The sequence below is a fragment of the Pseudorasbora parva genome, chromosome 10, assembly GCF_024679245.1.
Source record: "Pseudorasbora parva isolate DD20220531a chromosome 10, ASM2467924v1, whole genome shotgun sequence".
NCBI lineage: Eukaryota > Metazoa > Chordata > Actinopteri > Cypriniformes > Gobionidae > Pseudorasbora > Pseudorasbora parva.
The window spans coordinates 2582127-2643074 of NC_090181.1; the positions used below are offsets into that span (position 1 = coordinate 2582127).

General features: G+C 43.9%; 1 protein-coding gene and 1 pseudogene across 1 annotated transcript; both read left to right on the plus strand.

Annotated features, from left to right (window-relative positions):
* The first annotated feature begins 15447 nt into the window (after positions 1–15447).
* LOC137091697 (5S ribosomal RNA) lies at positions 15448–15564 on the plus strand (annotated as a pseudogene).
* A 22321-nt stretch (positions 15565–37885) lies between these two features.
* On the plus strand, positions 37886–60633 carry LOC137090492 (adhesion G-protein coupled receptor G2-like). Its single transcript, XM_067454454.1, has 9 exons — positions 37886–38017; positions 38341–38454; positions 38532–38568; positions 38763–38863; positions 39046–39173; positions 43625–43890; positions 44349–44439; positions 57664–57947; positions 59732–60633. Exons 1-9 carry the CDS (start codon positions 38009–38011, stop codon positions 59875–59877), a joined length of 1176 nt encoding a protein of 391 aa, XP_067310555.1. The 5' UTR covers positions 37886–38008; the 3' UTR covers positions 59878–60633.
* The last annotated feature ends 315 nt before the right edge of the window (positions 60634–60948 follow it).

The following is a 60948-nucleotide window of genomic DNA, read 5'->3' on the forward strand; positions in this document are numbered from 1 at the left end:
TACAGGAGGCCTCAAGCGGCCTAGATCCTGTCAACGAATGGTCGGAACCCTAGGTCACCCCCTCAGGGGACGCCATGTGAGGCGTGCTGAAACTCAGCGAGCCCTTAAAGTCAGGCTAACAGTGGCTGTCTGCTGGCTGATGAGGGCTGGGTATCCAGTCACTACCTGGGGACTCATCCCCAGGGAGGCCGTTAGGGGCCTACTTATGACGAGGTTTCTGCTGCAGCCGACATCGTTGGGGAGAACCCTCCCCGCTCACATGGGCCACGATGGCCACACGGAACTCACCTGCAGGGAGGCCTACTGAGGCCTACCACCTGACCCAGAGTAAACTGCCCGGACTGCCTCGGCTGGCGTGTCCCGCCAGCCAGCCTTCTATAGTCGGTCCGCCCCAGCGGCCCATAGCAGCCTTCTGCGACGGCGCAGTCTCTCAGGCAGCGCCTACCAGCGTGGACCTAAAACACAATGCCCACAGCAGTGCACTCAGCATAAAACGCCTTGAACACTCTAAAGCGAGGGGAGTACAACTTACGCCACCTGCCTCCAGGGCGGCCGTCTGATCGTCCAGCGGTCCGCCGTCCGCGCAAGGGCGTCAGCCGTGACAGTGTTTCGACTCCAGGGGAGCATCCTACCAACCGATGCTTTCAGATGGTTGCGAAGTACAGCTCGACCCGAGCCTAAAAGGTGAAGCAGAAGACACAGAGCAAAAAGTGAAAGATATTGAACACACACATCCGGCCATTTCCTGAACCAAGCCGGGGGGCCGCCCAGAAGTGGCGGCCGCACTAGCTCTGGGGGGCGGGGCTAGCAAAACCAGTCTGACTGCGCACCGCGAAGAGACGCCTACCCCGTCCCCACGACCACTGGCTGAGTCGCGATTCATTCTGCTATACACCTTTTTGCATTAATAACAACCACCAAATGCAGAAGGGGGTGGGCATTGGCCGGACGACCCTACTAAGGGGAGGCCGGGTAGGGATACAAAGCTCCTGCGGGGATACCGACAGGAGCCCGGGGCAACTGCCAGGGCGATATGCCACCGCAAGACGCCACCGTCATCCCATCAACAGCCTAGGCCAACCTGATGCACTAGCATCGGTCTGATAATCCCACAACAACGGCCCTAAAAAGGACTGGGACAGACCTTACTGTAGTTCATGCGCTAGCCTAACCTCACAAATTCATCTAGATATTTCACTAGCAGAGGTGCCAATGCTACCCAGAGGTTGCTACAGCTAAAAAACGTTCGCCAGGAGAACATACGTCAGTTTATATCACCGCTACATGCCCGCGGCATGTGCGGTGGCCTCAACTGCTCATATTACACATATCCAGAAGAGAAACAGCCTTATAAACTACTGTTGCTACACTAGCAAACATACAGCCTACATAAACACACTGTGTTTATCACAAACATCGTTCTAGCCACCTTTACCGGGGAACTACAGGCCCACTTCTCCAACTGTTACATTCTTTTCTTCATCTTTTGTAGACAAAATATCCCTCAGGGAAGCATAGAGTCCAAACATACGGCAAAAAAGAAGAATGTTTGCCCTAAAAGGGGACTCACCCGCTGTTTTCAGTCCCTCATCGCTTCATGTAACATGCATGCTTCGGCGCACTAACCTGAGGGCGGGGCGCTTTATTCTCACATGTAAGGCCGAGGAGGCGGCCGCGAAATCCCGCTTTTCCCAGAGACGATGCACTGTGTGCAGGCAGAGCACACACCAGCCTAGCAGGCTTTCGTCAGAGTCTCACCTCCGCTCATCATCAGCCCGCGCGGCCTGGTGTAAAGCGCGCCCGGGGAGAAAAAAGAAAAACAACAGAACAACAAAGGAGGGGACACAACATCACTTCCGCGCCCTCGGGGGCGGAGACTCACCACCTCGCTTTGGGTGCTGGAAGCGGATCTTCTCCCCGATGTCCCTCCTCCTGTTGCGGGTGTCCCGCCTCTTCCACGTCCTCTCCACGGAGGGGGCGCACGAGAGGCCACGCTACTGCGTTGGCCCATTTTTTTTTTTTTTTTTGATGATCCTCGGATCTTGATGGGCCATGGACACCCTCCTGCCTGGGCGCCGCCCCAGACCTCAGCGGAATACACGCTCTATACGCCGCTGAGCGCGCCCTCGCCTCTCTGAACTTTCCCACCACCGCCTCGACGGAGGTGCCGAAAAGCCCAGAGGGCGAGACCGGGGCATCGAGGAGAAAAGCCTTTTCTTTCACCCCGATGCCCACCAAGTTTATCCACCGATGCCTCTCCGTGGCGACCCTAGCCGCCATCGACCGTCCGATGGCGACTGCTATGTTGTTTGGCCGCCCGGAGAGAGAGATCCGTGGTGCGCCACTCAGCCATCGCATCAGGGGGTAGGCCAACTGGAAAAGCACGGGCTGACGAAGAGGAGGAGTCTCCATCCGACTCCTCCTCCGTCCGCCTGCTCTCGCGACCTGGCTGATCGTCCGCGAGCACTGTGTTCCCCAGACGATGAGCCAGATCCTTCTGGGAGCCCCAGGACAAACGGCGCCGCTCAGCCTCGGCATGAGCGGGACCGCTCCCAAATGCTGGCTCTTCTTCCCTCGAGTAGAAGGCCAAGCGAGAGCGGAGCGTCCTCAGTCGGAAAAACACTCGCAGTTTGCGCAGGAAGCCCCCTCGAGAACCTCCCGCGCGTGCTCTTCCCCCAGGCAGAGCACACAAAGGGTGTGCGTGTCCCCAGGCGTGAGAAACCTGAGACACGGATCAGCGCACTTCCTGTACGCTCCCTTCACTTTGCGTGTGCACTTCATTCCACTTTAGAAAGACTTTCTAGCGAACCAGACAAAACAGTCCCTGAAGACGAAAGGATGTTGTCATGTTGGCACGGTGCCTTTTTATACTTCCTGGTCGCACGGTGATGACATCACCAGCTACCGACGGTCAGTAGGATTGTGATTTGATAGCGATTTCAGACACCTGTCACGCTGAAGGCGTTCCCCATAGCGTCAGCTGACGCAGCGCGAGTTCCCTTTCGAAAGGGAACTTATTTTACACACACAAAAAAAACTGCTGGGTTACCTATTAATATGCAGACAGCCTATGACTAAAAAAACATTAGAAAGGTCTAAGCCTAAGGAGTTATTCTTAAAGTCTGTCTTTAATATGAAATATGAACCTCTTGTGCATCCACTGTGGGGGAAAAAACTCCTGTACATTGAAGAAAAACATGGATTGTCCAACAAATGTATAATTTTTCAAGTTTATTAAGTTTTAAAATGTATTAAGCATTATTTTATTATTATTGATGACCCAAAAGTTTTTAATTCATACTGAAAGCCAGAGGGCGCCCTCGAGCGGAAAATGCCACAGTTGCCTCAGAGAAGTAATTGACGTTAGTTTTCAGGAAATCCATGATGTGAAGCTAACGCTGTAAACAGAAGATAGAGATGCTTTGATTAAACATGATGACAATAAACACGACTGCAGCAAAATATGGAGTATTTGAGTTCTTCAAGCCATCAAGGGTATTTTCATAATAATAAAGTGTATAATAATGCAGTGCTGATTGACATAGACTGCTATAAAATAACGCCTCGTCGGCCTCACTCTGATGAGAAGCCACATCAGCTCACACACACTCGACTGATGATATAAAGTGAGGTAAAACATGTTATTAAATGTTGTCTTTTGTTGAACAGGTTTATGAACGCTTCACTAGTTTGTGAAGATCTTTGACTCGTGTTGCTTTTTCAAACGCAAGTTATAAGCGACTCAATCTCGCAGTCTTTCAGACGGAGCAGCGTTTATCACAGAGCTGCTCTTCGCTAACACACTGGGCATTTATTTATTTAATTAAAATCGCAGCGTTTGAGCTTTAATAATCGCACACAAGCCAAAATCGCGATTGCGGTTCGATTTCGATTAATCGTGCAGCCCTAACTAATACTAATACTAATACTAATACTAATAATAATATTATTATTATTATTAGTAGTAGTAGTAGTAGTAGTAGTATTAGTAGTAGTATTATTATTATGTTTATATGTATTATTTACTTACAATAGTCACCATCAAAGCAAAGATATAGCTGTGGGTAAAAAGCTTGGGAATAGAGATAAAAAAGCAGTAAATCGTCTGCATATAAAGTTGCCTTGAGGCCTGAATTAATTTAAGAAAAACAAAGAAATGGCAGCCGGTCCTTTATTGGAACGGACCCCCACCAAAACAGAGCACTGTGCCCTGGAGAGCGCCAAACCACCGCTCTCCTCACATAGGTAAATTAAACTCAAAAGAAATACTTATGAAATAAATTCAAATTGGAAATAAAACAGTGAAAATAAACCAAATCTGTGTCTGTCATTATGAAATATATAGTGTGATCTGCAACAAATGTTATTCATGAAATATACTAAAAAACAAAAAATAACGAGTAAAGAAACAAAAGAGAACGCTGTATCTGTGTGTGTTGTTTAGTTAGCGTCTTAGGCCTCGTCCATACGAAGCCAGCGCTTTCCAAATCCGATCATTTTTTTTTCCTCGTTTCAAGAAATATCTGCGTCCACACGGGATTAAGAAAACGGACAAAAAAACGATGTAGTTTGCATGCCAGGCCAGTGTGTGGCGCTGTAATTCTGCCACAGAAATACACAAAAAATGGAGAAGAAGAGTTGTGGCTAGCAGGGGTATAGCAGTGGTCGGAGGTGAGCCAAAATCTCACAATTAAATAATAATAAATACATTTGCTACTTAACAGATGTGTTTTATTAATGCCTACACCTACCCCAACCCAAAACATACCCTTACAGTAATGCAGATACGGTCATTAAATGACGCGATATTGATGTGCGCATACCCAGTGCCCGTAGTTGTATCCGTTAAACTCTTCACCGTGCTGGACATAGTGTGAGGACATCACCGTTTCAGAAAATATACGGATTCGCTGTACAAACGAAGACGGAAGATGACCGTTTTCAGATTTATCCGCTTTGGGACCCGGTTTAGAAAAATATCAGATTCATGCTTCAAAACGCCGGATCCGTGTGGACGAAACGCTGATACGGTACAAAATGTATACGCATACAGCGAAACGCGTCTCCGTGTGGACGGGGCCTTAATGTGTAGCCATGTCGTTGGCCATTACAGTCAGAACAGTCCAAAACCAGTAAAATATTGGGTAATGTGTACTGTTGAATCTTCAGCAGTTCATCCCTGGTGAAACTGAATGCATATGAAAAACAAAAAACAGGACAAACTAATAGTAAAACAACTGGAGAGCTCAACACCGATGCGGCACCATCTTTTTTTTATAAATAGATGTGAAATATACACTGCTAACATGACTAGGAATACTGTACAATTTATTAGCTGAATGTTCCTGTGAAGACTGACAAAACAAGTTTCAAACTCATATTGATTTCTTTTTTATTCCAGATTTTAAACTATGTCCATCAGTTTGTGATACAGAGATAAATAATGTAGACTGCACAATGAATGTCACAATAAACACATCTCGTCTAGGTAAAATGTGTCTATTGTATTAATTTTATATATTTACTTTTATTTGAACTGTTCTTAATATCTAATCTCTTCACAGTGTTTTTTCCCCCAACAATTCTAACTTCAATTGTAAAATGTTCTCTCTGGTTTCTAGGATGCTGTAAAACAGGTGGCCAAAAACAACACAGTTTCAACATAACAAATAATGGGGGGAAATATGAAGTTAGAATGAATGAAACGGCTGAAGACATAGAGCTGTGGTTTTTGCCAAATGAATTAAATTGTCAGCTATCTCAGCTATCACAGCAACCAGGTGTGTCTTGTCCTAAATTTAATTAAGTTTTACACACACACACACACACACACACACCCACACACACACACGTGTTGTCATGATTGATCTTTGAAATCAGTGATGTTGTTGTCACCACTGTTGGATAATCAAAGCAAAGCAACAGCAGATCCTAACACACCTAAGACAAACTGTTTGAATGGAGTCTGTGTTAATTGTCTTCTAAGCACCGAATGTTGTCACGTGTCCTCTGTGTAGTCCCGTGTCTGTTGTGTTTTGATCAGCTGCCATTGTGTCTGATTATGTTAATCCTCTTCAGCTGTTCACGTTTAGTTCCCTCATCTACCCTGTGTATGTATTACCCCTGTTCAGTTCCTTCCCTTGTCGGTTATTGTTTGTGTCTACCTATTTACATGCTATTACACGTTCCTGTTTTAGGGTAGGAAATTAGTCTTGTATACCGGACATTGTGGCAGATGGATTGTAAAGCTTTTAAAATTTTCATTAATACTTAAAACTAGGGCTGGGAATTGATTCCCCGATTCCAAGGCATTGGGAATCGAGAGTCAATTCCAACGTTTGGAATCGATTCCATTAGGGGAATCGACTCCTCTTTAAGAGCCCTTTTCAATTCTACATAGTTTAGCATTTATTTGTCTCTTGCTCATTAATAATGATTGGAAGTACATTTCATTTCTGCAAAAGGTTCTTTTGAACAGTTAGTTTCTAATAAAGCAATTCAGCTGGGGGTTTTTGCAGCATTGCGTGATGACATCACTAGAACGTAATTCTAACAAATTATTTTTATCGTATGAAACTTTCAAATAAAGCCATATGTGAATGTGTATGGCTGATTATTACCATACCTTTCAATCACTTCGGTTAATGGTGTTTATTGTCATTGTTTCCTTCTGTGATCCTGCATCCTGGACAAGTTTACATTTTGCACACAAAAACTCCCTAATTTTAAATCGTGAAATGGTTGTTGTCCACAACAGTAGGTTTTGAGCGCTGCTTACAGATGCAGATGTGAGGGTCTTATTTTCATTTTCTATTTTCTTTTATTTTCTTTAGAGAGATTTTATAAGACCTGGTCTTAGAGTACAGATTAATGACCTAGTCTAATGTTGCTATAGTAACGAACGCAACTTGCTCGCGCATCTGATAATAAATAAACTGTTCACTCTTATATTATTGTTTTTGTTAATATTGTGGTTATTTTGCCTCGTACACTCTGTGCAAAAGCACTTATTTGAACGTGGTCATTTAACTTATCTGTGCACATGCATTTTAGACATGTCATGTAGTTTTAACCATGCAATAAATGCACTTCCATGAATAATGTGCTATCTTTGTATTGATTAGGCTAAATCAGATTTACTGCTGGGCTATATTGGCCATGCGTGAGGGAGAACCACAGTGGACAGTGGGACATCTCTCGAGACGCGAACAGATCCACTTCCACTGGGCCGAACCTCTTGCATATCGACTCCACCATCTCCGGGTGCAGCCGCCATTCCCTGGGCCTCAGCCCCTGCCTCGACAGTATGTCTGCCCCCTGATTCTGTATTTCCGGGATATACATTGCCCTGAGGGATAACAGTTTCCCTTGTGACCAGCGAAGAATGAGATGAGTCAATTTGCATAGGGGGCGTTATCTCAACCCCCCTGGCGGTTTAGGTATGCCACGACTGCCATATTGTCCTAACGGACCAGAACGTGGTGTCCACGAAGTTCCGGGAAGAAACTCCGGAGAGCTCTGTAGACCGCCATCATTTCTAGGCAATTTATGTGCCAGGTCGAATGACGGTCCTCCCATGGACCCCTCGCAAAGCGGCCTTCAATGACCGTGCCCCAGCCAGGGAGGGAGGCATCTGTTGAAACGGTTTTCCGGCAACATGATGCTCCCAGCACTGGCCCTTGGGACAGAAACCAAACTTTCTTCCATATACCTAGAGCACGAAGGCATTTGCGCGTGACACAGATCATACTGAATGAGTTCCCTCTGGGGGAAAACCCTTTGGTCTTCAGCCACCACTGTAGGGCCCTCATATGTAGCGGGCCGAACGGAATGACGTTGGGCACTGCTGCTAGATGCCCCAAAACTATCTGGAAATGTTTTACAGTGATGCTTTGACCCAGCCTTATTCTTGAGACTATCGCCAGAATGGTCTCGATTCGTGCGGGGGACAGTTGGATCGAAACTGAGTCCCATATTATTCCCAGAAAACTCATCTTCTGGGCTGGCGTCAACACGCTCTTTTTCGTGTTGAGTCTCATTGAATATGTGCTAGAACTACATCTCGATGTTGAACTGCCATCTCGAATGACTGAGCCAATATTAGCCAGTCCTCGATATAATTCAGTACACGGATGCCCTGAAGTCTCAGTGGAGCCAGAGCTGCATCCATGCATTTGGTGAATGTGCGAGGGGAAAGAGCTAAACCGAAGGGAAGCACCCGATATTGGTACGCTTCGCCCCCGAAAGTGAACCTCAGAAACTTCCTGTGGCAAGGAAGTATAGAGACGTAAAAATAGGCATCTTTTAAATCTATGGTGACGAACCAGTCCTTGGGCTCACGATGGTGGGAATGGTCAACATCTTGAACCAGATTCTCCTCAGAGACCGGTTCAGATACCTCAGATCTAAAATCAGCCGAAGCCCTCCATCCTTTTTTGGAACTATAAAAGTACCGGCTGTAGAACCCAGTGTTAATTTTGACAGCAAATTCAGATTTAGTCTTAGTCTAGTTTTAGTCGACTAAATATCATAAGAGTTTTTGTCTTAGTCTCATGGGTCGGTTTGTATAACGTTTTAGGTTCACAGTTTCAGTACGGTTCGGTATTTGCTATGTTCACAGAATAAAGGACTATTAAAAATAAAGAAAATAAGAACAAATAACTTAAATACAAGCAGTAGCATAAATAAATTCTATTGAGCAAAGATACTGATAAAATGAACAATGGATTTCCTGTTTTTCAGGTAGGTCTAACGTTAGTTTTAGGTAGAGAAATAGAATAAATAATCAAATGTAAAATAACTACATATTTAACTGTTTAAATGAAAGATTAATCCTTATTAAACTTACACAAGCTATTCAATCAAGAGCAGTGAGTCCTCATATTTTCTTTGACATCAAGGTTGCTGCCCCTTTAAGACAGGGGTATGCGTCGTCTTTCTCGACTGTATAAAGTTCACTTAAGGCATATTCAGACTATGTCTGCTTGGATACTTAACAAGATGGACATGTTGACATACTTTTTGAATGAGTTTGTCCGTTCAAGTGCAAGACTTGAAAGATAACTGAATATTTGCGCACTGTGGGACGCGCGCGCGCTCTCGGATGACAGATCTTCACACAGCGCGTGCGCGCTCTCATTCGCGTCTTCTGGTGAATATACCCGGGTGAGGACGGCGAAATGACTGGACAAACGGCAGCACTCGCATGCATTGAACACAGTTTACAAAGAGAAACCGTTTTGCCAGTTTTTCTTTTATTATCGCTGTTGTAGTGTAGCCTATCACTGAGGAGCCAGCACGTGTATCCATCGACAGAAACATACATAAAGCATTATTTTCAAGTTACAACCCATATCAAAGATGCGTCATCATCAGATGTGAGATGAACCGCGCGCGGTGCAAGTGCGTGTTACACAGCACCACCGCTCACGTCAGATGGCACCCTGGTTGGGAAACGCTGGTCTAATCAATACAGGTCAGACGTGGTTTTCTTTAGCTTCTATTTTATTCCAAGTTTAGCAGCTAGCGGAAACACGGTGGTTTATCTGATAAAATAAACTTGGCGTGCGTGCTTTTGCATGTATTTCTGGATGAGTCGTCTGTAAATGTCGCTTCAAGTTGGTGGTGTTATTCCCAGCGATTTTTGCTCCACACGGTTTACAGGCATATGATTGTCCTTGTTGTCATATGTGAAATGTGACCAGATGTCAATTCTTCGTTTTCGTCCTGCCTCTGACATTTCTGTTCTGTCTTTTCTGTGTTACTGCTGCTGCGTTTGTTTAGCTGTTGCGCTTGCATTTCCCGCAGCTTTTTTAAATGGCTCGGCTGCTTCTGCATAGATCAACCTACCCTCAAAGATTCGCTCTGATTGGATTTCTACCCAACACGGCCCACAAAGAATACTTATGATTGGATCTTTTCTCCATTCGTCACTCCCATATATTTTCGTCTCATTTTTATTCGTTGACTAAAGTGTCAGTTATATTTTGTCACGTTCTTCGTCATTATATCTGACTTTTTATTTCGTTTTTATTTCGTTTTCGTCCGTGAAAAAGTTCGTCAACGAAAGTTTCGTTCGTCAACGAAATTAACACTGGTAGAACCCGGCCTCCCTCTCTGACAGTGGGACCCGTTCTATGGCTCCCTTTGTCAGCAAGGATTCTATTACTTGTTCCATTATCCGGAACTCTGGCACCACTGCAGTCCATCGAGGTGATCGAACTGCAGTCTGTACCCTGTTTCTACCGTACGCAGGGCCCATGTGGATATATTTGGAAGGCATTTCAATGAGCTGAGATAATCTACTAAGGCAGCGGTTTCCAAACTGGGGAGCGCGAGACTGACCACCGGGGGTGCGCGAGAATATTTGTAATGGCAGAAAATTGTCTCTTTATTTTTCGTATCTAACTTGGATAAAATTCACATGTGAGAGTATTATTGATAACGTCTCTGTTACGTATGCAACCCTAGTTCCCATCAGGGAACTAGGGTTACATAAGTAACCGAGACGTTCCCTATCTGGGAACTCGAGCTGCGTCGAAATGCTGTGAGAACGCTTATACCCACATCGCCATAGGACCAAGTGCTCGTATTGGTGAAACCGTAGCGCACACGACTACGATAACACCTGTGCCCCAACTGTAGATGCAACATCCAATTCGTAGAACCTTACGAAAGTTAGCGGCGAAGACCAGCCTGCCGCGTTACAAATATCTTGGAGGGAAGTCCCCGATAGAAGTGCTTTATAGAAGCAGCCATACCCCTGGTAGAATGCGCCCGGACAGCCAGAGGAGACGGCTGTCCGACCGCTTCATAAGCAAGTGAAATGGCCTCGACCAACCACTTGCTCATTCTCTGCTTAGACACGGGTTCCCCCTTTTTAGGGGCTCCGAAACAGACAAACAGTTGATCAGTCTTTCTCCACAGGGCAGCTCTGTGGACGTATGTGTCAAGTGCCCTAATTGGGCAAAGCAGATTTAACTTTTCCTGGTCTGACGTCACGAAGGTCGTAGGAACCTTGGGGATATATCCTGGTCTGGAGTGAAGGAAAGCCTTTACCATGCCAGGCGCAAACTCTAAACAGGAGGGCCCTACCGACAGGGACTGAATATCCCCAATTCTCTTAAGGGACGAGATGGCCAGAAGAAAGATAGTTTTCAGGGTGAGGAACTTCTCTGATACTTCCTCTATCGGTTCAAACGGAGGCTCAGACAAGCCACGTAAAACAATGGCCAAATCCCAGGTCGGGACCCTCAAATGTACAACCGGCCTCAACCTTAAAGTGCCACGGAGGAAACGTGTAACTAGAGGGTGTCTTCCCAAAGACACTCCACCCAAAGGAGTGTGGAAAGCAGCTAAGGCCGCCACGTACACCTTTATTGTGGAGGGGGTCAATCCTGCCGAGAATCTCGCCTGCAGGAACTCCAGCACTGTACCAACCGGGCAGTTAACTGGGTCCAACTGGCGTTCTCTGCACCATGCTGAGAACAATCTCCATTTCAGAGCGTACAGTTTCCTCGTGGATGGAGCTCTGGAGGGCAGGAGGGTCTCTACGACCTCAGTCGAGAGACCCTCCTCTAGGAGCCTGGTCCCCTCATAGGCCAGGCCCATAGTTTCCATAACTCTGGGCGAGGATGAAGGAATCTCCCGCCCGCTTGAGAGGAGATCCCTCCTGGTCGGAATCTCCATGGGAGAGCCTTCCAAGAGAGATATTAGGTCCGAGAACCAGATTCTGGTCGGCCAGTACGGAGCCACTAGAAGTACACGGACTCCGTCCCGACGTACCCTCTCCAGAACTCCCGGAAGCAGAGCAATCGGGGGAAATGCATACAGGGGCAGCCTCGGCCACTCCTGTACCATGGCTGAGGACAGTGGGAATTCTCTGCTGAAGCAAACAGGTCTATTTCTGCTTTCCCGAATCTTTGCCACAGGAGCTCCACCGCCTCGGGGTGGAGTCTCCATTCCCTGGGCCTCGGCCCCTGCCTCGACAGGATGTCCGCTTCCTGATTTAGGACCCCTGGGATGTAAACTGCCCTGATGGAAAGCAGTTTCCCTTGGGCCCACAGGAGGATCTGACGTGCCAGTTTGTATAAGGGACGGGACCTCAGACCCCCTGATGATTTATGTAGGCGACCACCGATGTGTTGCCTGTCCTGACTAATACATGATGGCCCCTGAGGTCGGGCAGGAACTGTTTCAAAGCCAGAAACACAGCGAGCATCTCTAGCCGATTTATGTGCCATAGCCGCTGATGTTCCTGCCATAGACCCTGGGACGAACGACCACTCATGGTCGCACCTCACCCCGTGAGGAAAACATCTGTCGTTAGCGTTACGCGACGAACATGAGAACATATATATATATATATATATATATATATATATATATATATATATATATATATTATAACTGAAATGTTGATTTTTTTTTCTTATATACAGAGGATATTTGTATTTAGTTAAGGGTTCAGGGCGCTCTTAGACATCCCACTGCAGCTAGGACGTTCCTTAGATTGCCCTTCTGCACAGAAGCCTGCTGGTGAGAGCACCGCCTCTGTTGCCAGGCTCCCGGAGGAGGGGCTCTAGAGACGACGCTCTCTTTCTGAACCTGACGTTGCGAGGAGCTGGCTGACGGCTGAGGCTGCCCACTAGTGGCAGCCTTCCCAGATTTTGGAACTGACGAAAGGCCGCTGACTGTTTCCTCGCCTCCTGAAACCTATCGACGACCGAATTAACGGCGTCACCGAACAGGCCAGAAGGCGAGATCGGGGAATCTAGGAGAAACATTTCATTTTTCTCCTTCATCCCCAACCGATTTAACTATAGATGTCTCTCCACAGTCACCATTGAGGCCATGGAGCGGCCGATGGCACGGGCCGTCTCCTTGGTGACTCCTATAATCTAGCACCGGGGGGTTGGAAATCCGCGCTGAATAGGGCCTGTTTCAGGACCTGCACAACTCATTATGCAGGTCCGGAAAAAATGGCAAGCCCCAGCGAGGTGACTGAGCCCGGCACGAGAGAAACCGATCGTCCAACCTGCTTGATGGCTGGACTTCCTGTCTCTCTTGTGGCCATTCAATGTTTAATTTGGCCACGGCTTGAGTCAGCACCTCGATAAGCTCCTCTTAAGCCCCTTTCACACTGCGATTCCAGCAAATACACAGATAATGCGACCCGGCATTTGTTCCCAGGCCGCTAGATTTGGTCCATTCACACTGCCAGCGAAAAACCATAATATGTGCGCTTTCACACACAACGCTTAACGGTCCCGGGTCGAGTTGACACGTGACATCCGGATGTGACGTATAATGGCGAGCGATCTCACCTTCAGCGCGGATAGTAAGGAGCTCCGTGGTCTCGACTTGTGTCCAGTTTGCACACATTTCTGCTTGTTTAATTTTAGTTTCTTTTGTATACGAACACTCTCTGCGTTTAAAACACAGACGAGTTCTTCTGGCACTGCAGGGTTGTGTTATTGAAAAAAGCTCTAGGAGTCGCACGATGCAGCATTAGTTTCGGCTTTTGTTCACACAGCGCTCGTCCCGGGTCGAATCCCGCAATATTACTAGATCCCCGACCCGGGTCGAATTCGGTAATCAATCCCGGGACGTGGTTGCTTTCACACAGAAGAAATATATATATATATATATATATATATATATATATATATATATATATATATATATATATATATATATATATATATATATATATATATATATATATATAAATATGTAATACATATTCTTGCACTAGCTATATAACACGTCCTTCTTTTCAACTAACATTTGAATTGTTTTCCTTGATTCATGTTTATTTTATTGCAGAAGGCAATGATAACATCAGCATACAAAAAATAAACAACACAATAAAAAAATAAAAGAAAGATGCAAATTAAATAAACTGCTTTCAATTTCCCAGGTAAAGTATAGATATGCCTAAAAGCAGCATTCAAGAAAGAAATGGAATAATCACATGAAAAAATAAAACCGCATTCTTCACTGTATGAAGAACAGCATATTCTGCATATTCTCCACTGATTCTTTTATTAGGCTAATGCAGATGTTTACATTCATTTAAGACAAAACCACCTGTTTATGTGAAACTTGTGTGTTTTTGACGCTTTAAAATAAATGCAATAAGACGCTAAAGATTCAGTTTATTTCACGCGCTGTGACAGCTGCTTCTGCATGCGCTAGGTGTGTGTGCTCGTAACACCATTTTAAACTGGCGCGCAGCCGCGTTTCTCTCACACAGTTCGGAAGCGGTTGAAATTGCAATAAACAAGTGTATGTTGTGAACGAATAATTTGTAGAGATTTGTCAGAAGAATCAGCCGCGATGAACAGCCGATTTGTACGGAGGCATTTGATGACCAAACTACATTGGAATTCAAGATCAGAAAAAATCAAGTAAGCCCAGAGCAGTTTGTGTTCAGACTGCGTGTTTTTAGCGAACCGTACCATAAGATGAGATCGAAACGTACCCAGACCACCTCCCGTGATGGTCTCGGCTCGGTTCGCCTTAAAGGGGTCTGAGATCGTTAGGAGTGTTCACATATGGGCCAAAAATCACGCGAACCGCGCTCAGACCCCGGAAAGGACCAAGTGTGAAAACACCCTTAAATTCGGTCGCCATTCTCTTAACATATAGGTCTGATATATATATATATATGGGACAAACAACAATAAATAGACAGTCTTTCAAACACGCACAGAGCGTTATGCTGAAGAGTGATAACTGACGCTACAATGGGCCGGGCTCCCCTTTATAGCTTCCGGGTATGCCATCACATCTACCTCATGACATAGCACCAATCAGGATTGGACTAGTTTCATTCATACTTCAGATGCATTGATGCTTAGGGAGCATCCCCAAAATCGTTGTTTCGACGCAGTGCAAAGTTCCCTCGATATAGGGAACTGAGTAACATTAAAAATAACATTTTTTTTTTCATAAAAATCAGTCTATAGGTCCATATAAAAGGAATACACAAAATATGTTTGACTTAAATAATTAACAGATTAACACAAAGAAAGAAAAAACTGTGACAGCTGCTGAGTTTGGTCCATTATCATGAGGCGCAGTGCTCCTTAAACAAGTTCACGGAAAGGAAACCAGATAACAGAAAGCACATCTTGTTTTCTTTATTTTACAATAGCACAATGCAAGTTAACACTTACTGCAATTGTGAATGATGTCCTACTCTTATTAGCTGTACGGAGTATTTTATGTTTCCTCTGCTCGATCACGTCAGCGCCTCATGCGCACACAACATATTCCAGTATTGCAAACTTGACATCGCAGCCTGTTCATCATTAAAATAAAATATTCAACCTAACATATAAAAAGTTACACAGCTCAGTTTAATATTTAATAGTAGGCCAAGGAGCGTCAAAAAAAAAGAGGGTCGCTTTTAATGGAGTTATCTGGGAATTTTGCATCAGTACCAGCAGCCATATCACCCTGTAGCCCAAGACTGGTTTCCCACTGAAGCTAAGCAGGGCTGAGCCTGGTCAGTACCTGGATGGGAGACCAAATGGGAAAACCAGGTAGCTGCTGGTAGAGGTGTTAGTGAGGCCAGCAGGGGGCGCTCATCCTGTGGTCTGTGTGGGTCCTAACACCCAGTATAGTGATGGGGACACTATACTGACAAAGAGCACCGTCCTTCGGATGAGACGTTAAACCGAGGTCCTGACTCTCTGTGGTCATTAAAAATACCAGGATGTCTTTCGGAAAAAGAGTAGGGGTGTAACCCCGGCATCCTGGCCAAATTTGCCCATTGGCCTCTGTCCATCATGGCCTCCTAATAATCCCCATATCCTGATTGGCTTCATCACTCGGTCTCCTCTCCACCAATCAGCTGGTGTGTGGTGAGCGTTCTGCCGCAATATGGCTGCCGTCGCATCATCCAGGTGGATGCTGCACATTGGTGGTGGTTGAGGAGATTCCCCCTTCAATGTAAAGGCTTTGCCTTGAAAAGCGCTATATAAATCGAACAAATTATTATTATTATTCTAACTCAACAAAAGCATCAGCCAACCACAGGGGACAGGGAAAAACTCCAAATTACTTTAGCTTTTGTATTTAGTAATTTTGTCAGGTCAGACAGTAATTTTACAGTTTGACTCAATGATTCAATAAGGTTGATAACCTTAAAAGAAAAGAAAAAAACAAACAAAGTATACATAATTACTTAATATGATATTCTTAAATATGTACCTCAGTTTGTTCATTTAAATGTTTGAGCTTACTTAATTTTCTTATTAAAGCAAAGCATTGCAATTTTACATGAACTATTTAAGTAAACCAGTTTTATATGTCACTCTTGCAGTTCTTCTGAACACAAAGTTGAATTTTTATAAATACAAAATACTGTGCATCATGTACTTAAACACAGCATAACATTAACTAATGTTCTCTATATTGTGCATTATAATAGTGAAATAGAATGCACTTGCGTGACAACCAGTATACAATCAGTATAATCAGTACAATAATAAGAGATATTGTCATACCATCAGTACTTTTGAGGTAAAAATTACTGATGATATTGTCATACCATCAGTAATTTTGAGGTAAAAATTACTGATGGAATGACATCAGTAACTAAGATTTCATCAGTAACTAATATTTTATCAGTAACTAAGCAGGCTACTGTCACAGGCCCGTATTGTCTTGTGTGCACCTGTGGGTTTTGTTATTCTGAGCATGTGCTCATGTAATTGTCTGATCCCTCCCCCCTTGTTATCTGATTAGTGTTTGATTTCTCCCACCTGTTCCCTCTTGATTTCTTTCCTTTATAAGCTCCTTGTGTTTGTCGGTCTATATTGGATTCTTGTTATGTCTATGTCTTCCGTTTTCCCGTGATTTCCCTCCTGATATGTTTTTGAGTTATGTTACAGTTCTGATTAATGTTTTTTCCCCCTCATAGTTTTTTTTTTTGTATTTGTTTATTTTCATTATAAATCACATTTTTGTGCATCGTAGTCTTTACCTTGGTTTTCTTATGTTGTGACGTGACAGCTACTTGCCTCACAGACATGAGAAATATGTGTATAGAAAGCTTGAAATGTCCAAATCTAAAGGAAATAATTCAAAACAAAACAAAAAATAGACAAGCAAAGCACACTTCACGCAAGCAGCTCATGACTGGTTCTGTTCAAAATGCTGCATGCCATCACTGCATGTGCTGTAAGTTAAACATGCATAATTTTAAACTAATGAAAATTTTATTCAGAAACGTCTATGTGATCGGCACAAAGAGCAGACCTTTTTGGGACTATTTTTATGTATTATTAATTTTAAAAAAGTATGTATTGAAGCAATTCAAAATATGCTAGTGCACTCTCTTTTAAACAGTTGAATTCCCAAAAAAGTGGCTGGTAAAAAAAAAAATTAAAGGCTGGTAAAATTGGGCATCCACCAACCACTGTGGCTGTGAAAAAGTTAAAAGTTAATTTTCAATCCTGCTGTTCGTATACTAATGCATTAAACCTTGTACATCTTTGTGGAAATTAACTTTCATCTGTCTCCATGCATTTACGGTTTGTGACAAATGTGATTCTGGGATTGACAAGTTAAATTTAACAAGTGTTGTAATAATTCTCCTCCCTTCAACTGTATTATTACAACATACAGTGACAGCCCCCACGTGCCGCTCCATCTGCAAAAAAAAAGAAAACTCACCCCCAGGTAAGATGTTGTCCACTTTTTCAGTGTTTATTCATGTCAGTTTATCGCTTCAATTAGGGCAGGACTGTGGTTATTTACAGGACAGGTGTAACTTGGCCTTTATGGGAATGAGTCTGTGCTGATATCTATATCTAAATGTTTTTATGTGCATTATTTTATTTACATTGATATAATTGCCCTCCGTTATATTCTCCTGGAAATAAATACAAAAGAAAAGAAGAAAGTAGATGGTTAACCTGTCTCATGCTACTGTGATTATGTACTGTATGCCAAGTGTCTAAGTCAGTGCAGAACTTTATTGCTTTAAACTTATTTAGTTAGAGTATGTTTTGATCATTATGTTGAATTATGTTGTCATGGTTTCTCTTGAGGTTGCCTGAAAATCCCTTCTGTTGATCCTAAGGAGACATGTAAAAAAGCTACATATGATTCATGCAGCGGTAAGTCTCGTATCTTAAAGATATACCGCACCACGGCTTTCAATAAAACTTGGCTGTCTCTACAGTAGAATGCAAAAATAAATATATAAAAGGTGAAATCAGTGCAACCTGACCAGAAAAAAAGGCTGTTGTCTTTCCTCTTTTCCACTTCTTTTTAATTCTTAAATGCATGCCTCTGGTCTGAAGTGACCCAGGACATCATTCACTACCCTCCTCCTCATTATTATTTTTTAAAAGTTAGACATCAAACCTTCCTAGTATTCCTCAATCAATCCATTATAAACAATATAACAAGACAAAAATTATAAAATAATGCCTGATTTTCCATTCATTTTTTGTAATAAAAAAAATGTATAGGGTCGCTAACGACCCGAGGTGTGCAAGATTGTTTTTTAATGCACAATAAAAATTGAATCTTTAATGATGGAATAAGTGCAATTCACATTTATTCCACAATGTGGCAATGTCTGATACACAATAATGAAGTGATGTTTCACTCAATCATTGTGAAAATATAGTTAATAAATCAATTAAACGCACAATAAAAAAACATGAGCTTGATCATTTTTCCAGCCGCAATAATTTCCATTTACATGTTTGTTTTCCTCGTCTCTTCGCGCTAACTGCGCGCATGTCCGTTTGGGGAGGTGTTTATACTTGATGAGGCGTGATGAGACATCATGCTCGGCCAGATTTACCTGGAATTTGTGCCGCATGCACATTTCCAAAATTTGAAGTGCACACCACCAAGCGAAATGGGGTCTCGCGCACTTTCCCAAATAAATTAAAAGCACGTAATCAATGTCTTCTCTCTCGATGTATCAAAATCTCACCTAGCTCAGAGATGGTCAAGTCAATTTCAGTTTGTGCATCATTACATGATATAACAATTTTATTGATACAGTATCCTAAATTGTGAATAATTTAGCTATATATCATATGCTGAAGTACATTTCTGAAGTGATAACGATTAAAAGAAAAAAAAACAACAACTGTAGAGAACCAAAAAGCGTGATCCTATAACCCATTATCCGAACCATGGGTTCTCAGTTTTCATCCATTTTATTTATTGGTTTTGGTATTTATTCAAGTGATTTTTTTTTGTAAACAGAGAGAGTCCATTGCTTTTGTAGATTTTAGATGTTTTGTTCATTTAATGTGGATATTTAAAATGTTTTTCGTTTTCAGTGTTAAATAGTCTTTAGAAATAAAAGTGCATTGATCTTTGAAAATGTGTACCTGCATTAAAGTGCCATTATCATTATTTTAGATGAAAATTGTCTCAGAACGACAAATTATTGTTCCCTTTCAGTCGGTCACGTTCGACGTATGTCGGAACTGAACCGACGAATTGGGATCTGAACTCAGAGACCTATCCACTTCGAGTGTATAAAAACGAGCCAATCAGAGATTGGCATGTGATCCACACATTCCACGCTCAGCCCCGCAGTGCGGGTATAAGTAAGGAAGTGGAATGGCAGATCCATGCTTTTCACTTCGGAGCCGAACAGTAGTGTTTGCTGTTTCCACGAAGAGTGTTTAAATTGAGTCTCGTGAGAGAAGGAGAACTGCCAGTGCGGGTGAAACGGCGCTTCAGCGAGTGATCGACAGTTGCAATTGCTTGCATTCAAAAAAGAGCTTTTTGTTGGTTTGCTGGGCGTTTCTCCCAAACTTGAGTGCCACACACAGGCTTGCACTGTGGACTGCGTGCTGACCGCGGTCATCTCCCTGAGTGCTTCAGCACATCTAAGAGAGCAGTTTTTCCATTCTAAAAGAACAACACGGTTTGACCCTGCGTCTTTTTCAAGATGTCATTCAAACCGTGCATTCCTGGAATGCAACTGTTTCCTGTCCTCGTTGACGGCCACGATCGCATGTGAGATTGCGATCGTGGGTGATTCATGTTCTTGCAGAAGAACATGGTCACGTTGGCGCATTGTTCGTCTCACCCTTCTCATAAAAGGCTTGAGTGTTCAGCGCGCCGTGTGCCGTCGAGCGGCCGGCTGACAGCGGTGGTTGTCACAGCAACCGGCGCGCGTCAGTCGGTGCTCAAGATGCGCGGCTGAAACTATGAAACCTCAGATGGGGTTGAGTCCCTTCGCCTATCCCCCGATCTAGTTCATTTTCATAGTTCACTCCTCTATCGCATCAAAAGCATGCTGAGACTGTTCGTGGGTGGTACGGATTCTCTCATGAGAACATGACAATGTCAGGGCATTGTTCGCCTTGCCTTCTTCATTGAGGCTTGAGCGTTCAGTGCGCTGTGTGCCGTTCTGACGGCCATGTTCACTGTCTCACATGCCTGCTTGTAGTGAGAGATGGAATCGCTGATCCTACAACCCCAAATCAGAAAAAGTTGGGACAGTATGGAATGTGCAAATAAAATAAAAAAGAAGTGATTTCTAAAATTACTTTGACTTGTATTTCATTGCAGACAATATGAACACAAAACATGTTTTGTCTGGTCAACTTCATGTCATTTGTAAATATGCATCCTTTCCTGTCATTCAGACCTGCAACACATTTCAAAAAAAGTTGGGAAAGTAAAGCATTTACCACTTTGTAATGTTGCCATTCCTTTTCACAACACTTAAAAGACGTTTAGGGACTGAAGACACCAAGTGATGAAGTGTTTCAGGTGTAATTTTGTCCCATTCTTCCTGCAAACAAGTCTTAAGGTGGGCAACAGTACGGTTCTTTGTTGTCGCATTTTGCGCTTCAAAATGCGCCACACATTCTCTATTTCTCCGCAGCCAGGACTTTGTAATGTGTGCAGAATGTGGTTTTGCATTCACTTGTTGAAATATGCATGGACGTCCCTGGAAAAGATATCTTCTTAAAGGCAGCATATTATGCTCTAAAATCTCTATGTACTTTTCAGCATTAATGGTGCCTTCACAGAAGTGCAAGTTACCTTTGCCAAGGGCACTGACACAACCCCATACCATGACAGACCCTGGCTTTTGGACTTGTTGCTGGTAACAGTCTGGATGATCCTTTTCTTCTTTGGTCCGGAGCACACGGCGTCCATTCCTCCCAAAAAATACCTGAAATACTGATTCATCTGACCACAGTACACATTTCCACTGTGTGATGGTCTATCCCAGATGCCTCCGAGCCCAGAGAAGTCGACGGCGCTTCTGGACACTGTTAACATAAGGCTTCCTTTTGGCACAGTACAGTTTTAACTGGCATTTGTGGATGTAACTACGTATTGTGGTACTTGACAAAGGTTTGCCAAAGTAGTCCTGAGCCCATGTGGTGATATCGCTTATAGATGAATGACCGTTCTTGATGCAGTGCCGCCTGAGGGATCAGAGATCACGGTTGTTCAGCTTAGGCTTGCGGCCTTGTCCTTTACGCACTGAAATTCCTCCAGATTCCTTGAATCTTGTAATTATGTTATGCACTGTTGAATGTGAAATATCCAAATCTCTTCCTATCTTTCTTTGAGGGACATTGTTTTTAAACATTTCAATAATTTTCTCACGTATTTGTTGGCAAACTGGCGATCCTCGGCCCATCTTTGCTCCTAAAGGATTAGATCTTTCTTGGATGCTGCTTTTGTACCAAATCATAATTTCAATCACCTGTTGACATCACCTGTTTCAAATCACATCATTGTTTAACCCTTTTACCTCATTACTAGCCCTAAATTGCTCCTGTCCCAACTGTTTTTGAAATGTGTTGCAGGTCTGAATGACAGGAAAGGACGCATATTTACAAATGACATGAATTTGACCAGACAAAACATGAATTATTTTGTGTTTATATTGTCTGCAATTAAATACAAGTCAAAGTAAACTTAGAAATCACTACTTTCTTTTTTTATTTGCGTTTTCCAAACTGTCCCAACTTTTTCTGATTTGGGGTTGAAGAAGAGAAAGGGTCATAGCGTTTCATTTTTTGCTTTGGCAGAGGACAGATGTCAATTGCTGCATCGGAGAGAGGGAAATATGGAGTGCCATAAGGCCCAAAAATGAAAAAAAAAGTATAATTGTTTTCCCTCTCTCACTGCCCTCTGCCCTGCACGCACGAGGGTAGTCCCAGCCCAGGGGTTGTGCAGGAACTGCGTGCGGTGTTGGACCTCACCCTTGGGGCGACGAAATGTCCACACTAGTGGTCCAGGAACAGGGCAGATATGCTAACCTGGTGCTGCCGCTAACCTGGCAGATATGCGTAAGAAAAGCCTGTCTGTCGGGCTGGCCTCCTCGGCGACGCCATCAAGAACTTTGCCCAGCAGTTCTTGGTGGCCCAGAAGCAGACGGAGGCATTGCACCAGGGTGCCGACGACCAGCTGCTCGGTCGTCGGCCACGGCGCCTCTGCCGGCTTGTCGCCGAGGGCATCCCCTCCTGCGTCCGCCTCCACCCTGCTAGAGCCGAGCAGCAGCCTCCACTGGAGGAGCAGGGTGCCGGGTGCGAGGGAGGCGCCCAACCCGTCCAGGGTCCCGCTAACCGGCAGGCAAGCGCAAGGGGACGCGGCCCTGAGACGGACAGGCTGGGGAGAACAGGAGCTGCTCGGGGGGAGGTGATATTCGTATCCCTCCCCCACCCCCCTGGAGGAGGACCGGGGGGCCCTGACTGGTTAACGTTTCTGCCACTGGCTCTCCGGGGTCCAGCGGTACCCACATTTTCAAAGCAGTTTCCTCTCTCTCTGGGCCCCAGAGGGCCAGGTTGGAAGTGTGCGACGCCCCCGGGCCTTGCTACTTCTTTCCTCCCCTCCCTCGCCAGGGGGCAGTTGTGTGGGCGTCGAGACCGCCCCTGGGCCTTCTCACCCACACTCTGCCCCAACCTGGAGTACTCGGACAACACTCCGGGCCGCCTTCGGGCCTCCCGAGTAGGGTCTGAGTGCCCCACCTCCCTGCCTTCGGGCAGCAGGCAGCAGGGTGGGCTTTGAGGACGCCTCTGGCCTTCTCACCCATTCTCTGCCCCTCCCGGGAACACTCAGATAACACTTTGGGCCGCCCACGGGCCTCCCGAGTCGGGTCTGATTCTCCCACCTCTCTGCCTCCGAGCAGCGAGCAGTCAAGTGAGCTCGAGGACACCTCCGGGCCTTCTCACCCACTCCCTGCCTGCACCAGGAGTACTCGCGAGACAATCCGGGCCGCCTCCGGACCTCCCGAGTCGAGGCAGAGCACTCCATTGCGCTGCCCCACCCCGGGCATGTCTGTGGTGCCGTTGGTCCCGCGGGTTCGGTCCCTGGGAGTGTTGCTACAGCTCCCTCGACCGTCCCGTTGGCTCATCAGTACCATCAGACTCGGCTACGCGATTCAGTTTGCTCGCCGACCACCCAAGTACAAGGGCGTCCTCTTCACCTCAGTGCGAAGCAGCGACGCTCGAGTCTTGCGGTCAGAGATCGAGGTCCTACTGGCGAAGGACGCGATCGAGACGGTTCCTCCAGCCGAGATTAAGACAGGGTTCTACAGTCCCCACTTCATCGTGCCCAAGAAAGGGGGTGGGCTACGGCCAATCCTGGACCTGCGCGTCCTGAATCGGGCCCTGCACAAGCTCCCGTTCCGGATGTTACGCAGAAACACATTTTTCAATGCATCCATCCCCAGAATTGTTCGCAGCGATCGACCTGAAGGACGCGTACTTCATGTCTCAATTCTCCCTCAACACAGACCGTTCCTACGTTTTGCGTCCAAGGGACGGGCATACCAATACACGGTCCTGCCCTTCGGGCTGTCCCTGTCGCCTTGCGTCTTTACTAAGATCGTGGGGGCAGCCATTGTTCCACTCCGAGAATGCAGCGTTCGCATTCTCAACTTTCTCGCCCAGAATCGGGAGCAGTTGTGCGAACACAGGGACATGGTGCTCAGTCACCTCAGCCTGTTGGGCCTTTGGGTCAACCGAGAGAAGAGCAAGCTCTGTCCTACTCAGAGAATCTCTTACCTCGGTATGGAGCTGGATTCGGTCAACCAGTCTGCGCGCCTCACGGAGGAGCGAGTCAGGTCGGTGTTGAACTGCTTGAATATGTTCAAAGGCAGAACAGCGGTCCCACTGAAACTTTTTCAGAGGCTCCTGGGGCGTATGGCATCTGCAGCGACGCCGCTCGGATTGCTTCATATGAGACCCCTCCAACACTGGCTTCATGGCCGAGTCCCGAGGTGGGCATGGCAGAGCGGCCAGTACCGGGTCCCAGTGACTCCGTACTGCCACCAAACTTTCAGTCCTTGGTCAGACACGACGTTTCTCCGGGCCGAGGTGCCCTTAGAACAAGTGTCCAGGCAAGCTGTGCTGTTCACGGATGCCTCATCCACGGGCTGGGGGGGCCACATACAACAGGCATGCAGTTGCATTGCATTGGCAAATCAATTGCCTTGAGTTGCTAGCAGTACACTTGGCACTGCGCCGCCTCAAGGGGCTGCTACGTGGCAAGCATGTACTGGTCCGTACGGACAGCATGGCGGCCGTTGCATACATCAACCGTCAGGGTGGTCTACGCTCCCGTCGCATGTTCCAACTCGCCCGCCACCTGCTCCTGTGGAGTCAGAAGCAGCTGAGGTCGCTTCGGGCCATTCATGTCCCTGGTGCGCTCAACCAGACAGCCGACGAGCTCTCTCGGAAGCCGGCACCCTTGGGAGAGTGGCGACTCCACCCCCAGGCGGTCCAGCTGATATGGGACCAGTTCAGAGCCGCACAGGTAGACCTGTTTGCCTCTCCGGACTCGACCCATTGCCAGTGGTACTATTCCCTTACCGGGGGTACCCTCGGCACAGATGTACTGGCGCACAGCTGGCCCCGGGACCTACACAAGTATGCGTTTCGCTTAGTGAGCCTTCTTGCACAGACTCTGTGCAAAGTCAGGGAGGACGAGGAGCAGGTCTTGCTAGTTGCGCTGTATTGGCCCAACCAGACCTGGTTCCCAGAACTTACTCTGGAATCTTCATGTCTGGTCCCTGGACGGGACGCGGAGGTTCTAGATGGACAACCACAAGCAGTCGTAGATACCATCTCTTCAGCTAGAGCCCCTTCTACGAGGCGCCTCTATGTACTGAAGTGGAACCTGTTCGTTGAGTGGTGCTCTTCCCGCCGGGAAGACCCCCGAAGGTGTTCGATTGGTGTCGTGCTTTCCTTCTTGCAAGACGGGTTGGAGCGAAGGCTGTCTCCCTCCACCCTCAAAGTGTACGTCGCCGCAATAGCGGCGTACCACGACGCAGTTGAAGGTAAGTCCGTGGGGAAGCACGACCTAATCGTCAGGTTCCTCAGAGGTGCGAGGAGACTAAATCCTCCTCGTCCATCCTCAATATCCTCTTGGGACTTGGCTCTAGTGCTCAGAGCACTTCAGAGCCCTCCCTACGAGCCTTTGGAGTCAATTGAGCTTAAAATCTTGTCAATGAAGACAGTGCTCCTGGCTGCATTGGCCTCTATCAAGAGGGTAGGGGACCTGCACGCACTTTCGGCCAGCGAATCGTGCCTAGAGTTCGGGCCTGCTAACGCTCCCGGATATGTGCCCAAGGTTCCTACCACTCCCTTCCGGGACCAGGTGGTGAACCTGCAAGCGCTGCCTTTGGAGGAGGCAGACCCAGCCCTGGCTTTGCTGTGTCCGGTCCGCGCTCTTCGTGCTTAAATTGACCGGACCCAAAGCTTTCGGACCTCAGAGCAACTCTTCGTCTCTTACGGAGGCCAGCAGAAGGGAAAGGCTGTCTCCAAGCAGAGGTTAGCCCACTGGATAGTGGATGCTATAGTCTTGGCTTACCAGTCCCAAGACGTGCCTTGCCCGTTCGGATTGCGAGCTCACTCCACTAGGAGTGTAGCATCCTCCTGGGCGCTGGCTCAAGGCGCCTCGCTGACAGACATTTGTAGAGCTGCGGGCTGGGCAACACCTAACACATTCGCTAGATTTTATAGCCTCCGTGTAGAGCCGGTATCTTCCCGCATCCTCGCCCCTGGTGGCCAGGAGCGCTAACTGCCCGTTCTAAGTGTCGGCTTGCAACGCCACTTCCACCCTCTGGGCCAAATACGTGCGTTTATTGTCTCCAGTTTTGTTCCCGGGAAACCGGCTAACCCTGTCGAGCTCCTCCGTCACCCCATGCGGTGTCAGACGTTGCGGACCGTCTGACGCTAGGCCTGCACCCGTATGCTTGTGGAACGTGGTTGTAGGCTGGGTTCCATATGTAGCGGTTCCCTCACGGCAACCCCATATGTGTATTCCTCCACGGTACCAGCTACCCTTCAGGCTAGCCCCGTGTCTTTCCCTTGAAATAGCCCGCTCTGTCGTCTCTGGGCGTGTTCTTCCCCCCCTACAATTAGGTTTGAACCACCCCAGAGACTGCCATATGTTGCACTACCCTGCCAGGTTAGTCCTTATGTGTATTGCACCACCACTCCTTCCCTCCTCTTCCGAGAAGAGCACGCTTCCCAGCAGTCTATGGTCACTCTAAGTGGGTCTTGCAGAAACAGCAGTGACTGACCTCCCTGCTTGGAGCCCTGACTTCCGTACCATACTAGACGGTCCAGTGTGCTCAAGCAGGACGTTGGAAGGGCCAGCATCCTGGCGTTTTCCAAAGGGATCCCAATTCATCGGTTCAGTTCCGACGTACGTCAAACGTGACCGACTGGAAGGGAACGTCACGGTTACGTATGTAACCCTCGTTCCCTGACGAAGGGAACGGAGACGAACGTCCCGTCCCCAGGTGCTGTGCTTCCGCTAGGAGCCCAATCACGTATTCGTCTCCTCAGCTGAAAAAAGCATTGATCTGCCATTCCACTTCCTTATTTATACCCGCACTGCGGGGCGGAGAGTGGAATGTACGTCTCTGTTCCCTTCTTCAGGGAATGAGGGTTACATACGTAACAGAGACGTTTATTGCAATCATTTCTTGACCAATTTCTTGTCCAGCTAAATTTGTTATCATGACAGGTCTACTCATGGTTACTGGAGACTGAAAACGAAGCAAATAAGTAAAAACAAAATAAGTATAATCTGCAAAACGCCTCGGTTACGACTTTAACCTCGGTTCCCTGAAGGGGGAATGAGCGTTGCATCGAAAAGACGCTTATGGGAACGCTTGCGTGATGAAGTCATGAAGCACATGTGAAATCAGTCCAATAGTGTGAGGGCACGTCAAAGGCGGTGACGTCACGAACCAGGAAGTATAAAGCCTGCCCAAAACACAACCGCGCTAGCTTCGAAGTCTGAAGTAGTGCTTTGACAGGCATGTAGAAGATATGGCAGTACGATGCAGCGCTCGTTCCCCCTTCAGGGAACCGAGGTTACAGTCGTAACCGAGGCGTTCCCTTTCAGGGGAACTCCCGTTGCATCGAAAAGACGCTTATGGGAACGTCATACCAACGCCACCATAGCGAGACGTGCCTGTCCAGTGTGCAGAAAACAGCACTAGAGAGACAAGACCCCAGACCCTGGAGTAGAGTCTAGGTCCAGAGAGTAAAACCTAACGAATGTGTGCGGTGAGGACCAGCCCGCCGCATCACAAACGTCCTGAAGGGCCACTCCTGAAATAAGAGTGAGAAATAAGTGAGACCGGACGGCCAAGGGGAAAGACCGTCCGACCGACTCATAAGCCAGTGAGATAGTCTCAACTACCCACTTGCTCATTCTTTGCTTAGATGCCGGTGCTCCCCTGTTTGGGGGCCCAAAGCGCACAAACAGTTGGTCAGTCTTACGCTACAGGGCAGCTCTGTGGACGTAAGCATCCAAAGCCCTAACTGGGCAGAGCAAATTACTGTTCTCCTGGTCCGGATTGAGGAAAGGTGGAGGGCAGAAGGCCTGCAGTACAATAGATCTAGCTACATTAGTAGGGACCTTAGGAACATAACCTGGCCTAGGATGAAGGAAGGCCTTGACCATGCCAGGTGCAAATTCCAAGCACGAGGGTGCCACTGACAGAGCTTGAAGATCTCCTATCCTTTTAAGAGAAGAAATAGCGAGAAGGAATAACGCCTTTAACGTAACAAACTTGTCCTGAAGCTCCTCCAAAGGCTCAAAGGGAGCCTGGGACAGGCCCTGGAGGACCGTTCCCAGGTCCCAAGCCAGCACCCTAGTGCGAACTACAGGCCTCAGCCTAAGAGTACCACGAAGGAAACGAGACACCAGTGGATCTTTACCCACAGACATACCACCCAGAGGAGTGTGGTAAGCACCAATAGCCGCCACGTACACCTTTAAGGTGGCAGGGGAAAGACCTGCAACAAACCGTTCCTGCAGGAACTCCAACACTGTACCCAGTGGGCAGTTAACTGGATCCTGGTGACGGTTCCTACACCAGGAAGTGAACACCATCCACTGCAGGGCATAGAGCTTCCTCGTGGAGGGAGCCCTAGAGTGCAGAATGGTCTCTACCACATTGGTAGAGAGACCCGAACTCATGAGCTGGGCCCCTTCAGCGGCCACGCCCACAAGTTCCATAATTCTGGACGGGGATGAAATATTGAACCCCCTGCTTGGGACAGGAGGTCCCTCCTGACTGGCAACTGAAGTGGATGCCCATCGAGGAGAGACACTATATTGGGTAACCATACCCCCTCCGTCCAACGCTGGGCTACTAGAATAAGGCGCACCTGGTCCCTGCGAATTATCTCTAGAACTTCCGGCAGCAGAGCGACCGGGGGAAAGGCATACAGACGCAGCCTCGGCTACGCCTGCACTATGGCATCCACCCCTAGCGGAGCTGGATGTGTGAGGGAAAACCAGAGTGGACATTGAGACGTCTCTCGAGACGCAAACAGATCCACTTGAGCCTGGCCAAACTCCCTCCAAATCTGCTCCACCACGTCGGAGTGGAGCCTCCATTCCCCGGGCCTCAACCCCTGTCTCGACAGCGTGTCTGCTCCTACAGTCTGGACCCCAGGAATATAAGCCGCTCTGATAGAGAGAAATTTCCCCTGAGACCATAGGAGGATCTGGCGTGCCAGCTTGCATAGCGGACGTGAACGCAAACCCCCCTGGTGATTTATATAGGCGACCACTGCCGTGTTGTCCGTGCGAACTAGCACATGCTGGCCCCTGAGGTCTGTTACGAAATTCCTGAGGGCAAGAAAGACCGCCAACATCTCCAGGCGATTGATGTGCCATGAGAGATGACTGTCCCCCCACAGACCCTGAGTCGAGCGACCCTCCAGGACCGCTCCCCACCCCGTGAGAGAGGCATCTGTCGTTAGCATGCTGCGACGACCAGAAGCCCCTAACACCGGACCTAGGGACAGAAACCAAGGTTTATTCCACATAGACAGGGCCCGTAAGCAGCGCCGCATGACCCTGATCATGCGAAAGGGGTTGCCCCTCGGGGAAAACCCTTTGGTTCTGAGCCAAAACTGTAGAGGCCTCATGTACAGCAGTCCTAGAGGTATCACGTTGGATGCTGCTGCCATGAGACCCAACACTCTTTGAAATTGTTTTACAGTAAGTGACTGGCCTAGTTTCACTTTCTTTACTGCTGACAGTATGGATTCTATGCGTGCAGGTGACAGGCGTGCCTGCATCAGCACCGAGTCCCACACCACTCCCAGAAAGGTGATCCTCTGAAGTGGAGAAAGCACACTCTTCTTGGGGTTCAGCCGCAAACCCAGCTCCTTCATATGAGCGAGAACGACATCTCGATGCCGAACCGCTACCTGATGCGAATGAGCTAAAATCAACCAATCGTCGATGTAATTCATAATGCAAATCCCCTGGAGACGCAAAGGCGCCAGGGCTGCATCTACGCATTTCGTGAAAGTGCGGGGTGAAAGTGCTAAACCGAATGGAAGCACCCTGTATTGGTACGCTTTCCTCCCTGAAAGCAAACCTCAGGTACTTCCTGTGATATGGAAGGATGGAGATATGGAAATATGCGTCCTTGAGATCTATCGTGACAAACCAGTCCTCGGATCTGATCTGTGGCACGATTTGTCTCAGGGTTAACATCTTGAATTTCAGTTGCATGACTGCCTCTTTCAGCACCCGAAGATCTAAAATGGGACGCAGACCCCCACCCTTCTTCGGAACTATGAAGTACCGGCTGTAAACGCCGGCTTCCCTGTCTGAGTGAGGTACATATTCAGATCTTTCTCTGATCTGTATTCACCATGTGCTTTCAAATCTCAACTATAACTACTAGCACTCGTAAATCACGCTCTGTACGCACGAGACGCCGTAATCCTAATAATTTGCGCTATATCCTAACATCCTCTGCTACTTTACTCTCTATTCCAATTGGTCTCTGGAATTGCCAGTCGGCTGTAAACAAAGCAGACTTCATTCCATCTATTGGGACTCATTCTCAGCTCAGCCTCATGGCCCTAACTGAGACCTGGATCAAACCAGAGGACACTGCCACTCCTGCAGCCCTCTCAACCAATTATACTTTTTCATACACTCCTCGGCCTATTGGGAGGGGTGGGGGTACTGGTTTGCTTATCTCAAATGATTGGAAATGTGATCCATTACTGTCTCTACCGGCCAATTCATTTGAATCGCACTCAATCACTATTACTCACCCTGTTAAAATCCATGTGGTAGTGGTCTATCGTCCTCCAGGTCACCTCGGTAACTTTGTGGAGGAGTTGGATGTGTTACTTTCTAGTTTCCCTGAGGATGGCACTCCACTGATTCTGCTTGGTGACTTCAACATCCATCTTGATAAACACCTAGCTGCAGACTTCAGCACTCTACTGACTTTCTTTGATCTTAAGTTAGTATCTACTACAGCTACTCACAGATCAGGTAACCAATTAGACCTTGTCTACACACGCAACTGCTCCACGGACAACACTTTAGTTACTCCATTACACACCTCAGACCACTTTCTCATCACTCTTAACCTCATACTGACTCCTGATACAACACATACTCCTACACAGATTACCTTTCGGCGTAATCTACGCTCACTCCCTCTCGCCTATCCACTATGGTTTCATCTTCACTCCCTCCACCTGCTCAGTTCTTAGCACTGGACACTAACATTGCTACTGACACTCTTTGCTCCACTCTAACATCCTCCTTAGACAGTTTTTGCCCCCTTTCATCCAGACCAGCCCGCCCCACCCCATCTGCCCCCTGGCTGTCTGATGTTCTCCGTGAACATCGCTCTGGACTCAGGGCGGCAGAGAGGAAATGGCAGAAATCTAAAAACAATACTGACCTTGCCTTTTATCAGTCTCTTCTCTCTTCTTTCTCTACAAATGTTTCCACTGCTAAAACAACATACTACCACAACAAAATCAACAATTGCTCTGACTCTCGCCAACTCTTTAAAACATTCTCCTCTCTCCTTTGTCCTCCTCCTCCCCCTCCTTCATCAACTCTTACAGCTGATGACTTTGCATCATTTTTCACAAACAAAACAGCTCTCATTAGCAAACAGTTCTCCTCATCACAAACTGACACGCACATCTCAACAACTAACACGAACACGCTTCCATCCTTCTCTCCACTCTCCGAGGGAGATATTTCTAAACTCATCCTTTCCAATCACCCTACTACCTGTCCACTTGATCCTATACCCACTCACCTCCTTCAGGCTATTTCTTCTTCAATCACTCCTGCACTCACTCACATTGTCAACACTTCTCTTCACACGGGAACCTTTCCCACAGCATTTAAGCAGGCTCGGGTAACCCCACTGCTTAAGAAACCCTCTCTGAATCCAGCACTTTTAGAAAACTACCGACCGGTATCCCTTCTGCCTTTCATTGCAAAGACCCTTGAGCGAGTTGTGTTCAATCAACTCTCTATGTTTCTTGAACGGGACAACCTCCTAGACAACAACCAATCCGGCTTCAAAAGCGGCCATTCGACCGAGACTGCCTTGCTCTCGGTAACTGAGGCACTGATACTGGCAAAAGCAGCTTCCAAATCCTCAGTGCTCATTCTGCTGGATCTGTCTGCTGCTTTTGACACAGTTAACAACCAGATCCTCCTGTCAACACTTAAGAGGACGGGGATCTCAGGATCTGCTCTCCAGTGGTTCAGGTCTTACCTCTCTGGTAGGTCCTACAGGGTGTCATGGAGAGGTGAAGTGTCTGAGTCACATCATCTAGCTACTGGGGTTCCACAGGGCTCAGTGCTTGGACCACTTCTCTTCTCTATCTACATGTCATCATTAGGTTCTGTCATTCAGAAACACGGCTTCTCCTATCACTGCTATGCTGATGACACTCAACTTCTCATTTCAACCAGATGATCCTACAGTCAGTATTCGTATCGCTGCCTGTCTGACAGACATTTCTGACTGGATGAAAGAGCATCATCTTAAACTCAATCTTGCAAAGACAGAATTACTTGTTTTCTCAACCAACCCAGCACTTCATCAAAATTTCTCCATTCAGCTTGGTTCATCGACCATAACTCCATCAAGGACAGCAAGAAACCTTGGAGTTGTGATTGATGACCAGTTAAACTTCACTGACCACATTACTGCAACAGCCCGGTCCTGCAGATTTGCTTTATACAACATTAGAAAGATCAGACCCTTACTATCAGAACAGGCTGCACAACTCCTGGTTCAAGCTCTTGTTCTCTCCAGACTGGATTATTGTAATGCTCTTCTGGCTGGGCTTCCAGCATGCACTATCAAACCCTTGCGGCTGATCCAGAATGCAACGGCGAGAGTGGTCTTTAATGAGCCGAAGAGAGCGCTTGTTACGCCTCTCTTCATCAAACTGCACTGGTTGCCAATCAAATATACCCCCCTCAAATATTCCCCTGGTCATATTCCCCTCTTATGATCAGCGGGACACCAGTAGAGAGAGTGAGCAGCTTCAAATACCTGGGTGTGAACATCTCCGAGGACCTGACCTGGACTGCACATATCCAGTCTCAGGTGAAAAAGGCCAGGCGAAGACTGTACCACCTGCGCCAGCTGAGGAAATTCCGGGTCTCACCAGCTATCCTGAAAACTTTCTATTCAGGGGCGATAGAAAGTTTACTGACTCAGTGCATCACAGCATGGTATGGTAACAGCACCAGCCACGACTGCAAAGCCCTGCAAAGAGTGGTGCGCTTGTCCGAGCGCATCTCAGGGTCAGCTCTCCCGTCTCTGCAGGACATCTACATCAAACGATGCAGAGGCAGAGCTACAAAAATCATCAAGGACATTAATCACCCGGCCAACCCCCACTTCACCCGGCTGCCTTCTGGTAAGCGCTTCCGTAGCCTGATGGCCAAAACTGAGAGACTCAGGAGGAGTTTCTTCCCACAGGCTATCAGACTCCTGAACGCTGTCACTTAACAACATGTGACTTCACCTCACTTCAGTACTAACAAACTCACATACTGATATTGCACTGCACTTTATTCTTGTGTTCCATGTAACTACTCATTATAATGCTGTTTGCACATTACACTCCTGCACTTTTGTTATCCACGTATTTATTTTTATAGTCTCCAGTTTACTTTATCTCACTTATTTTATTCCACATCTCTTATTTCTTTTACTTGATTTATTCATAATTCTACATATGTATATATATATAGCACCTTATCCTATTTTATCCTATCCTTATTTTATAATTTATTGTGCTTTTTTTGTTAATTGTTATTTGCTGTCCATGGAGCAGACCTGTTTACATTTCACTGCTGGTTGTATTCTGTATAACTGTGTATGTGACAAATAAAACTCTTGAACTTGAACTTGAACTTGAACAATGGCTGCTCGCATCAAATTCAAGGCACTAGTTATCGCCTACAAAACAACCACTGGCTCTGCACCAATATACCTAAACTCACTTGTTCAGACTTACACACCCTCCAGAAGCTTGCGTTCTGCGAGTGAGCGGCGCCTCGTGGTTCCATCCCAAAGAGGCATGAAATCGCTCTCACGGACATTTTCCTGGACCGTTCCCACCTGGTGGAATGACCTGCCGATCTCAATTCGTGCTGCCGAGTCTGTAGCCATTTTTAAAAAACATCTTAAGACACATCTTTTCCATTTGCACTTGACCAATACAGAATAGCACTTACTGATCACCACAGCAACGACCAAAAAGCGCACACTCCTGGATCATATCTACGTCTCTCATCCGGATTTGTGCCTTCAGGCGGGTATGTTACATAGTTATCATAACTATCAGAATCCAGTGTTCTGTATTTTGCGTACGTGAGTTTTTGTTGTAGATGGCTATTGATGCGCGTTTAGCTAGAATGCCATACAAAACCAACCCATTGGGCCACTGAATCTGCATTAACGACAACAGCTGGGGCAACAGCCTTAGTCCTAATGGGTTGTTATCATAGCTATCAAAATCCAGTGTTCGGCATTTTGCGTACGTGAGTTTTTGTTGTAGATGTCTTAAAAAAAAATGTTTTTTTTAAATTGTTGTTTATTGTGCTAATTAATTGAGATTTCTTACAGCTCTTACAGGTTGTTGGCCTTGTCTGTTTCGTTGCTTCTATTACTCTCCCCTTTTTTGTAAGTCGCTTTGGATAAAAGCGTCTGCTAAATGATTAAATGTAAATGTAAATGGCTCCTTTCTCTAACAGGGCTTCCACTTCTAGCTTCATTACCAGAGCCTGCTCGGGGCCCACCACAGTAAGACCCCCGAAAACCTGGGCGGACGAGACCCGAACTGTATCTGATACCCTTTCTCTATCGTATGCAGGACCCAACGAGAAACATTTGGCAGTAGCATCCACGCCGCCAAACAATTTCTTAGAGGTACCATCCTCTCGAGAATGGCTTCTGGTTGAGCTGCCAGGACGGCGCCCTGTAACGGTGAACCGGCAGGGAACACCTGAACTGGCTGCTCTAGGACCCTCCTTGGAGGGGGCGTGTTCCCCAGGACCACTACCTTTCGGGGTGGACCCTGGGACGCACGCTCGGAGACCGCTGCGCCCTGTAACACCAGAGGTGGCAGGGTTGGCAGAACGGCCCCCGGAGGGCGCCGAAGGGAGACAGGCACCGTATAATGAGGTGTACTCTGCCTCCCTTCGGGGGAGAACGGCCCCATAATCCTGACCCCTCGGGCGTCAGGACTTCTTTTTAGCAGCCTTCTTGGAAGCAATGACTGTCCGTAGATCCGTCTTACCCCTCGAAGGCTGCGGCAGACTGCGCTTCCCCTGTCCCCAATCCTTTTGAGGGTGAGCACGGGAAGCCACACTCTGCTTTTGATGTTTGGGCTGCTCTCTGTGCTCAGCAGCCCCAGTGAAATGTGAGCGGCGGGGGAGGAGTTTCTGGAACGCTACCGCTTGTTTGGATGCCTCCTGGAACCTGTCGACAACCGTGTTTACAGTGTTGCCAAACAGGCCTGAAGGAGACACGGGCGCGTCCATCAGAAAATTCTTGTCTTTCTCCTTTATAGAGCTCAAATTTAGCCAGAGATGCCTCTCAGTAGCCACCAAGGCTGCCATAGAGCGACCAATAGATTTGGCCGTCTCCTTGGCGGCCCTGAGAAACAAATCTGTGGCCCGACGTAGCTCACACACTACTTCGGGCTCAATACCCCCGCCCTCATCCACATCGCTTAGTAATTCAGCCTGGTAGGCTTGTAGCAGCAACATCGTATGTAAACATGCCGCTGCCTGACCAGACGCTGAATAAGCTTTACCCACTAAGGCAGAGGTGGTGCGTACTGGCTTATTGGGTAATGCCGGGGCCTTTAGGGAAGATGCCGACTCAGGGGATAAATAGCTTGCTAAATTATCTTCTATTTTGGGCATCTCCCCATAACCGTGCTCTTTATAATTCATAATGGTGGAATAGTGTGATGTTTGTGCACTATACACCCTATATGAAACTGTTTTTTCCCACGATCTTGACACCTCGGTGTGAAGATCAGGGAAAAATGGTAGACCCCGGCGTTGTGATCGGGTCGGCAAAAACCGTTCGTCCAACTTGCTTTTTGAACGAACGTCCTGCCTGTCTGCGGGCCAGTCAATGTTTAATCTTTCCACAGCCCAAGTCACAACCTCAACTAACTCTTCAAATGCTTGTGATGGAGGAGGCGGATCCTCTACTTCTCTGATACTAACACTCTTCAGCTCCTCAGAACTGGAGAGCTGCATCAGAGGTGCACTATTGGACTGATTTCACGTGCTTCATGATTTCATCACGCAAGCGTTCCCATAAGCGTCTTTTCGATGCAACGGGAGTTCCCCTGAAAGGGAACTTGGATAACACTTTACAATAAGGTTTAATTTTTAACATTAATGTATTGACTAACATGAACTAACCATGAGCAATACATTTGTTACTGTATTTGTTTATCTTTTTAATGTTAGTTAATAAAAATACAGCTGTTCATTGTTTGTTCATGTTACAATAAGGTTCATTAGTTATCATTAGTTAACATTAACTAATAATGAACTACACTTATAAAACATTTATTAATCTTTTTTAATGTTAATTTCAACTGGTCATAATTAAAATGGCCACTACAACCAAGATAATAGTACAACATGTAAACTGACAGCATATTTGTTAGTAAAAAATTAAGTTGTAAGTATGCAAGAAAGTACATTTTCATTCTGCACTAATAGTCCATGTTCTCCAGCTCTACACTTCCAATGATCTTGTCCCTGCATGTTCTAAATTACTGTACATTGAGCTCATTTCATTTCTCTTTTCCTTGACCATAAAACAAATAAATAGACAATTTTTTGTACACAAATCTGCTTATTCTTCTCCATTTGATACTGGACTGAATTCAGATTTCGGGTTCCTCATTTTGGAGCCACTTAAATGCCTGAGCTGTCAATATATTCAATATATAGTGCATCGTGATCAACTTCTAAATTGAAATGTGCTTTTGTGCTTTGGCTGGCACTCAGCCAAAGACAGATGCACTCAGCACTTTTAACAGAAGTTTATTCTTCTCTATTCTTCTCCCGCTTCACCGGCCACTTACTATTTCAGGAGACATTGTTGAATTGATGTAAATCCGACAGATCTGATTCTCTAAATTGTGGTGCAAACTAACATGGTAACAAACTAAAACTAAATCACGCATTATAGATTAACTAACACGGTCATTATAAAGGGCTTAAAATGACAAAAAGCATTCAATTACACGTATTTGAAAATCAGAATATCAGATATTTGGATAAAAAAGGAAAAACAAAAAAGCCATACATCTGTCATACAGCATAATTGTGGCTGTGGTGTGTCAGGTGGGCAGCATATCAAAAAACATCACACTCGAAAATTAAGAAAAATAAGATTTTTTGACACAAAATATAAAAAAGCCTTTATTTATGGCTTATATCATGGCTATAACATTGTAATATCATTCACATATTACCACACAACAACATGTGGCCAATAAGCCTTCTTTAGTGTGTACTGGATCACTTTATTTTGAGATTTAGATGCATAAATATATAAATAAAATCCATCCTTTATTTATTTCTGTGTTGAAGGAAATGAAAGAAGCAACTACACTCTGAGTTTAAACGGAAATAACTGGAAGTGTGTGACCTGTAATAAGAAACCAACCATCAATCTAACTACAGTTAATCTAAAAGATAGGTTTGGATTTATTAATCCCTCAAAAGCATCGTAAGTGAGCGGTTTCCTGTGAATTTTAAAATTATAATTCTTTGACTGAATATACAGTGATTAAATCAGTTTTGCAGAGAATCTTTAGACAATCTGGAGTCTAAGATGAAAGAGATGGAAAACAACATGAGCAATGCAGAGATTGTCATGGAGGATGTTACTGGTCTTCTTCACATACAAGACAACAACACAGAAACTGAAGACACGTGTTACTCTTCAGATCCAAAGAGGATAGACGTAAGACTTGAGAAACATTAAAATATGGTACAAGTTCTCATGCAGTATATCATGCTTATTCTTCTTTTTCAGTTTGCTGATTGTCAAAGTGGCCTGAACACAGACATTCCCTGGTCTGTAAAGATTCCCAGCGAGGCCTTTAATAAATCACGACTGGGAAACAATGGCAGTGCATTACTCGGAATTCTGCGGTTCAAAAACATGGGAATGGTACTCATAATTTTTTTTTTTTTTTTAAATTATGCACATGATTGAACATTTAAAAAAAACTTTACTGAGCAACATTTTCAATTTCTCATTGTGACATGAATCTGTTGTCATATCCACTATTGTTATGATGATTTTTTTTTTGTGCGTATTTTTATCCTCTTGGCGACAATTAATTGTTTGAAAAGAAGAAAAAAAATCTACTTTTGTGTTTCAGTGAAAATAACAGTTTCAAAAATATTTTTAAACAAATGTTTCTTGATCTATTGTATTCACATACTTTTGTTTGTTTTACTTATTTGCTTCATGTATGTTCTCCGATTTAGAATGAAACTAAAAATTACACCATTTTGAACAATGAGGTTTATGGAATAACGATGAAGGCCAATATCTCCAATCTTACCAACAATATAGAAATGTTCTTTACAAAGAAAGACCTGGTAATGAAGGTTTTGTTCATATTCTTTATAATAACCAGACTCTGAGAAAGCAAAATAATAATCAAACGTTCTTACAGGTCGGTAAGCCATCCTGCAGATCTTGGGATGGCAAAGGTAAATTCAGTTATGGCTATATATATATATATATATATATATATATATATATATATATATATATTATATATATATATATATATATATATATATATATATATATATATATATATATATATATATATATATATATATATATATATAAATAATTTCCCATAAATAATTCATGTATTCATTGCACTTTTCTTTAAAAGGAAATCTTACATGGACGACGTCTGGCTGTGAGACAAATCAAATCAACAATAACACCATAAAGTGCTCATGTTCACACCTGACGTTCTTTGCAGTGCTGATGGTAAGAATCTTCTCATTTAAAGGCCCATAAATTCAATATCAGTCTTTTAGTCCACATCTATATGCTAGTGAAATTGTACAAGATAGATTGTATATGCATTTAAATTTAAATATCTGATTCTTGATAATAAACTAAGGGTTTTAAAATGGTTTCATTCTATTGTGTTTTCTCTGATCTCTCAGTTTCCTCCAGATGTAAATGAAAACATCACAGCACCATATGTGGAATCATTGAGCTTCATCTCTTCTATCGGCTGCGGCATCTCCATGTTTTTTATGTCCGTCGCTCTGTTCATGCATTTCCTGTTACGGTAAATAATCTTAGAAATACAGGTGCTAGTCATATAATTTGAATATCATCAAAAAGTTTATTACATACAGACCGATATTTTTCAAATGATAATTTCTTTTCATTTGGATGATTACAATTGACAACTAAGGAAAATCCCAAATTCAATATCTCAGAAAATTGAAATATTGTAAAAAGGTTCAATATTGCAGACACCTGGTGCCACACTCTAATCAGCTAATTAACTCAAAACACCCGCAACAGCCTTTAAATGGTGTCTCATTCTAGATTTGATTTTCCCTGCAACTAAGTCTAGAAACCTGTACATTCATTTCGACTGCTTGTGTTACACTTTTGCGGGAACCAATCATAGACAGGCTTATCCACCTGCCGTGCTATTGGCAGGTTTAACACGATGACAGGTGAAACGATGTGGTTTGATTGCTTGAAGGGCTATCCAATTGCCTACAGAGTTATTCAAATAATGCTTGTTGATCACGCCTCTTGTGCAGTAGAAAATACAGAGCAGACACCACAGACCAATGTTCAATCTTAAATTGAGCTTGGTCTGGTGATAGCCTGACAAGTAGGCTACACAATCAAGGGGAAGACAGCTAAATTGACAGAAGTAAAAAAGACGACCATTGTCACCTTGCACAAGGAGGAAAAAGCACAAGGAGGGAAAGACAAAAGGTCATTGCAAAAGAGGCTAGCTTTTCACAGAGCTCTGTCCAAACACATTAATAGAGAGACGAAGAGAAGGACATTTTTTGGTAGAAAAAAAAAGCGTACAAGATTTAGGGATAACCGCACCCTGGAGAGGAATGTGAAACCAAACGCATAAAAAAAAATGTGGGGGAGATTCACAAAGAGTGAACTGCAGCTGGAGTCAGAAACATCATGTCTGGGCTAAAAAAAAAAAAAAAAAAGGACTGGACTGCTGAGTGGTCCAAAGTTACGTTCTCTAATGAAAGTAAATTTAGCATTTCGTTTAGAAATCAGGGTCCCAGAGTCTGGAGAAAGAGAGGAGAGGCACACAATCCACGTTGCTTGAGGTCCAGTGTAAAGTTTCCATAGTGATGGTTTGGGGTGACATGGCTGATGTTGGTCCACTGTGCTTTCTGATGCCCAAGGTCAACGCAGCCGTATACCATGAAGTTTTAGAGCACTTCATGCTTCCTCCTGCTGACCAACTTTATGGAGATGTAATTTTCCCACAGGACTTGGCACCTGCACACAGTATCCCTGTTCTAATTTGGCCAGCAAACTCGCCTGATCTTAACCCCATAGAAAATCTATGGGGTTTTGTAAAGAGCAAGATGCTATATGCCAGACCCAACAATGCAGAAGAGCTGAAGGCCACTATCAGAGCAACCTGGGATCTCATTACACCTGAGCAGAGCCAGAGACTGATCAACTCCATGCAACTACGCATTGCTGCAGTAATTCAGGCAAAAGAAGACCCCCCATGCTGTGCAAGTTCATACTTTTTATGTTCGTACTTTTCAGTCGACCAAGATTTAAAAATAAAAAACCTAAAGATTAAAAAACCTAGAGATTAAAAAACCTAGAGGCAACCACCCTCCGCTACGCGTCGGGCGGTTCTTCGCCTTTACGCCGTGCATTAAAATCCTTTAATGCATGGCTAGCCGTGGATTATCCCTTACAAATGTTTAAAGCAACTGAAGATATTTGCTTTTAAAGAAATCAATTTCTAAGGACTACAGCAAACGGCCAGTAGGGTACTAAAGCCTTTTCCTCCAGACTTGCTGACATCAACAGCTACAATATTTACATAAACCCCTCCTCCGAGAATATTAAATAAGGGGGGCGTGGCCATTTTGCAATGCAGACAAAACGCTGTTATTTTCATCTGGATTGTAGGTCACTTTGCTCAGCCTTCCTAGGGACAGGGGTGTTAGGGATTAATGGTTAAAATTTAAATCTCGCTGTGCATTTTCACGGAGGAAAGCTCACAATTGTCACGAATTCAATGCAGGATTCGCACAACGGCTTGTCCTGAAAGATGGAGCTGTTCTAACTTTAAAAACAGAAGCTGTTTACGGGCCATAAACTAAGTATGATTTATTTTTCGTCAGTGTGTTTTCCTGTAATAGTTTGTATTGTAAATTGTATGTTGTAAGAAGGAAGTAAACATATGACAACGCTGTTGGCTCTGCAAACCAGTTTGTTTACCCTTTGACACGTACGATCACATTCTAGGCTGGTCCCTGCAGCGTACGATCACATATGATTAGAACGTTCAGCGATCAACTGCCAAATTAAAAAATGTAAATCTAGTTTTAGCACATTGACTGGCGCTGAGCCATCTACTTAGATAGATAGATAGATAGATAGAAGTTTATTTGTCATAACAAATGTACAAGTACACTGCATGAAATGTGTCTTTGGAGCAAGCCTCCGGGCTGCAGCCATTTACCAGCGCTGCCACACGCTCTCCGAAGAAAAAAAAAAAAATGCAGATTTTGCAAAGCATAGCATACGTACATACAAGAAACAGAACATAACATAACACAGCACACGTGGTCACGTGATGGAATTTTTTGTTTGGATTTGGTAAGGGAGGAAGGGGGGGAAGAGGCAGACGGATGGAGGAGGGGATGGGATCGGGGTGGGTGTGTATGGTGCGAGTAAGAGTCTGAGATTGTGTTGTGAGAATATCAGCCATAACTTAAGATGTTTACAGTTCAGTTCTGTGGCTTGCCCTTGAAGGGAGATAAGGCAGTGCACGGGGAACGATAGCAGACCCAGCTGTCAAGCTGACCTCCCAACCGAGAGAAAGGGAGAAGGTGGGGGTTGAAGGGTGAAATGAAGCAATTTTAATCCATTTTAGTTGATCTTCGGTAATTTGTCCGGATCATAATCAATCAATCAGTCACTGATCCTCAGCGTTCCTGGCGCACGTCCGGTTCGTGCAGTGACTTGGACATTTCGTCCAATTTCATACCCAGACCGGTCATAATCCGTAGAAGTTCACCAGTCTGTCCTCCGATGGTGTCCACTCTTTTCTGTGTCTCCACAGTCCGAGCTGAGATGTAACGGTTCAGTTCATCGATCTGTGTCACTTTCTGATCTAATACCTTCTGTCGGTCACGCACAACCCCGAAGCACCCTATAATTTCCACAGACAGCGGCTGGGTGAATTTGCTGGCAGCTGTCTTACAAATCTTCCGATATGTCAGGGCAATCCCAAGGCCGAGAAATAGGAACCCCGCTATCAAAAATACAAATATGAATATATCCTCTGCATCCTCCACGGACAGGGCTTCCAGGCACAGGACTTGCCAGTTGTTCCAGGCGTCCCGCATGTAGCCCGCAGTGAAGGTCCCGTCCGGGCAGATGGGTTCTCCCGGAGCACCCTTCCTTTGTGGGAAAATCTTATCAATTGCGCTGAGTGACCAGTTAATCAATTCCATTTTCAGTATTTTCAGGAGTCCAGCAAGCAGGGGGTCAGAGAAAAGAAAAAGTTCAACAAGACAAAAAAACAAGAGCAAATGCTAGAGCGGAGCGGAGCGGGAGCAGTGGGAAAACACGTCTGCTCTGTATGAGATCAGGAAGTGGAAGTCTTAATGAGTGAGAGATGAATGAGCTCAGTGTCTTTTAATGTTTAATTAAGGTTTCATACACTTCAAATTACATTACACAATCAAAACAAATCAATAGAAGTGGATGATCTTAGGTTGTAAATCCAGCATGACCCATCTCCGTCAATGTTTAAACATATACCGGCGGCCAGACGGCCACAGCCCGTGATAACTTTACCCAATTAACTAACACAATAATTTTCTACCCTGTTCCTTAACATAATGTCACATTACATATATTGAAGTGGATGATCTTGTGTTGTAAATCTAGCAGGCTCCGACTCCCTGTCAGTATTGAAAACATGTAATGGGGCACCCCGCCCACAGCTCGTGATAACTTACCGATATACAAACACATAAACTAGGCAGTTAGCGAATCAGAACACAGCTGGGCCAGCTAACCAATCTGAGCCCATTGCGTATTTTTGAGGGACCGGCTTAATAGAACCCAGATGCCATCAGACCGTTTTTACAAGGAGGGACAGAGCAATGTAGAATAAAGGTAAAATATATGAAAAAAATACAGTAGTTTAAAAATGAAGCATGAACACATTACAGTGCACCCCACAAACACCTATCGAACCCATAAACAGGCCTTCGAAAGCATGTGTTTTACCACCCCTTTAAGTAATATTAATTTTCTGAGATTGTCAGTAATAATCATCAAAATTAAAAGAAATAAACATTTGAAATATATCAGTCTGTGTGTAATGAATAAATAAAATATTCAAGTTTCACTTTTTGAATGGAATTTTGATTGAAATAAATCAACTTGTACTGTAAGTCTTTTGTTCCTCTTTTTGATAAAAGCATCTGCTAAGTGCATAAATGCATGTTTCAAATACAGACTGTTTTTATATTTGAACAGGAAAGCCAAATCAAATCAGGCCACGAAGATCTTGATAAACATGTTAGTGGCTTTGTTTCTCCTGAATTTATCCTTTTTGTCAAACGAGAGCGTGGCCAACACAGAAGACAAGGCTGCGTGCGTCTTCATAGCGCTGCTCATGCATTACTCCATGCTGGCTACATTCACCTGGTTCTTCATTCAAGCTCTTCATATGTACTTATGGCTCATCAGACAGAACGTCACCATCACTAACTACATGAGGAAGATCACCGTGTTCGGCTGGAGTGAGTTATATGAACAAAACATCTGTTATTATAGTGTTCACATAAGAGTTCACATCTGTTTAAAACAAAAACAAGCAAGTCAGACTGTAAACTCAAGTTAATACAAAAAGAAAATATATTGCACAAGTCTTAAGAACTACTGTTATGATACTTTTATTACCATTACTTGATCAGATTAAATTAAATGCATGAGAAAATTTGCTTTTGGTAAGTTTCTTTAATATATATAAAAAGCATTAAATGATACATAATAATAATAATATATATATATATATATATATATATATATATATATATATATATATATATATATATATATATATATATATATATATTATTTTTTATTTTTTATTTTTTATTATTTTTAGTTGTTTTTTTTTTCTTTTTTAGTAATGAAAATGTTTTTATGGTTTTGGTTTTAGTAAACTATAATAACCCTGATCTCTGTGTTTTCTCAGCGTTTCCGGCTCCAATCGTCATATCCGTTGTTTCAGTAGGAGGATATAAAGCAGTGATTATAAAAGCAATGTCTGGTAAAACATCACAAATGTAAGTTCTTCTGATGTCACAGATATATTAATCAATGAAGCTTGAAGATGCCCTATTATGGAACTTTAAAAGCTCCTAATTTTGTTTAGGCATCACCAACAACAGGTTTACATGCATCAAGGTCATAAATACTTTATTTTTCTCATAATATCCACTGCAGTGTCAGCTCTTTTCTTTCTTTTTTTGATTAAGGATTCAGTCTCTCTAAAGCCCGCCTTTCTTAAGGTCTAGTCTGATTGGTCAGAAGGCCCAGTCTGTTGTGACTGGTCAGAAACCAAACTTTAATTAGAATATCTGAACCTCAGCACGACACACTGATACAAACTGTAACGTATTGCGTTGGTTTTCCCGTATCAATCTCATCAAAGTGATTTGCTTCCGCAGTAGAAAAATATCGTCTTCTTGACATGAACACCACAAACTATTGTAAATAAACTGCACTTGGGTTATCTTCAACATAGTCTTTGTCTGCTCCATGTCAGCTACATTACAGAATACATGACCACCAAAAATGAAACGGCAGTGTCCCTATTTCACCCCTGTCAATGTAATCATCTTATAGAGGATTATGTTAGCGTTAATGTAAGAGTTTTCTAAGCTTTGTCATGTGGTGGATGTTGCCTTAAAGGACATTTTTCACCCAGTTATCCTATGCCTGACAGCAATTTCCCAGGGACATTGGTTAGGAAGAAATGTCTAATCTCTTTAAATCATCTAAATCAGGGGTGTCTAACCCTGCTCCTGGAGGGCTACCATCCTGCAGATTTCAGTTCCAACCCTGCTCCAACTATTAATTTAATTAATTATCAAGCAGCCCTGAACACTACGATTAGCTGGTTCAGGTGTGTTGGAACTAAAATCTGCTGGGTGGTAGCCCTCAAGGACCAGGGTTGGACACCCCTGATCCAAATCAACATGTATGTGACCCAATACTGACTAAGCTACTAAAAGAGATGCTGCCAGAGGTCGTAGATCCTCTTTTTAATATCATGAATTCATCTTTGTCATTAGGATACGCTCTTAATCCATCAATTACGGTTCGACCACAACATTCGGAAATGATGTTGGCATTAGTGGAACTGCATTGGCATGGTTTAAATTAGGGATGTCACGATCAGGTATTTTTGCCCTTGAGTTCGAGTCATTTGATTTTGAGTATCTGCCGATACCAAGTCCCGATCCGATACTTCTATAATACATAAAAAAAGAATAAAGAAGAGCGAACAATTAATTATGATTGTGTAATAAACAGTTATGGAAATTAAATAAATTAAATTAAATTAAACAATCTGCTCCCAAAAATCCCGAAAAAAACGTCTGAAAGTGCCTCAGTGACAACAGAAGACGTCGATCTCGGCTGTCAATCATGACATCTCACACCCGTAAACTTATTTAAAAAACTAACACTTGAAATGAAATCATCGTGATAATAACTGCCTACAATAACATAAACTAACTTTGGGAAAAAAAATATTTGAAGTGTAATTCTTTGAAGTGTTTTCTCCGAACAAATTTTTTAAATTTTTAAACTCTGGAACAGTCTTCCTAACATTGTTCAGGAAGCAGACACACTCTGACAGTTTAAATCTAGACTAAAAACACATCTCTTTACTGTGGCATAAACATAGAACATTATTATTTTTCATTATTCAAATAAGTTAAATGATTGCGGCCTACCACCTCTTGTCTGTCCTTCATGGGAGTTTTTGGACTAATGTAAGGGCTTCTTATCATCTTTAGCCATTTCCTTGAGGGAAAGTATCTTTGATGCTACGAACCAGTAAAGCTTGCTTTGGTAGATTTTATTGTAACAAAAAGTGAAAGTATAAAGAAATAAAAACTGTGAATCCCATCAGAAACAGTGTAGTCAAATGTAGGTCAAAAAACAGTCTCCCTTCCCTCTCCCTTGACAGATCACTTCCTGTTTAAGATGGCTACCTTACAGGAAATCCTGCAAATGTTTGCAGTTCCTCTCTTTACCACCGGAGAGTACAGAAATTACAACATTAATAGCCTTAATGGCTTCCTAAAGGCTGCATTTACTAGGTCAGCCGGAACCAGGAACACTTCTCATAACACCTGATGTACTCTTTGCATATTAGTCTCTTCATTTATCGCAAGGTTTACAGTAATCTACTGGATCCAGGACACATCCACAGCAGATGGTGGACCTGTGCCTGGACATGATCAATGCATCCCTGAAGTGTCTGCAGAGACCGTGTCAATTAGACTCTCCTCTGTGAAGGCCTCCTTCACTTTACTTTCCCGCTATACTGATGAAAACGTTATCGAAATGATCAAAAACGACAAAAAGCTCCATTATGCATGACAGACAAGTAATTTGTCAATCAATTTGTAAAGAGAAACTATGCGCATGTACACACACTCAAATGCGCTTGCCTATAGACTAAACACCTAATATCTTGTATGTGTGCCATTATCGTTCTCATAGATTTGTGTTTTTTGAAGTTCACACAAAGTAGGTATCATTTCAAATCTATTTCAATACCCATTTCAGGGTTTGCATTCTCATGCATGCAGTCACTGTCAAGTTCAAGTTCAAGTTCAAGAGTTTTATTTGTCACATACACAGTTACACAGAATACAACCGGCAGTGAAATGTAAACAGGTCCGCTCCATGGACAGCAAATAACAATTAACAAAAAAAGCACAATAAATTATAAAATAGGAATAGGATAAAATAGGAATAGGATAAGGTGCTATATATATACATATGTAGAATTATGAATAAATCAAGTAAAATAAATAAGAGATGTGGAATAAAATAAGTGAGATAAAGTAAACTGGAGACTATAAAAATAAATACGTGGATAACAGAAGGCAAGGCAAGGCAAGGCAAGTTTATTTATATAGCACATTTCATACACAATGGCAATTCAAAGTGCTTTACATAGAAAGGAATTAAAATAGGGCTAAAAAATGCATAAGAAAAAGAATACAATGTAAAGAGAATTAAAAGTAATAAAATGATGATAACCAAAGAAAAGAACAGGTAAACTAAAACAGTTATAAAAAATTATTTAAAAAATGATGCATAGATAAGGTGCAATCAGTCGGACATACAGTGCTCAGAGCTCATTCAGTAAATGCACAGATGAACAGATGTGTTTTGAGTCTGGATTTGAATGTGGCTACTGTTGGAGCACATCTGATCTGTTCAGGAAGCCGGTTCCAACTACGGCTGGCATAATAGCTAAAGGCAGACTCTCCTTGCTTTGAGTGAACTCTTGGTATTTCTAACTGATTTGATCCTGCTGATCTGAGTGATCTGTTGGGTTTGTATTTAATCAGCATATCTGCGATGTATTGAGGTCCTAGGTCATTGAGTGATTTATAAACAAGTAATAGTACTTTAAAATCGATCCTAGATGTAACTGGAAGCCAGTGTAAAGACCTGAGGACTGGTGTGATATGGTCATATTTTCTGGTTCTACTCAGAATCCTGGCAGCAGCGTTCTGTATGAGCTGCAGCTGTCTAAAGGTCTTTTTGGGAAGGCCAGTGAGAAGTCCATTACAATAGTCCACCCTACTGGTGATGAAAGCTCTAAGTCTTTCTCTAAGTCTTGCCTGGAGACAAAACATCTAATCCTTGCAATATTTTTCAGATGATAGTATGCTGATTTAGTTATTGCTCTGACATGACTACTGAAACTCAGGTCTGACTCCAAAATTACACCAAGATTCCTGACTTGATTTTTTTGTTATCAGACCTTTAGCCTCAAGATACGCGTTCACCTTGAGAATTTCATCTTTGTTTCCAAATGTAATGATTTCAGTTTTGTCTTTGTTTAACTGAAGATAGTTTTGGCACATCCAGTCGTTAACTTCATCAATGCATTTGCACAGCGAGTCAATGGGGCTGTAGTCATTAGGTGACAGTGCTAAGTAGAGCTGGGTGTCGTCAGCATAGCTCTGGTAAGCAATATTGTTCTTTTTCATTATTTGGCTCAGTGGCAGCATATACAGGTTAAACAGGAGAGGTGCTAGAATTGACCCTTGTGGGACTCCGCATGTCATGGACGTCCACTCAGACTTATGGTCTCCTATACTCACATAATAACCTCTCCCTTCTAAGTATGATCTGAACCATCTGAGGACCATCCCAAAAAGCCCGACCCAGTTTTCCAGCCTGTCTAGAAGTATGTTGTGGTCAACAGTGTCGAATGCAGCACTGAGGTCCAGTTGTACCAGAATTGATGTTTTGCCTGTATCAGTATTCAAGCGAATATCATTTATAATCTTTATGAGCGCTGTCTCTGTGCTGTGAAGCGGTCGGAAACCAGATTGAAAATTGTCAAAGAATCCGTTTGAGTTTAAGAATTTGTTTAGTTGATTGAAAACAACTTTTTCGATGATTTTGCCTATGAAGGGGAGATTTGAGATTGGTCTGTAGTTGCTCAGTATGGAGTTATCTAGATGTCTCTTTTTCAGAAGAGGCTTAACTATTGCAGTTTTAAGGGCGGTTGGAAAAGTCCCATAGAGAAGTGAGGAGTTCACCACTTCTAGGAGATCAGCTTCCAAACAGTTAAACACACTTTTGAAAAAAGAAGTGGGGAGTGCGTCAAGGGTGCAGGTTGATGTTTTAAGATGCTGTACTGTGTCTTCTAAAATTTTACCGTCAATTGTTTCGAAATCAGACATAGTAATTTTCCGAGGGTTTGGTCTGATCTGACTGACCCCAGAGCAACTAGAGGATGTGCTGATCGCCTTTCTGATATTTTTGATTTTCTCTGAGAAGAAGGAAGCAAACTCACTGCATTTGCTGTCTGAGAGCATTTCTCTGGGAATGTGACTCGGGGGGTTTGTTAGTCTGTCTACAGTAGCAAAAAGAGTGCGCGTGTTGTTTATGTGTTTGTTTATAATATTTGAGAAGAAGGTCTGTCTAGCTTTGCCTAGTTCAACATTGAAAGCATGAAGGCTGTCTTTATAGATGTTATAATGGACTACAAGTTTTGTCTTCCGCCACTTTCGTTCAGATTTTCTGCATTGTCTTTTCATTATTTGAACTGCTGTTGAGTTTCTCCATGGTGCCTTTTGTTTGCCACTCTTTTTCCTGACTTTCAGAGGGGCAATATCATCCATTACACTCTTAACTTTTGAGTTAAAGGAGTCAAGGAGAAAATCAACAGAGTCTGCAGATATGCTTGGTTTTAGAGATAAAGCCTTCATAAACAGCACATTAGTGTTCTCATTTAAGCATCTCTTTTTGACAGAGACAGATCTAGCTTCAATGGCAGGAGTGATTGAGATGTCAAAGAAAATACAGAAATGATCAGACAGTGCCACATCCTTAATAACAATCGATGAAATGTTTAGACCCTTACTGATAAGTAAATCTAGAGTGTGTCCACGATTGTGTGTGGGTCCATTTACATGCTGTGTCAAATCAAAAGTGTTAAGAACAGTCATGAGCTCTTTTGTTGTACTGGATTCAATATTATCTATGTGAATGTTAAAATCCCCAGCAATAGCAAAACAGTCAAACTCTGAGGAAATTATTGATAACAGTTCTGTAAATTCCTCAATAAAGGCTGGTGAGTACTTTGGAGGCCTGTAAACAATGATAAGCAGGATGCGTGGAGAACCTTTTAACACAATACCCAGATATTCTAGAGACAAATAGTCACCAAATGATACTTGCTTACATTGATAGAAATCTTTAAAAAGAGCAGCAACACCCCCACCTCTCCTAACTGCTCTGCAAACACTCATAAAAGTGAAGTTAGGAGGGGCTGCTTCATTGAGGACTGTTGCACTACAGTTTTCTTCTAACCACGTTTCATTTAGAAGCAAAAAATCAAGGTTGTTTGTGGTTATTAAGTCGCTGACTAGGAATGATTTGTTCTTAAGTGAACAGATGTTTAAAAGTGCTAACTTAACAGTATTAATTTTTTCACCCACATTAGTCTTAGTTTGACAGGTAACAGGCAGCAGATTATATTGGTTTGTTAAACGGCCTGACAAGGCCTTAGACTTTCTTTCACGTAACAGAACAGAGATAGAGAAAGAGGCAGGCACACTGGGTTCCCACTTGTTTTGTAAACATTTGATAAAGGTACTGTTATCATAGCGGGGACCCAAAACACATCACTGAGAGCTGGAATCAGTTGTTTTTGATTCACCTACAACAGATGGAGGAGGGTGTGGGCCCTGGCGTTGTGACCGAAGAAATCTCACAGGAGGAGGGGGAGCTGGGCCCACAGGCTTTGGTGGTTGTGGGGCTCTACGCTTTTTGGTTGATATCTGGGGGCTCGCAGCAATTGAGTGTGATAGTCTAGTTCCAACAAAAATCAGTTCCTCCATTTTCTCTGAGAAGCCCAGATGCGGGGATGCTGGAGAGAGGAATGACATGTCTGGTGAGAGGGGCTGTTGCTCTGGTGTGATCGGAAGTTGAAGTATGTTGTCCTGGCTTTGCTGTCCATTTTCAAGAAAGTCATCTTTGGGTGCTGAATCTTGGAGCAGTTCTAATCCATCACAGTCTGTCTGTAGTGAGCTCTGTGGGCAGGGCTCAGCTGGGAGTGTGTCCATGAGCAATTGTTGTGGCTGTGTGGAGTTCTCATTGTCCTTGTGGGATGTGTCAGCCGAGTGTCCATTCAGGAGCTGAAATGAAGTCCTGTGGTCATCCATACTCTGTATCAGGTTGAGTGGGTTAAAACACACAGCTGAAGGATGATGAAGGGAAAAATAAATATTGTCCTTTAGCACTCTTGCACCAAGTTTGTTTGGGTGGTGGCCATTTGATGTAAACAGTTGTCTCTGACTCCAGAAGTGATTGAAGTTATCAGTGAAGTTCACTCCATTCATGTTACAGGTTTTTTGCAGCCATGTATTAAGCCCAAGCAACCGTGAGAATCTATTTGTTCCTCTTGCTGGCAGTGGTCCACTGATGAACGGCTGAACTTTCAGTTTTCTAAGTGTTTCAAAAAGTTCATTGAAGTCCGACTTCATGAGTTCTGACTGCTCTCTCTGAATATCGTTCTTCCCCACATGAATGATTAGTTGATTTGCAGTCTTATGTTTCATCAGAATGTTCTCAATTTCCCTGTTTACATCAGAAATGGTTGCTTGTGGAAGGCAGCATGTAGTTGTATCTCTGCTGCGAATGTTTCTGACTGTAGAGTCACCCACTATCAGAGTCCTTGGCTCGGCTGTGCTCTGAGCTGAGGGCCGCTGTCTGCTCGACCTTGAGCGCCTGTTAGCATTAGTGTTAGCTGCGGGCTGATGCAATCTGTGTTCGATCATATTCATCACGTTTGGGGATTCCTCACCCACATTCATTAATACTTCAAATCTGTTTTCGAGATGTATCGATGGTGGTCGGAAACTAGAGTTTGCAATCCTTGTGTCTGGGGTGGAGCATGCAACGGCAGCAATATATGAAGCTCGTGACAATCTGATGTCTCGAGTGCGTTTGGGTCTTGCCCCCTGTTTGTGCCATCGATTAGTGTGTCGATCAGTTTCTTGTTTCTCTATCTGTTGAGTAGCACTAAATTTATGGGACTCACCGGCTGTGTGCAGAGGGCGTTCGTGATGAAGCTCTGCTGTGTGATTCGTCCGGTTTGGTGGTTCCGCAAATAACTTTGTTTCAAGAACTGCAATCCTTTGTAAAAGTCTGTGGCAGTTTGTGCAGCAAGAAGATTCCTTAGGTAGAGGAGGCATTTTCTTATCCTTTCGATAGTAGGCAGCTGTGTTTTCCCTTCCGGAATGTAAGCTGATGGCAGCGAGAGGCTGGTCAGATGAAATGTTCCACTTTTTTGTAGTAATCCAGTCAACAGAGTTTCTAGTTTTATCGTTGAAGTCAAGCTTTGTTGTTAGAGCACTGTGTTGATTTGCTGAAGTTAAAATTATGAGATAAAATATAGAAGCGATAGAGCAAAGCGCGGAGCAGTAAGCAAGAGCGTCCGAACAGTAGCGAAGCAGGAAGTGTTCACTTCTCTACAGAAGTGCAGGAGTGTAATGTGCAAACAGCATTATAATGAGTAGTACATGGAACACAAGAATAAAGTGCAGTGCAATATCAGTATGTGAGTTTTAGTACTGAAGTGAGGTGAAGTCACATGTTGTTAAGTGACAGCGTTCAGGAGTCTGATGGCCTGTGGGAAGAAACTCCTCCGGAGTCTCTCAGTTTTGGCCATCAGGCTACGGAAGCGCTTACCAGAAGGCAGCTGGGTGAAGTGTGGGTTGGCTGGGTGATTAATGTCCTTGATGATTTTTGTAGCTCTACCTTTGCATCGTTTGATGTAGATGTCCTGCAGAGACGGGAGAGCTGACCCTGAGATGCGCTCGGACAAGCGCACCACTCTTTGCAGGGCTTTGAGGTCGTGACTGGTGCTGTTACCATACCACGCTGTGATGCACTGAGTCAGTAAACTTTCTATCGCCCCTGAATAGAAAGTTTTCAGGATAGCTGGTGAGACCCGGAATTTCCTCAGCTGGCGCAGGTGGTAGTCTTTGCCTGGCCTTTTTCACCTGAGACTGGATATGTGCAGTCCAGGTCAGGTCCTCAGAGATATTCACACCCAGGTATTTGAAGCTGCTCACTCTCTCTACTGGTGTCCCGCTGATCATGAGAGGGGAATATGACCGCTGCTGTCTCTTCCTTAAGTCCACAATCAGTTCTTTGATCTTGTTCACATTCAGAAGGAGACAGTTGTCTTGGCACCATGATGTCAGTTGCTCCACCTCGTCCAAGTATGCGGTCTCATTGTTGTTGGAAATGAGGCCCAGGACAACAGTATCATCCGCAAACTTGATGACAGAGGTGGAGCTGTGTGTGGACAAACAGTCATGCGTGTAGAGAGAGTAGAGCAGGGGACTGAGGACACAGCCCTGTGGAGCTCCCACACTCACGGTGATGGAGGTGGAGGTGAACTGTCCTACTCTCACCACCTGAGGTCTGCCAGTGAGAAAATCTTCAATCCAGTGACAGAGAGAAGAGTTCAGTCCGAGATCCAGGAGCTTGTTAGTTAGCTTAATGGGAACTATGGTGTTAAAGGCTGAACTATAGTCAATAAATAGCAGTCTTACATAGTTCCCATTCTTGCTGTCGATGTGTGTGAGGGAGGAGTGGAGGACGTGAGAGATGGCATCTTCAGTCGATCTATTGGGACGATAGGCGAACTGAAGAGGGTCCAAGGTGTCAGGGATGGAGGAGCAGATGTTGTTTTTGATGAGTCTCTCAAAGACCTTCATGACTAAAGACGTGAGAGCCACTGGGCGATAGTCATTTAGGCAAGAGGGTTTACTGTTCTTAGGGACAGGGATGATGGTGGATTTTTTGAATGAGGTTGGGACCACAGATGTAGCAAGGGACACATTGAAGATGGATGTGAGGAGTCCGGCGAGCTGATCAGCACAGGACTGCAGGACACGACCTGAAACGCCATCCGGACCAGCAGCTTTCCTAACATCCACATGTTTGAGTGTCCTACGAACTTCATCCTCCGAGACAGAGATCACGTGATTGTTGCAGCTCTGAGTGATTCTGTCTGACGCGTCACTCGGCGGTGTCGCGCTGCCGCGATTGCCATCAAAGCGAGCGTAGAAAGAGTTTAACTCGTTCACAAGCAACGGATCAGCTCTCACTTCTGCAGAGGATTTCGTTCCAAAAGCACAGATGGTCCTCAATCCCTGCCACATCCGCCGGGAGTCGTTGAGTTGGAAATAAGATTCCACGGGATCCCTATAACGGAGCTTTGCGGCTTTAACGGCGCGTCGGAGAGCATAACAGGATGATTTATAATCACTCATATTCCCTGTTAGTAGACCGGTTTTGTATGCGGCAGTGCGGGCGTTCACTGCAGCGCGGATTGAACTGTCCACCCACGGTTTCTGATTAGAGAAGGACGTTATAGTTATTGTTTGTGTGGCTTGCTCTGTCAGTGTGTTAAAGAAGCAGAGCGCCACACTCGCTGATGTCCGATGAACTCGCCCGGAACATGTCCCAGTCAACGTCATCAAGAGCTGCCTGTAGCGTGATCTCGGAATGAGGCGACCAGCGTTTAACTTCCCGCCTCACCGGGGGTTCCTGAACGAGCCTTTGTTTGTACTCAGGTGTAAGGAAAATGGCGGCATGGTTCGATTTACCAAAAGCTGGTAGTGAACGAGCCTTGTAGGCATTCTTAAACAGAGAATAGCAGTGTGTTTAGGCCAGATAGGCCATCATTTAGGCTATCGTTTACGATTACAGATAAGGCCATCGTTTAGGCTATCGTTTACGATTACAGATAGGCCATCGTTTAGGCTATCATTTACGATTACAGATAGGCCATCGTTTAGGCTATCGTTTAGGCTAGATAGGCCATTCTGATTGAATGGTCAGAAACCAAACACTCATTAGCATACGAGATTCAGCTCTTTCTCAGCTGTTAATACACAGTCATTCAAACAGTAATGATGTCGTAGGTTTTACTGTATCAGTCCTCTTGACATGAACAACATGAACCAAACTCTTTCAGTCCTAACTTTAATTACAGTGTTTGAGGGTGGAGCAAAGGAGATGCTGTTCACTGGCAGACAAAGAAGACCATAGGCTGGCATTAGTGTTGCCACGATACTGGAATTTACTTTAATACAATACCTTGAAAAATATTGATATTCTATACCATTTTCGATGCGACAGGGAAAATGTCTTGGGCTACGACTGAAATCCTAGTTCCCAGAGAAAGGAATGAGACTCGAGCACGTGTTAAGTCGTCTAATGGCCAGAGAGAAAGCATAAGAGCACATCCAGGGAAAAACGCCATTAGCTTCAATTAGCCGATGAAGTCGATTACAGGGTTGCTTGCAGGGCGATGCAGTGTCTTGTTTCCTTTTTAGAGAACTAGTGTTACAATTGTTATCTGAAGCATTCTCTTTAGAGGGAACTCACACTGCGTCGATGATGTTTTGGGAACGATAAAACCTTAACGCCATGCTTAAAAGTGCCTGTCAGTCTGAAACTGTGGCACAACTAAGACATTAGCAGCCTCTAGGTACAGGTTTTAAAACCTCACAAATGTGAGCAGAGAGGATCAGCCTGCAGCATCACAAAATACTTGAAAAGAAACACCCGACATTAAAGCTGCGTGTCCACCAAAACGTTTTTATCCAGCAGAAACCGCCCCGCTATTGGTGCTTGAGCGTGCTTTGGCAGTGCAGCCTTTTTTTCAGTGGAGACTCTGGATGTTATGATATGGAATATACCCAGAAGTGTTTGTTTCTATATTGATTCTATATAAAAATGGTGATACAATGTAAAGTATATGCTCTGGCTCGTTTTATATGAATTTTCAGTTATTATTTTGCTTGTTTTCATCTGTTCTGTTGACATAGTACAAGCAGAATGTGGCGGTTGGTCAGTGTTGTGTTTGTCCCGCCCCTCCTCCACTGTAATTGGATGGCTGGGTGAAGAGTGACAGTGATGAGCGCTGCGTTTTATTCAAAGTTGAACATTCTTGAAAGTTGAAAGTTGAACTCTCGGCGACCAGTAATAATTGCAGAACGCTCAGAGTGTGAAATACTAGCTCAGTGCCTCGTTACGGTCATGGCATTATAAAAACGTGGCGCTCCCCATTAAAAACAATTAAATACGCCAGCCAGCTGCAAGAAAAACATTTTGGTGGACACACAGCCTAAGGCCTTGAAGACCGCCATACTCATAGAATGAGCTCTGACAGCCAAAGGTGAAGGCTGACCAGAGACTTCATAAGCAAGAGGTTGCTATAGGACAACCTAACGTAACACCAACATCTATAAATGTTTTTGTTTTTAAACATGATTCCCAATTATTTATAGTTGCGATTTTATAGTATTTCTACACCCTTTACATTTTTATTTTAATGTTGTAATTAGCAATTCATTTAATTTTTAAGTCAATTTTAAAGCAGCATTGTTACATGGCAGCATTAATTAAAGTTTCTTAAGGGTCAAGGTAACGTGCTCTGCATCTCCTGCGCTTCATCACTCCCATAATATCTGTAACCACTCAAATTAATGCACGGCTCAGAGTAACGTTACAGCATGTGTTTAAGACTCCAATAAAATGATAAAGTAATTATTCTATCAAAAATAAATCTCTCAATCAAGTGGCTGTATCCATAGTAGTATACACAACATTATTATATTACTATTGTTTTTTATATAAAATGATTATTAACCCTGGTTCAGTAAGTAACTCTTGTAATAAAGTATCAGTGTTTGGGACAAATTTTAAGTATCAACGCCGCTTAAAAAGATGCTCTCTGATCCTGTTTACATTAATTGAGCTGTTTCTGAGCAGGTTTAGGCTTACAGATCTATTTCTATGACAGCAAGTCCAAGATGAGTGATGAAGAACCAAACAATCAATATATTTAGATCCATGGCATTGCATTTAGTTCATGGCATGAAAGGTTGCTGTGATGAGTATGTAGCCGATCAAAAACATGTTGAGCAAACTAAGGGTCAGATTTACTAACAGCTTGCACCAATGCAAACCCTCTTTTGCTGTTAAAAAACAATTGTCAGGATTTACTAAAGACACGCAGTAATAAATTAGCACTAAGAAGGCGTGGACAGGGTTATTTTTGCAGCTGACGTTATTTTACATGCATTTGTATGAGTTCCTTTTCAGTCGCAACAAAACTCCTCATGAGAGGAGAGTATTTAAATTAATACAAGATGAGACTTAATGCGAGATGATTTACAAAGGCTTGTACTTGACAATTTACTGGTATTTGGGGCATTATTTACCACCCAAAAAAGCACCAAAACCAGATTCTAACAGGTAAATTGCGCTGGTCATTATGGAAATTCTCTGGCTGCTTCTGTGTTCTTTAATTTGCGTGTTGTCAGTAATATCACGCACAGAATTGTCCACTCCCATCAGCGCTTTTATGGAATTGACCTCTAACACTAATTTGCCATGTTTAGTAAATCTGGCCCTAACAGTGCAAACACAATATAATTAAGATATCTTTGATTTTAAAGGGAGTAGGCTTGCTGCAATAGTCTGTGTTGCCAGTGTTCAGCAGCAACACCGGTTACAACACTTGCCCTCCGTGTTACTGACGACTCACTTCAGAATCACTTCTACAAAACTCAATTTATCTGCACTTTGATCTTTGCAGACCTTTTACATTAAAAACAGCTCTCTTACACACTGGATGAAAGGTAATATCTGAAACTGGGGCACAAAGTGTCTTCTGATTGTCTTAATTATATTTCTCTCTCTTCTGATTATAGGTGCTGGATTACAGATAATTTAATTCACTACATAGTGAACATTGGTTACTATGCCTTAGTGTTCATCTTCACGACTGGAATCTTCATCACCATCTGCACTAGGATTGTCCAAGCCCGACGCAGAAGAGCATTGGATGGCAAGAGAAATACGTTCAGAAAGCAGCTCATGATGGTGTTGAGTTTGTTCCTGCTCTTCGGCCTGACGTGGGCTGTGGCGTTCTTCAGTTATGGGCCGATGCTCATTCCCTCATATTACATCTTCACTGTGTTGAACTCGTTTCAGGGTGAGAAACAATCACATTCATCATTACAAATGTGCTGCGATTGCGCTGAGGAATTGTCAGCACAAACGCAACAGGAATCAGATTACATGCATCGCGATGAGCTGAATGAGCTCTCGTGATGAAAGCGGAGGTAAACGCATCTACGCTCGCGGCAGTATATATCAGCGCGTGTTCAGTCTGGTGCGTTTTCAGTTAATGCGTTTGGAAGATTAACTTTCATAGGAATTAACTTGAGAAGATAAAATACTCATTTTGGCCCGCCGGCTGCACCGTTGCTGAGCCGAGCTGAGCTGTGAGTGCGACCCCATCCCCCATATGCGAGTCGAAAACATGCGGAAATAGCTCCCTCTGCTGGCTGTAGTCTTTAGCGTCTGGCCAAATATTTTACCGATGACGCAAATCGACGATATTTGCGTCACCAGAGTAATTTTTCCAGAAATAAAATGCAGAAATCTCTCGTCTCAGGGGGATATGAGGGGGGAAAGCACAATCATTCGAAATATACTCCAGGGTTTCTACTAATAGAAAGCCATATGCTAATCGCTGAAGTAACCCTTTAAAAAGATGAGAGAGGCCTGTCATTTTCATCATAGGTACAATTTAACTATGAGAGACAAAACGAGAAAGTGTCCAGAAAACCACATTGTCTGATTTTTAAAGAATTTATTTGCAAATTATGGTGGAAAATAAGTATTTGGTTAATAAAAAAAGTTAATCTGAAGACTTTGTTATATACCCTTTGTTTGCAATGACAGGGGTTAATTGTTTTTTGTAAGTCACCACAAGGTTTTTACACAATGTTTTCTGGTAGTTTGGCCCATTCCACCATGCAGATCTCCTCAAGAGCAATGATGTTTTTGGGGTGTCGCTGTGCAAAACACAGATTTTCAATTCCCTCCAAAGATTTTCTATGGGGTTGAGATCTGGAGACACCAGGACATTGAAATGCTTCTTACAAAGCCACTCCTTTGTTGCCCGAGCGGTGTGTTTGGGATCATTGTCATGCTGAAAGACCCAGCCACATTTTATCTTCAATGCCCTTGCTGATGGAGAGAGGTTTTTACTCAAAATCTCATGATAAATGGCCCCATTCATTCTTTCCTTTACACGGTTCTGTCGTCCTGGTCCCTTTGCAGAAAAACACTACCCATGCTTCACAGTAGGTATGGTGCAACTCAGAATTCTTTCTCCTTCAAACACAACAAATTGAGCTTTTACCAAAAAGTTCTATTTTGGTTTTGTCTGACCATATAACATTCTCCCAATCCTCTTCTGGATCATCCAAATGCTCTCTAGCAAACTTCAGACGGTGTAATGTACTGTACTGTTAACAAATGTACTGCTTAAGCAGGGGGACATGTCTGGCACTGCAGGATTTGAGTCCCTGGCTGTGTAAAGTGTTTTACTGATGGCAGCCTTTGTTACTTTGGTCCCAGCTCTCTGCAGATCATTTACTGTGTCCCCCCGTGTGGTGAGATCTTGTGTGAAGCCCCAGATCGAGGGAAATTATCAGTGGTGTTGTATGTCTTTTTTGTCATTCTGTCTTTCATAGTTGAAGTGTACCTATGATAAGAATTACAGGCCTCATCTTTTTTAAGTGGGAGAACTTGTACAATTGATGGCTGACTAAATAGGATCCAAAAGAAAATGCATGCATCTCCAAATGCAACAGATAATCCCGCGTTAATAAATTTAGTGCTGTTAAAATGAATTTGCGTTAATGCGTTATTAACAGGTTTATATGCATAAAAAATGTTCTGTTCTGAACTGTTTTGTTTCTCCAGGGTTTTTCCTCTTTCTGTATTACTATCACATTCATAAAGATCTAGAAGGACGTTTCTCTGATGATCCAGAAAGGTCCAGCTCCACCACCACCATCGTTCAATCCAGAATGAATGCATTGGAAAATGTTTATAATGAGCCTAATTAAGAGAGAACCCCATGTTGACTCTCAGTTGATAAGTCAACAATAGAAGGTCAGAGTACTAGTCCTGTTTAATGTGCTGTTAATATGTCTGTATAATAATAATGTCTAATTTGCTGTACAGTGAGGGGATATAACTCAATGGGATCTTAAGTGGGAGTTATTTTAACATGTAGATGAACATCACTGGAAGCTTTTTTTTAAATGGTATAATTTCTCATATCTGTACGTTCAGGGTAACTGTAACCCTTGTTATGAAATATATATTGTTTGACTGACTTTTGGGTGTTTAAATTGTACAATGAACATTATTTTGTAGGTTGTTAGCCGTAAAGATGTAAGTAAAAAATTATTCAAGTAATTATAATGCAGTTTTCATCTAGACTTTTGCTTTAAGCGATATTTCTGAGAGCTAAACAAATTATATTGTTTATTTTATACATTACATTACGATAATTTTACATTCTAATTGGTGCATTGAATATTTAGATTTTTTTTCTATATATAAATATATTAGTAGTAGACCCTTATATATGCATCTTACAGGTTTGTTAGGTGTATTTGATATGCATTTATGGTAGAGTGATAGAAGCTTATGTAATACTAGAGAGCGCTGTGAGATTGTGCAGTGCAACTCATAATTGAGTCTGAGGCTAAAGTTGGAGATGTGAATTATTGAGATTATTGAACACAGACTCAGTGCGACGTAGTTGCAATTACAACCAGATATTGACTCAATGCTTGTGATTCTGTAACTAATAAACTTCCTCTATCCAGCTGAATGAGTCGAGCATTTCATCTGTTGATTTCTTATTTATTGGCTTTAATGTTGTGGATGTGTTTATGTTTACTGAAGAATGGTAAATGGTAAATGGACTGCATTTATATAGCGCTATTAACAGACACTATGGCCATCCAAAGCGCTTTACATTTTGCCTCGCATTCACCCATTCATACACCGACGGCGATGTCAGCCATGTAAGGCACCATCCAGCTCGTCGGGAGCAGCTGGGGTTAGGTGTCTTGCTCATGGACACTTCGAGACTTGGTCAGGTGGAACCGGGGATCGAACCACCA

Excerpts from the sequence above, each read along its gene's own strand:
- LOC137090492 (XM_067454454.1), top strand. Across the intron at positions 39,174-43,624 it reads TTCATGCATTTCCTGTTACG|GAAAGCCAAATCAAATCAGG; the intron begins GTAAATAATCTT and ends ATATTTGAACAG. Across the intron at positions 44,440-57,663 it reads TCTGGTAAAACATCACAAAT|GTGCTGGATTACAGATAATT; the intron begins GTAAGTTCTTCT and ends TTCTGATTATAG.